This window comes from Microtus pennsylvanicus, chromosome X (genome assembly GCF_037038515.1).
Source record: "Microtus pennsylvanicus isolate mMicPen1 chromosome X, mMicPen1.hap1, whole genome shotgun sequence".
Lineage (NCBI taxonomy): Eukaryota > Metazoa > Chordata > Mammalia > Rodentia > Cricetidae > Microtus > Microtus pennsylvanicus.
Window position 1 is genome coordinate 52973764 of NC_134601.1, and position 72089 is coordinate 53045852.

General features: G+C 39.9%; 1 protein-coding gene across 1 annotated transcript; it reads left to right on the forward strand.

Annotated features, from left to right (window-relative positions):
* Positions 1–6338: 6338 nt before the first annotated feature.
* Positions 6339–51128, forward strand: Cul4b (cullin 4B). The gene is given in 23 exon segments (XM_075957089.1): positions 6339–6429; positions 13273–13367; positions 13369–13447; positions 14172–14711; positions 16837–16952; positions 26849–26952; positions 27585–27654; positions 28895–28968; positions 29722–29884; positions 30056–30145; positions 30446–30528; positions 31231–31298; positions 32513–32631; positions 34859–35051; positions 35807–35911; positions 36712–36822; positions 37781–37866; positions 39358–39465; positions 40445–40558; positions 41510–41615; positions 42825–42997; positions 44271–44423; positions 48948–51128. Coding segments are annotated over 23 exon segments (2907 nt in total). The 5' UTR covers positions 6339–6368; the 3' UTR covers positions 49044–51128.
* The last annotated feature ends 20961 nt before the right edge of the window (positions 51129–72089 follow it).

Consider the following 72089-nt stretch of genomic DNA (forward strand, 5'->3'; position numbering starts at 1 on the left):
CTCACTGACTTTTGGACTGATAGCTGGGGAACCTGCATAGAACCAAACTAGGCCCTCAGAATGTGGGTGAGAGTTGTGTGGCTTGGGCAGTCTGTGGGGCCCCTGGCAGTGGGACCAGGATTTATCCCTAGTGCATGAACTGGCTTTTTGGAGTCTATTCCCTGCGGAGGGAAACCTTGATCAGGGGGTGGGATGGGGAGAAGGTAGGGGGAGCAGGAGGAGTGGAAGGAGGGGAACCTGGGATTGGTATGTAAAATAAAAAAGATTGTTTAAATAAAAGAAGCTAAGCAAGCCACAGGGGAGCAAGCCAATAAGCAGCACTCCTCCACAACTTCTGCTTCAGTTCCCACCAGGTTCCTGCCTTGAGTGCCTTCTCTGGCTTCCCTCAGGTGTAATTAGTTCCTCCGTTACTGGCTACCTTGTTTTTGAAAAAGGCTGTCTCTGACCTAAAACTCACCAATTAGGTTGGCTCAGGTTTTTTTTGTTTTGTTTTGTTTTGTTTGTTTGCACTTGGTTCCCTGTTGATGGTGCTGTTTGAGGAAGTTGTGGAATCTTTATGAGATCCAACCTTGCTGGAGGAAGTATGTCACTGGGGATGGACTTTGAGAGTTTATAGCCTCACCCACTTCCAGCTCACTTCGTCTGCTTTGTGTTTGCAGTTGAAAATATGGTCATCCAGCTTCTTGCTCTAGCCACCTTATGGTATTTTCACCTTTTTTTTTTTGAGACAGGGTTTCTCTGTAGCTTTGGAGCCTGTCCTGGAACTAGCTCTTATTGACCAGGCTGGCCTTGAACTCACAGAGATCTGTCTGCTTCTGCCTCCCGAGTGCTGGGATTAAAGGGGTGCGCCACCACCACTCGGCTCCACTATGGTATTTACATACATGAATATATAATGTACTTTGTGTGCACTCACTCCCTTAACTTCTCTTCAGCTTTTCCCATTCCTACTGATCCCCTTCCTCTCTCCAAGCAAATATTCCCTCTTCTACTTTCATGATCTTTTGTTGTTGTTTGGTTGGTTAGTTGGTTTTTGCAAGACAAGGTCTCGCTATGTAGCTCTGGCTGTCCTGCAACTCACAACGTAAACCAGGCTAGCCGCTGTGGCACATGCCTGTAATTCTAGCACTTGAGAGGCAGAGACAGGCAGAGGTCTCTGAGTTTGAGGCTAACCTGGTCTACATAGTTCCAGGATAGAAAAGGGTACACAGAGGAATCCTGTTTCAAAAAACCAGAAAGCCGGGCGGTGGTGGTGCATGCCTTTAATCCCAGCACTCGGGAGGCAGAGGCAGGCGGATCTCTGTGAGTTCTAGGCCAGTCTGGTCTACAAGAGCTAGTGCCAGGACAGGCTCCAAAGCTACAGAGAAAACCCTGTCTCGAAAAGGAAAAACTAAAAAAAAAAACAAAAAACAAAAAAACAGAAAAAACTGTATGTGCCACTATGCCCAACCTCATGCCTTTTTGTATGACCGAGACCTAATGAGTTTATTAGGGTTGCTTACCAGGGCATGGTGATGGGTTATTCATGGGAGCATGAGCCGCTTACAAATAACTACACCACTGAAAAAAAAAATCTCTCCCAGCAACCATTAACTGCCAATGGCTACTCAGAAAAAGATGGAACCGTATAAAGCCCTTCTTCAATTTTCACTTACCTGTTTTTAGTCTATTTTAAAAGCTTTTGGTAAAAAACATGCAGAAATGAGCAAGTCATAAGTGTACTGTTCAGCTAACTTTTACAAACAAAACCAACTGTATGATGAGCATTGAAATGTCTCTGGCCCAGTTTCTACAAGTAATAAGCTTCTTTTGCTGAAGCAACCTACATAAAGCACTCCCGGTAGTCTATGGCGTATAATGAATAGTCTGCTGGTGGTAGGCACTCTCATTAAGTCACCTAACTTTACAAATGGTACTTGAATGTAAGAGTTGTTTCCTGGTTTCAAAGAAGGTAGACTCTATGTTTGGTTTTTTTTCCCATTTTCTATTTATTTATGTTTATTAATTTGTTTTCTGAGATAGGGTTGCACTATGTAGCCTGGACTGACTGCAAACTCATGGCAATCAACCAGAGGTATCAGCTCCCAAGAATAACAAGCACAAGCCACTATAGGGAACCTTTCCCTTATGGTTTTGGGTGTGGTTTTTGTAGTTCACTATTCTGTTAACAGCTATCACTGTGGGGGATAAGGATCAGTCCATGGCCTTATGCACACCAAGCACTTGTTTAATTTTGAGCCATAACTCCAGTTTAAATCTCAAGTAAAACAAACAATGCTCTGGGTACCAAGTGAAAAGAAAGGATTTCCTTCCTTCCTTCCTTCCTTCCTTCCTTCCTTCCTTCCTTCCTTCCTTTCTTTTGCTTTTCTTTCTTTTGTTGTTTTGTTTCTCGAGACCGGGTTTCTCAGTAGCTATGGAGCCAGTCCTGGAACTCACTCTGTAGACCAGGCTGGCCTCCAACTCACAGAGATCTGCCTGCCTCCAGAGTGCTGGGATTAAAGGTGTGTGCCTCCACTGCCCAGCCAGAATGGAATTTCTTAAACATCAAGAATTTCAAACAAAAGAGTAAAGAGCATCAAAAAGCCAGTGAGTGGCCAGGTGATGTGAAAGGATGATTGGCAGTGGTGTGGAGGGATAGCCATCTATTATAGTCAAGTTGTTTCCCCTAATTATGAATGGTGGGGCATGCCTATAATTCCAGTCAGGAGACTGGGGAAGGAATATCACAAGTTCGAGGATAGCGTGAGCTACATAGCAAAAGCCTCTCAGGAAAAGGCAAGGGGAAAAAGCGAAAGTTGTTTCCCTTAGAATTCAGGAAGAGTGACAGATTGACGTGACACAGACAGATATGCATCACTGTGTCTTGAAGGCCCTGAAATGCATTAAGAAAATAAAATGAAATAAGCCACACACATCTACAGGAACGAAGAAGCCAGACTTGGTGGTGCACACCTTTAATGTCAACACTTAGGAGGTAGAGACCAGTGAATCTCTGTGAGTTCAAGACCACTCTAGTCTAAAAGTTGAGTTTCAGGACAGCTAGAGCTACATAAAATTGTCCTGTCTTAAATAATAATAATAATGAATAAAAGAATGAAGAAAAATGTACTTATTTGCAATGATATCATTATATGCATTCAAAATCTAAGAAGTGCAATTTAAGGTTATTTTTTTTACATTCTGACCACAGTTTCCCCTCCCTCCTTTCCTCCCAGTCCCTCCCCATCTCCTCCCTTCTGCCCCCACCCCCACCCACTCCTTAGTTTCTCTACAGAAAAGGGCAGACCTCCCATGGATATCAACCAAGCAGGGCACATCAAGAAGCAATAAGACTGCACACCTCCCCTCTTATTAAGGCTGAACTCCACAGAGTAGGCGTCTATTGTTTGGATTTGCTTAGCATTTCTGCTTGCCAGCTGCCTTTGGAAATCTGCTCAGACAGGCAATTTCCTCACCCTGCACCTCACAGCAAGGCAGCTACCCCAGGATGAAATAGCCAAAGTATTAAATGCTGCTAGACCCTGTAGCAACTTCAAGGAGTAAAGACCCAGACTAGAGATATGACTTTGCATTTTTCTAAATCAGAACAGAGAAGTCCTTCTCTCTCGGGTTTGAATTTCTTTGCTTTGTATTGAGGCAGGGTGTTGTGTGGTCCAGCTGTGTGTGTAACCAAGGTTGACCTTGAGCTGCAGATCCTCCTGTGTCTGCTTCCCACGTTCTGGCAGGCGTCATCACACCAGCTTTTTTCTTCAGCTTTCAACTGTAAAGTAAGGCTGCTAGAAACCCTGGCATATCTACCGAAGACTCTTGGAGGCACATGCCTTTAATCTCAAGATCTCTGTGAGTTTGAGGCCAGCCTGGTCTTGTAGAGCTAATTCCAGAACAGCCAGGGCTATACAGAGAAATCCTGTCTCAAAGAACCAAAAGAGACAAAGACTCTTAAGAGAATAAAGCTATAGAGAGAGAACTGAGATAAGAGATAAAGAGATGGAGTGTGAACCAAGATAGTACTTGGGTTCCTGGATCTAATTGGGACTGAGGTTTGTGGTGTCTGGATATATAAATCAATCAACTTCATTTTCTTCTTAAGCTTATTCAAATTGGATTTCTGGCACTTGACAAAAGAGTCCCAAAAATACAAGTTAGTTGAAACATCATCAGAATCTCATGGCTTTCCCCTGTCCCCCAACTTTATATATATCCATATCCATTATAAAATGCCTTCCTAATTCTGGTCCAAATTTGAGGGATCAAGTCTGATGCTGACTATTGTTAAGGCATTAGTCTCCCCTTTGTCTTGGTTTCTAACATTTATTATAAAGCATTTCAAACATGCTGAAAAGATTAAATTAGAGCAAACACTGATATAACCACCACCATTTCTGCTTACAATTCTATTATTCTATTGTGATCTTTCCCTTATCCAAGCAATAACAAACCATGTATCACATTCTTGTGCATGAAAGGAGTGTATGTGAGATGCTAAAGGCACAGATAAAACTTTGAGAAAATTCTACTCCTTGTAGACCAAGGACCAGGCAAGAAGTATCCTAGTAACACAGAGAATTTTAGAACTGATAAACTCCAGTCAAATGCCAAGGAAAAATTTTACATGATCTGCTTGTGGATGAGTTGGAGAGCCCTAGACTCACACCTGTGGAAGTCTGTGAGAATCTCAACTTTGTGTCTTCCTCCATCCTTAGTTTTCAGTGGAGATCCTGTAAGGAGCCCAGTGTCCCCTCCCTTCTAGCTTACCATTGTGTCAATGGAGACCTAGTCAAGAGTGAAGACTCATTACTCTCCCAGTGATAATGAAGCCACCTGTCTTCTTGTCTGTCACTTTAGGAACTTTGTCAAAGCACATAACAGCTTGGTGACCTCTTGGTGTCCCCAAGGTTACAGTACTGTGAGAACAAGTATAAATCAGTCTTTGGGAATATATCAAATTATCGCATCGTTCTGAGAGTTTTTATGTTTGCTGGGTTTTTATTTTGTTTTGGTTTTGAGACAAGGACTATTGTATTCTTTTTTTTTTTTTTTTTTGGTTTTTTCGAGACAGGGTTTCTCTGTGGCTTTGGAGCCTGTCCTGGAACTAGCTCTGTAGACCAGGTTGGTCTCGAACTCACAGAGATCAGCCTGCCTCTGCCTCCCGAGTGCTGGGATTAAAAAAGGCGTGCGCCACCATCGCCTGACTCGGGACTATTGTATTCTAGATTGGCCTCAAACTCAGCCTCCTGCTTAAACTTCGCACTGAATGCTGGGATTACCTCAACCACACGTGGGCAAGGCTTCATTTTAATTGGCTACAACATCACACAAACCCTTTGTTATTCAGAAACGTGATCCTGTATGGATTGGTCAGATCTGCTGTCAGTTATCAGAGAGTACTTATTACGCAGCGTGGGTGCGTGGGTGGGTGCGTGGGTGGGTGGGTGCGTGGGTGGGTGGGTGCGTGGGTGGGTGGGTGCGTGGGTGGGTGGATGGGGTTTGATACCAGTCTGTTGTTCTCCATGTCATCGGAGGTTTCATTCACCGATGGATGTCTTTGCGAAGGTCTCTGTGATCCACCACAAGGTGTGAGAGCTTGATCACATGAATGATAGAACAAAACAATTTTTGCTGTTCCTTCAGTGTAAGTTAAACAAGCCTTCTGAGAGAAATAAAAATGTTTCCTTTAGAAACTAGGAAGGTAGGCCAGATTTAGGGCCTCTGGGTGGAGCCTGATTTTGAGCTAACTTTATTCTCACGGTCGTACTAAATGTCATTATCAAATGTTTCAAATGTTTATGTTAAAAGGGGTATGTTAGAAGTCATTCCTTACTGGTGATGTATGTGAAGAAGTTAGGGAGAAACTTCTTAGAATCAGTTAAGTGTGTTGTGTGAGGGAAAGTCCATAGCCAAGGTTCTGGCACAGAAAGATCCTCAGTCTCAACAGTATCCGCCCAGCTTATTTTATTTTTTGAGACAGGGTTTCTCCGTGCAACAGTCCTAGATGTCTGTGGACCAGGCTGGCCTTGAACTCAGAGATCTGCCTGCCTCAGTCTCAAGTGCTGGGATTAAAGGCATGTTATACAAGTCTGACTAGGCATTGTAATTTAAAACAGCAGGGTAGAGTTGGAATTCCAATTTCCGATATTAAAAATAAAACATGTTTTACTTTCAGATCATCTTTACATGGAAGAGGAAAATGAACTATATGAATCGTAATGTAGGCATGAGGCCTGGGGTTCAACCCCAGCATGTAAGAGAAGCCCACATAATGGAAGGCAATAAGGGGGAGCGGATGAATAGTCTACCCAAATTTGAGGATTTTCTTAAAACTGCCTTACAAGTGAGTTCTCTGTTTTCTCACAGCTCCCAAAGAGAGGATGTCACGTCCAACTAGTTCTAGAGAAAGAAGAGAGAATGACTCCAACTCAGAAGATAACAGTGAGTGAACTAGTAAAACCTAGTTACAGCCTTATGGTTGTTACCCAAGTGGCTAAGCAGGGAGTGAATGGTAAAATGACAAAAGGACAAGGCGGGAATACATTTTTCTCCAGGGGAGGACCGTCAAAGGACACTTAGGCTTTTGTTATTTAAAGTTTAATGAAATTTTGCATTGTTTATTGTGTGAGCCAATCAGCAATCATCAGAAGATGGAGTCATATACCAACATATTTCTTGAGGGGTCATATTATAATCTCTCACAAATTCAAATACACCTTTCACTTGATCTAATTCAATTTCAAATATATCCTGTGTAATATTCATTAGATAGTGTTTTTGGTTGTTGTAAAATGTTTGAAACAGTGTGCTTAAATAAGCCCTGATCTTTTCCAGATTAAATACGACATAACATTTGTTTAATTGTTTTCAGACAGGAGCTTGCTCTTATCTCAAGCTGGCCTCACAGGCTATCCTCCTCCCTCTGCTTCTCAAATACCATGTTCATAGGCATGTATCACACTCAAGTGTTAGCAGTATATTATGGAAATATGCAACCCTTAAAATGCTTTATCCCTAATACAAAAAAAAAATCCTTAGCATGCTTTAAATCACCTTCTTTTTTTGAATCTGTGAGTTTGAGGCCATCCTAATCCAGAGTCAGTTCTAGGGCAGCCAGGACTACACAGAGAAACCCTGTCTCAAAATAACAACAAAGTACAACTCTGAACTCTGTTTTAATCCAAATACAGCCACAGAAAATATGCAAAGGAATGAGTATGGCCATGATTCAATAAAACTTTATTTACACAGACAGCAAAAAGCCAGCGTTGGCCCACTGCTCACAGTTTTCAAAATGATGATTTTGTTCATTTGACTTTCTCATACATTAGTAGCATAGTATTCTGGTTTTATCGGGTCCTATTTTGTATGTTCTCGGGTCCTTTCTCTCCTTTGGAGGTTCTCGGCTTGATTCCTAAACCACTGCAACTCAGGTAAGGCCACAGCTTCAACAGAAAGTAGGACTTATGACTAAGCATTAGTGCTAAGGGGCCTAGGAATTGCTAGCACACAGGCAATGTGGCCTTGCTTCCCCTCTTTAGTACTCCAGCATCTAATCAGATGGAAAGTTGGGCCTTAGTAACTCATCTCCTGATATCTGGCCCTGCTGAGTTCCCTCTCTTCTAGGATTTAAATGTGTCTTTTATGTTCTTCCTTGATGCTCTCAACCCCTTTTCATTCTTGCCTGGTCAGCTCCAATGCTTTCAGCTGAATTTCTTTCTCAGAAGGTGAAGCTCAGTTTTGCCTCTTTTCTCCGCTTCATCCCATCAGTCTCCATTTCTGCCTCAGGCAGAGCCAGGAGTCTCTGGCACAATTCCTTTCATGACTGCCTCACCCACTAGGCCAACGGAGAAGAGTTTGAGAGCAAGGGTTGTTTCTGTGTACTCTGTGACCAGACTCAAATGGGCTCTCAGGCAAGCTTTGTTTACTCAGCATTTACCTGGATTTTGCCGGGAGGAGGAGGAAGGAGCTGATTTCTCCCTCTCTCTGGTTGAAGGTTTAGCCAGGGAATGAACTGATTGTCCAGAACAAAATACCACTCTTGGCTGATAGACGTATTTCTTGCTATCTTCCTTTTTCATAAGAAAAAAGCTTGGTGTTCACATTAGTTACTTTCTCATTGCTGTGACAACGCATACAGCACACACAGCAGCTTAAGGAAGGAAGGGTTTGTTCTGGTTCGGACTGAGTCCATCAGGGCAGAACGTTTCTCTTGTGCTACTAGGGATCAAACCTAGTGCTTCATACATGCTAGGCAAGTGCTCTACCAGTCCAAGATTTAAAAAACAACAGAGAACCCCCCCCCAAACTTCCCCCAGGTGGTTCTATTGTGAAATCAGAGGGAACAGCTGATTTAAATTTAAACTGGCCTTTCTGTGAGACAAAAACCCTGAACCCATTATAAGAGCAAACATTAAAGCAGGGGGTGGGGAATTGTGGTAATCATTGATGAAGTGAGCAGAAGTATAAATGGGGCCGAGCAGCTCCATGGTAAGTGAGTGCTTGGCATCACCATAGGGAGAATTAATCTGTGACTGGTCTAGCTCCCTCCATCAAGTCCTCAGGGAGAATGGCCTGGTTGTTTCAGTTTATAAATCTGCCTTTCCAGAGGTCCACAGACGTGACTGATGAAGTCTCTGAGTTGAGAGGCTAAAGGTTCAAATGTTTTCAGTGCTCCGTCTCTGGTTTTATTGTTTGCATGCATTACATTTATCATCTAAAGGGTTTTACCTAAATAGTGGATCATGATCCTTCATTATCTGTCCTTTTTATAGTTCTTATTTTGTTTTCGGACAAGGTATCACAAAGCCCAAGCTGACTTGAAATTTGCTGTATTGCTGAGGCTGGCTTTGGACTCGTGATTCTTCAGTCTCTGGTTCCCAAATGCTGGAATTACAAGTGTTCACCTCTACTCTTGTGTCTCTTTATGTGTCTTGAGACAAAGGCCTATATAGCCTAGACTGGCCTCAATCACATGATTCTCCTGACGCACATATCTTTTTTTTAGGTAGAAATTTATATTTTAATGTGTATAAACAAAAACCATCAATTTGGTGATGCTTACTCTTCTACCCCACAGAACTTCATACTGTTGCCATACAAGCCCTTCAACTTTGAAGGATAATGAAGTGTCTACCACACTGGGTAACTCAGTAGCACAGCACCCAAATATTTGGCATAAGTCCTTAGTTATAATCACTAGCATCCAGCTTGAGTCTTGAATTCTTAACTCTGAAACTGTGGGAGTACAAGATAAGACATCTATGCAAATCATCATAGTAAACCCCAAGCACTGTGTCTCACATATTCTTAAGGCTTGCTTCAGGGACATTCAGTGTCTCCTGAACAAGCAATCTCTTATTTTCAAGGAAAATCCCATTCAGTGTGTAACCAAACTTCCACAAGTGTCTGACTGATAGCAAGTATGATTTGTCTGAGAGGGCTACAACCAAGTACTCTGGGGAATCTCCATGATCAAAAAAGGGAACCAGCCAGGTGTGGTAGTTCACATCTCTAATCCCAGCCTCCAGGAGGCTGAGGTTGGCAAAGGGCTGTGAACAAGACTAGCCTGAGTTACAAAATGAAACCCTCTTATCTCACAAAAACCAACCAACCAACCAAACGAAAAGCCAACAAAATGTGTGTGTATGTATATACATATATTACAGAAATAAGGGAATGAACAATAGAAAAATAGTCTTTATGTTTTCCTGTATGCATAGAGTTACTTTTATAAAGGCTGCTTAAAGGAATACCAATAATATTTGCACCTCACTGTAGTAAGTGTACATTGTAGAGTTTAATGAATGTTTTTAAGGCAATGAGTTGAACTCACAAGATACAAGCTTCTTTATGTGGAACACATTTTTTTTTAAAGATTCATTTATTAATTATGTATACAGTGTTCTGTTTTTATGCTTGCTGGTCAGGAGAGAACACCAGATCTCACTACAGATGGCTGTGAGCCATCATGTGGTTGCTGGGAATTGAACTCAGGACCTCTGGAAGAGCAAGCAGTGCTCTTAACCTCTGAGCCATCTCTCCAGCCCCCTGTGGAACACATTTTAAGTGTATGTTTTTCTATGTTACACATCTTGACTATTGTGTGGTTAGTGAATTCAACCTCAAAATGTATTTTGGGGGGCTGGAGAGGTGGCTTATCAGTTAAGAGCATCTAAGTTTGGTTCCTAGCACCAACATGGAGGCTCACAGCCATCTGTAACTTCAGTCACAGGGGATTTGATGTCCTCTTCTGACATCAGCACTTGCACTTGCACATATGTGGTATACGTGCACACACTCAGGTGCACATACATCCTGATAAATATCCTTTTAAAAACACATTTGAGGGTATGAAACCATTTTATCCCTGAGAGTGGAGAGGGGATGAGGAGGTACACATGATCTGTTGTCCATGACAAAGCAAATCTCCCTGGTCCCCCCATAACTCACTGTAAAATGTATTTCATATTAATGCCTGTTATAATATACAGCCCTGGCTGACTTAGAACTCACTGTATAGACCAGGATGGCCTTGAATTCAGAGATCCACTTGCAGCTGCCTCCAGAATGCTGGCATTAAAGGCATGCGCTACCACCACCCAACTATTTTTTTCTCTTTTTAAAATTGGCCTAAGGGTCTAGGAATAAAACCCAGTCCTCTCATGGCACAGTGCTATTTAAGTCGATTTGCATGACAAAGTGTACACTTAAGAAAAAATTATTAAAATTGCATATCCTTATTAAGATATGCTAAATGTGTAAGGTTATTATTAGGTTATAAGATGTGAAAAGAAAGATAATTATTTGTCATTTAAGGAAAAAGTTTTTTTTTCATAACACTCAGGGATATTTCTTGGAGAATTTCCACAAGTATGTCATTCAACGTAAGCTGCTTGGGAGCCTGAGGCAGGAGAATTGAAATACAGTCTGAGCTACCACATATGTTCAAGTCTGGCCTGAGAGACTTAGCCAGACCTTGTCTACAGTTGCTGGGGGTGGGGCTAGTGAGATTCCTCTCCTCCTAGGGTCCTGCTGGCAGTTAATGGTTGCTGGGGAAAGAGTGACAATTAGCAAGCACTGCCCTGTGCTGAAACACAGATTCTTTCCCCAAGTCAACTTGCAGGCCTGGTTTTCATCTTTCATGGGCCCTTGGGGCCTGAATTCCATTAGAGCTTTTCAGCAGGCTCTCAGCCACTAGCACAAAGGTGCTGGCCAGTTTTCTTTTTTTTTTTTTTTGGTTTTTCGAGACAGGGTTTCTCTGTGGTTTTGGAGCCTGTCCTGGAACTACCTCTGTAGACCAGGCTGGTCTCGAACTCAGAGATCCGCCTGCCTCTGCCTCCCAAGTGCTGGGATTAAAGGCGTGCGCCACCACCGCCCGGCCCAGTTTTGTTTTTCATTGAAATATCTTCTCTTTAGTTCAGCCTGGGCTTGAACTCAAAGCAATCCTCTTGCCTCAGCCTCTTTAGTGCTGGAAATACAAATGTGAGCTGTCATACTCAGCTTAAGATGGCAACTTTCTGGAAAATTTGCATAGTAAGGGCTTTTCAGGACACCGAGGCGTGCGGCCTTCTGGTTAGAAAGGTGATTGACTTGCAGTGTTCATTCTTAATTATCACTCGAAGCTGTTCTTACTCTACCCAGTTCTCTCCATATGAAAGCCTCGCCTTGTTGCCCACCGTTTCCTATATGACAGACCAAATGTTTGGTGTACCAGACATTTTTTTTTTGTATAGAGTTTTAGGCTATATAACTCAAACTGGCAAGCCTCCTGCCTCTTCTTCCAAAACACTGGGATTACAAACATGTAGAACCACAGCGGTCCCGGGCACTTTTGAAATTTCATTCTCCATATTTCAACCTGACATCCTAGCTTCTAGTCTCATTGCTCTTTACATTAAACAAAAACCTTTCACAGCTGAAAACTACACTTCCTCTCTCCTCTTGCCAACTCCCATTTTGAGATCTAGCGTGAACATTGTGTTTATCTTGTCTTGACTATTCCACACGTGCTTTTCCCCACAGTAATTTCTAGCCCTTAAAAAAAACCTATAATATTAGAGAAGTTTGAGGCTTTTTCCTTCCCTGGCTTTTCAAAGGTGGGTTTCAGGGGCGGCATAGAGCATGTGAACTGTTCCATACAAGCTATTTACTTAAAACGCAGAAACAATACACACACTGGCAACCATAGTTTTCTTTGAGTTTGTCTCTCCTGCTGAGAATACCCTAAGATTAACTTTTGTTGTCTTGTGAGTCTGCATAGTCCAGCCTGGCCTCACACTAGCTCTGTTTCAGCCTTGGCCTCCAGAATGCTGGAAAGACAGGGATTTGTCAGTGCGCTGGCTAAGAATGCCCCCCAGATTAAGTTAGGTCCTAAGGACTTCCCAAATTTTCTAATCCCCAGCCAGACCCCTACCCAGATAAGTGGTATTTTTTATCTAAGCTGGTCTCTGACAGGTTTATTGCTGGCAATTTAACCAAATTCGGAGGTTTTTTTTTTTTTTTTCGAGACAGGGTTTCTTAGTAGTTCTGGAGCCTGTCCAGGAATTTGCTCTGTACACCAGGCTGGCCTCGAACTCACAGGGTTAACGCCTGCCTCTGCCTCCCTAGTGCAGGAATTAAACCCATACTGTCCCCACCTGGCCGGAGGTTTTGCTTTTTTTTTTTCCTGCCAAAAATCACATGTAAAACTTTGTCTTATGAAACACACTGGTAAGGAAACAGACTTTTGCCAATATGAGAGTTTGTAAGTGGAGGAAGTAAGTCTTAGCTTTGGGCTACAAATTACCAAGTTACTGACTGATGGGGTGGGAGGACGGACCCTGAAATTGTGCCGGGTGGGGCTGTTACTTGGCCTTAGAATGTACCCCTCCTCTCGCCAGCCACCTTAAAAAATGCTCATGGCTTTACAGCTGGTGTCATTATAGAGACAATCAAAATGCGGGCCCTGTGGGGTGTTGTGTCACAGACAAAACCCAGCCATGTGTTGCTCCACCGAGTTGGAAACTTTCGTCCTAGGCTTCTCCGCTCTCTGAACACAGGGCTAGCCCTCTCTAGCGGAGGCAGACTTAGGCTTTCCCGATCTCTCGGGTTCCTCCTGTGGCCCTGCGGCTCCTCCTCAGTCCCGTTTCTCTTTCAAAGTTTCCTATCCACTTACTTTTTTCTTCCCACCCTCTTTTTTCCCAGCTAGTTCAGCCCGCCCCTAGCATGCACCACCTACTCTGCCTCACGGAGCCTTCCCGCTTCTCCGCCCGTCCTCCCCACCTATCTCCCCGCCCTCCTCAGGTTCAGAAACCTCCAATCAAGAGGACCGAAGGTGTCTCCAGGACCCGCCCCGTCCTCCCTATCCACCTCTTTTACCCCCAGTGCTCCCTCCCCCACCCCCCCCCACCTCAAGTCGAGCGGACCCCAAGGCTTCTGGATCAGGGAGCTATGAAAAGTGTCTGCCCAGGCACTTCCGGTAAGGACGCTGTGGCGCGAAGCTCCCCGCGGGACCTTTAAGGAAGGGGTGACTGGTGGTGAGGGAGCCCCGGTGAAGAGGGTGCTGGCAGGGAAGGGGTGCGGGAGCCGGAGCTCGAGCGAGCTGCCCTGAGCGAGCGAGCTCCGCGGGCTCTTCAGCCGCCTCTCGGTGAGCCGGCACCCCCGCCTCCCGGGCCACTCGGGTCCTCCTCTCCACCCCCCACTCCGCGAGGGTGACGCCGCCTCTCCACGGGTGCCGCGTGATCGGAAGTGGCGCCATCTTTAGCCTCTTGTGCTATTGACAATAACAAGCCTCGGCTCGCTCCCCCTCCCCCCTCCAGCCCGGCGTCTCCCCTCCCCGAGAGGGAGAAAAGGAGGAGGAGCTGCAAGCTTCACTGGTTCCCTGAGTCTCTCCAGCAGAAAGTGGGGGAGAGAGGCCGATAAGCAGGGGAGGGGGAACGGCATAGCCGTTTACCTGTCTGCCTCCTCCGCTTCCCTCCCCCGCCTCTTTCTCACTGCCGGTGGCAGCCTATCTGCCTTCCCAAGCCCTCCCATTCTCCTCGGTGTGCCCCCCTCCACTTTCCTTCTCGTCCTCTGTGTTTCTCCTCTCTTTCTTCCCTTCCCCCTTCAACATTGCCACCTCTCCTCCACGCACGCAGGCACATAAACGTAGGATTTTGATGCTCCTCTGCCTGTTGACCCCGCTATTTTCATGTTTCCAACAGGTTTTTCTTCCCCCAATCCCTCTGCTGCTTCTGCTGCTGCTCAGGAGGTCAGATCAGCCACTGATGGTAATACCAGCACCACTCCGCCCACCTCTGCCAAGAAGAGAAAGTTAAACAGCAGCAGCAGTAGCAGCAGTAACAGTAGTAACGAGAGAGAAGACTTTGATTCCACCACTTCCTCCACCCCTCCACAACCTAAAGATTCGGCGTCCCCTTCAACCTCGTCCTGCTGCCTCGGGGTTCCAGTGGCCACTTCCAGCCACTTACCGATACAGAAGAAGCTGCGTTTTGAAGACACCCTGGAGTTTGTAGGGTTTGAAACGAAAATGGCTGAGGAGGCTTCCTCATCTTCCTCATCATCGCCCACTGCTGCAACCTCACAGCAGCAGCAGCAGCAACTTAAAAATAAGAGTTTGTTAATTTCTTCTGTGGCTTCAGTGCACCATGCAAACGGCCTGTCTAAATCATCTACCACGGTCTCTAGCTTTGCTAACAGCAAGCCTGGCTCAGCTAAGAAGTTAGTGATCAAGAACTTTAAAGGTAACCAAGGCCAAAATCCATAATCACTTGCTAAGAATTTGACACTTGAGCAGTCACGTGCGCTGTTGATGTTAATATATTAAACAGTATAGAGGTCGCCTAATGTTTTATGCATAATCAGTGAGTGGAAGGGAGGCCCTATTTTTGGTAGCGGGTTCCTTTTCTGGGGTGTTTGTGTCCTTGCTCTGAAGCACACTCTTTAATGTTTCCGTGCAATGTTTTTGAGGTCTGTTTCAATCCATTATATCTTATCTGTTGTTCCTTAAAACACAGTATGGTGCGGATTTTACAGGTGAGAAACTTGTCTAAAGAGGAACATTTTAGGTGCATAGCGAGTCTTGGTACTACTGAGATTTTTATTTTTATAGGCCACATACTCCAGCCCCTAAAAATGCAGGTACAAGGTTGATAGTTTTATGTTCTTAGTATAGAGTACTGTGTTTGTGAAACTCACTGTGGGAGGAGTATTTAGTGAAAAATCTTTGGGTTTTTTTTTCTTTCTGTATTTCTTCCCAAAGGTAAAGTCTGAGTGAAAACGGGCTGTGTGTACACAGCAGCAGGGACTCGACCACGAAAGCTAGAAATAGTTAACTACATCTTTCCTCACGAAAACGTGCGTTCCAAGGGTTGACCTGAAGCTATTAGGAAATTGGAGCGGGCTGTGTTTGAGATTACTGATTCGGAGTGTGGTGTAGGCACCAGTGAATATATAAAGTCACCATTTAAAATGTATTTGAGCTAAGTTCTTATCTGTTGAATGTATCTCTGTTTTTCTGATATTTTTTTCACCATCCTCAGCTAGCACATAATAGATGCTAGAATGTTTCTTAAAGCTGGGGAAGTAAATGAATGAACTTAGGTTTTACCAGAAGTGTCCTGTTCCTAAGTATTAGCACTGGATGAAATGCTTACTCTGTGTCTGTTGGAAACGTTGCTGTGGAAAAGAGCAGTGTGCTATTTGTCTAGCGGAGGGGCTTATAGTATTGTCTGGCTTTAACCCTTTCTCTTCTTGTATTACCCTCTTTCCACTCTCAGGCTCTCCAGTTACATTCTTTTCAACTTACTTGTAGAGCTTTCTAAAGTGAATTTGAGCTGTATCTACGAATTCATTCATTACTTCACTTAAAGATAAATGATTTAATAGGGAAGGAATTTTTCAAGAAATGAGCTTTGATCCTAATTGCAGTTTTTTTTAAAGATATAATTTATTTATTGTATACAGTATTGTGTCTGCCTGCAGGCCAGGAGAGGGCACCAGACCTCATTACAGATGGTTGTGAGCCACCATGTGGTTGCCGGGAATTGAACTCAGGACCTTTGGAGGAGCAGGCAGTGCTCTTAACCACTGAGCCATCTCTCCAGCCCCCTAATTGCATTTGCAAATTAATTTCAGAGTTTATTTTTCTTTCTCCTGAAGGCATTAATGCATTTGGAATCTAATTTGTTTCACTTATCGTTGGTGAATAAAGTTTAAAGTCTAGATTAAGGTTTCTTTTCAGTCTGAAAATACCTTATTGGTTCTGGAGCCATTTGGGTGCTGGTTTGTTTTTAAATTTTCATTCAGTTCCCTCCTTTTCTGTGATTGCTGCATAATTAGGGAGTCAAACAGACCTAGATTGGAATCCCAGCTTTGCCATTGACTAGTTATGGTGGCCAAATGAGTTCGAGACTCAGTTTCTTAAGTTGTAAAATAGAAGTGTTAATATTCACTGTGGGTATTTTATTGGGAGAATTTCTAAGAAGTTTCTAAAATACTTTTCACATATTACATACTCAGTGTTTTAACTACAAGATTTATGTCAGCTTCAGTTTTACACATGCTAAAATAAGATCAGGACTGCTATTTTTAATCTATCATTCTTGAATTTTTTTGAAGCAATACAATCAATAGGAGAAAAAAAAACCTTTACCTTCAATTTTCATAGGTGAATCAAAATGACTTAATAGTATTTTGGCATCTTAAATTTTGTTTATACTGAACTTTTAATATTGAGTTATAATAAATACTCAATATTACTTTAATATTGAGGTATAATAAAGGTTCTAAAATAGCAATGCTGTTCTATTTTATAGTTCTTTAGTTACCATATCCTATTTTTCTAATAACTTTTTGCATATTATTTAGATAAGCCTAAATTACCAGAAAACTATACAGATGAGACATGGCAGAAGCTGAAAGAAGCCGTGGAAGCTATTCAGAATAGTACTTCAATTAAGTATAATTTAGAAGAACTCTACCAGGTATGTATTAGTGTATAAAACCAGATTTGACTAATATCAGTCAAGATGGCATGCATTTGTATTTCCCTGCTTTAAAGATTTGTGTGTGTATCCGTGTGTCCGTGCTGAAACATGCGTGTGCCCGTGAGTGCAGATGCCCTTGATGACCAGAGGCTTAGGATGCCGCTAGAGCTGTAATAAAGTGGTTGTCAGCTACCTGACAAGAGGGTGCTGGGAATCAAACTTGGGTCATGGAGGAGTGCTCTTACCTGCTGATCCATTCTCCATACCCGTGTGTTTTAACTTTCTGAACTATGTTCTGTAGTAGATTCTTTGGTTCATTACTAGTTAATTGCTACCTTCCATTTTATGGTCACAGCACATAGCCTTACTTAAATTGGGGATACATAATTGGGCACTTCTGATAAGAACTCAGTTAAATTTTGGTATAATTGAGGTATGAGCTAGACTATAACGCTATAGCAGGGATCCTAGAAGTTTTTTCTGTGGGATGTCATTTCTGTTGTGGCATTCTTTCTTAGTTCTGTTACCTACCTTTAAGAACGGCCTCAAGACATGCAGCTCTTCACATTCTCACATCCTTTGTTCTTTTTTTTTTAAAAAGAATTGTCATCTCTTTATTTAAAACAAGAGTCCAAATATATTACAGATGATTACAATGTTTCTTTTTTTTTTTTTTTAGTTTCCAGCTTGGTTAGTTAGGCTGCATATTTGATTTTTAAATTTATTTTTGACCTCATACATTAAGTAAATAAAGACAACAAAGCCTTTAAATGCCTCCAGTGATTGCATGACATTTTGGCATGTTTTCTATCTCTTTCACGGTGCTGGGGATCAAATTCAAAAACACACCAAATTAATATTTTTGAACATTTCAAGTTCCCATACATCCCTATTTCTCTAACAGTTTGTGCCTAGGACATTATTTCTGTGCCAAAGAATCTCATCAAAAATCAGAATCTAATCTACTAATGGCTTTTATTCTTTATTTATTTATTTATTTTTATTTATTTATTTTTTTAATTTATTTATTTATTAAGGATTTCTGCCTCCTCCCCGCAACCTCCTCCCATTTCCCTCCCCCGATCAAGTCTCACATCCTTTGTTCTGACTTTCTCTCTTTTAAAAAAAATACATTTATTCTGTGTGTATATGTGTATGGGTAAACCATGTGTGGAAGTCTTAGGACAACTTAGGGGGTTCAGTTCTTTCCTTCCGCCCTGTGGGTCCCAGGGATGGTAAGTGCCTTTACCTACTGAGTCATCTTGCCACCCCTCACCTCCTTTAAAGAACTTAATTTAGGGCTGGAGAGATGGCTTCGTTGTTAAGAGCAGTGGCTGTGTTCTTCCAGAGGTCTTGAGTTTCCTGAGTTCATTTCCCAGCAACCATATGGTGGCTCACTATCATTCATAATAAGATCTGGTGCCCTCTTCTGGCCACAGGCATACATGCAGACAAAATGCTGTATACATAATAAGTAAATAAATCTTTAAAAAAAGAACTTAATTTAAAGAAAAATTGTGTGTATATGAGAGAGTGTGTGTGGGGGTGTTAGTTCACATCTATGTCTCATGTGGAAGTCAGAAGACAACTTGCAGAAATTAAACCCTTCTACCATGGGTGTCCTAGGTATCAGACTCAGGTTGGCAGGTTTGGTGGTAAGCACCTTTACCTGATGAACCATCTCCTTGGTCCTACCTGATTCTTTTTTTCCCCTTAAGACAAAACTTTTCTATATAGCCTTGACTGTCCTGGAACTCATTCTGTAGACTAGGCTGGCCTTGAACTCACAGAGATCTTTCTGCCTCTGCCTCTTGAGTGCTAGGATTGAACATTTCTGATGCCACTGCCTGGGGCCTCATTCTTTCTTTATAATTATTATTATCGTTGTTGTTTTTTTAAGACAGTTTCTCTTTTGCTTTGGAGTCTGTCCTGGAACTCAGTTTGTAGATCAGGCTGGCCTCTGCCTCCCAAGTGCTGGGATTAAAGGCATGTACCATCACCACCCAGTCTCATTCTTTCTTAATAGTAGCTTTTTGTACTTTTTTTGAGTTTTTTCTATCTGTCAGTCTACTTCTGAAATGAGCAGCAACTATATATAGTCCAATACTTTAACTTGAAGTTATTTGCTTTTCCTGATTTTCCAAGTTTTCCTCACTGCAGTTTTGACACAACTAATTTAAGAAGTTGTTTTTCCTTATATCATCAGCCATTTGTATTTAAAAATAACTTCTGTTTAGTAAACTTGTAAGAAATGTTCAATATTTCAGCATTTGTATTTCTTGTGTTTTAGTTGTAGAGTGTGAGTCTGTTGATGACAAACTCTGGCATAGGAGTTAGAGGCCACATTTGGATCTCATTTTCACTGTGACTGCCTTTCTAATCTTGGACAAAACAGTAAATAAACACCCTCAGCTTTACTTTCCTCCACTATAAAACAGGCAAGCTACTACCTGCCTTGTCTTTTTCTCTGGGTCGCTAATCTAATAATCAAATAAGATTTGTAAAAGAAAACAACAGGTTAATGAAACGCTGATACACAAATTGAGCTGATGTTAGTTATAGTCACATATGTTACAAACCACAGTATACCTTTTTGAAAATCTGCATTATGTTAAATTGAGATCGTTGGTTTCTGTTCTGTGAAAATTAGTCAGTGTACGGCCAACACAGCAGTCATCAGCAGGTAGAGTGCTGTATAAATGTCAGCTGGTGGTGACAGTAGGGTAAGTCCTCATTTGGCTCTTTTGGCATATTTTAGACATGCCTCCTGAATTGTAAAATAACAAAAGTAGAATTGAGAAATTAGAGTGAGAAAGGTCTTAAAGAGTCTGTGGGGTCGACATACTGTGTATGGTAAAACCTGCAAAGCAGATCCATTTTCTAGTAGTTCATTTAAATTAAAGCATTATACTCTTAAATATATAATAGTTTTTATCACCACTTTAACAACAAGGAGACTGAGTCTCAGAATTTAAATAACCCACCCAAAGTTACTTATTGGCTGAACAAGGAAAGTCGAACTAAGATGTTTTATTGTTAACTCCAATTGATTTTCCACTACTGTGCTGCTTCACTAATAACACCACAGCACCTTAAATACCCACTTTACAGCAGTGTTCAAAACAGCTTTAGGGAAAAAAACTATTGGAACAGCCACTGTGCTTCCATTTGTATATGTAGTCTTTATTTGGGTATGCTGGTGCACAGCCAGTGTAATTGCAGTAAGGTATTTGTATATTTCAATTCATTACATATATTCATTATAGCTCTTAATGAGCCCTATTCACCTTAAATATTTTCCCTGAGTTTTTGATTTGACGATATATTTGATATGTTGATTTTAATTCCTTGCGTGCTTAAAGAACATACCTAATTTTTTGTGTGTATTTTTGTGCTGCAGCCAGCGCAGCCTGGATAGCCAAGACTGGGGGGGGGGTGCAGGGATTGAGACATGGAGGCTTCTTTTCAGGTGAAAGAACAGTAACCTTTATTTTGCCCAGCAACCTTTTTATACCTCTACTTCTGTGGAGACCCACTGGTCAGAAAGAACACAAACATCCTTGTCAATTACAGACCACAAGGAAGTTCCACTGTCAGTCAGGGGGAGTGAGGGCAGCTGGATCACAACATTTTTGCTTTCTTTTTTTTTTAAAGATTTATTTTGTTTACAGTTTTCTGTCTGCATGTATACTTGCAGGCCAGAAGAGGGCACCAGATCTCATTACAGATGGTTGTGAGCCACCATGTGTTTGCTGGGAATTGAACTTAGGACCTCTGGAAGAACAATCACTGCTCTTAACCTCTGAGCCATCTCTACAGCCCCTATTTTTGCTTTCTTGTATTTAATTTTACTTGCTGTTGCATTTTTTTGTCCTAAAGTCACAAGTACATAGTAATAGTAGGACATGCTGTAATCTCAGCACTTCAGAGGCTAAGGCAGGAAGATTTTAAGTGCAAGGGAGACTGATTTATATAGGGAGACCTTGCCTCAAAATACAATTTTTAAGTTTTTATTTTGTGACTGTTCCTTAGATTATTCTGAGATATCGTTTAATTTTTAGCACAATGTTTCCAATATGTTTTCAGTAAACACATACTGTCTTCTTGTTTTTTAACGTAAATATTTATTTATTTTTTTGAGACGGGGTCTCTCTACATAGCCCTGCCTGTCCTGGAACTAACTCACTATGAAGAGTTAGGTGACTGGGATTAAAGGTGTGTACCACCACACAGGGCTTTTTATTTTTAATTTTTTTTAAGACAGGATCTCACTATTTGACAAATACCTGGCTATCCAGGCACTCACTTTGTATACCACTTTGTAGACTCACTTTGTAAGTGTTCTCACTGAGATCCACCTAACTCTGCCTCCCAAATGCTGGGGTTAACACATTCCTAGCCTATTGTATTTTTTTTTGCCTATTGTATTTTTAAAGCAATACTTTAAATGATAATTGTCCCTGAATTTTAAAATTACCTTTCTTAACAATCTTGAAATCCTTTGAGAGTGAAGCTATGCTTTATACTTTGGGATTTTTGTTTGCTTGTTTAATCTTGGTTTATTATAAATAGGGCTATGTTTAAAGGCACTAGTTTGGGTTGATTAGCCTGTCTTTGAATAAAGATTGGTTGTTATTTGAGACAGACTCTCACTGTTAGTTAGGGTCTTATTGTTTGACCGGGCTAGCTTAGTTTATACTTCATTTCTGATGAAGATTGTTTCTGACATTAATAAGAATTCTGGTGAACTTTTTGGGAAAAAGATCTTAAATAATGTTCCTTTCTATTCTGTTCTATAGATAGATGGACCACAAGAGATGCAAATTATGCATCTCTCAGTATAGATTATAATTAGTTGTAAAATGCAGTTATTTCAAGCAGTCAGTCTTATAGGAGAAAAGTTAAAATTCTTTTTTTTTGATTTTTTAGAAACTAAGAAAAGTTAAATTTCTTAACAGTTTTGATAGCTATTTTTCAAAATTTAATTGCTGTCACCTGTTTGTTTATTTTGTTGTATTTTAAGATTTAATTTAATATATATGGGTATTTTGTCTTCTTGATTACCTGTGTACCACATGTCTACAGTGTCCTTCGAGGCCAGAAACAGGCATTAGATCCTCTTGGAGCTGGAGTTGTAGACAGTTGTGAGCTGCCTTGTGAGTGCTGAAATTGGAACCTGGATCCTCTGCAAGAACAAGCGCTCTTTACCACTGAACCATCTCTCCAGCCCTGTTTGGATTTTTTGAGATAGGGACTCCCTCTAACCCAGGATGACATAGAACTCATAGCCCACTATGATCTTGAACTCGTGATTATCTTTTTGCTTCAGTGTAAGATGACAGGCATGAGCACCACATCTGACTTGCCCCATTGATGGCTTTTAGGATCGTACTCTGTTACATATTTCTCCTTGGATTTTTTTGTTTGTTTTTGGAGACAGGGTTTCTCTGTGTAGCCTTGACTGTCCTGGAGTTTACTCTTGTAGACCAGGTTGGTCTCCAACTCACAGAGATCTGCCTAATTCTGCCTTCTGAGTGCTGGGATCAAAGGTGTGCTCCACCACTGCCTGGCCTACTTCTCGCATCTTTTAATGATCATTTTTAAAATGTGCAATCACAAAATGAAGGTCCTTGATAATTTTTGATCTTATTAAAGCACTGTTTGCTACATGCTGTTGTGTGACAAAACTTTTCTGGGAGCGCCACAATACGCAGGTCTACTCACCCCAGATAAGGAATCCATGATAGAAAAAAGTATGAATACCATAAAAGTCCAGCTTGATGAACCAGTGAGTTTTATTGGGGTTACTTACAGGAGCAGAAATGTCTCATATCACCAAAGCCTAGCCCAGCATGGGTGACAGACAACTCACAAAGCTGGGAGCCCGGAGCACACTTCACAGCCTGCAGAGTCCTTACCAGAAACCTCTATTGGTTTAAATCCCAGCTGACCCAGTCTCAGAGTCTTTGCATCCCAGCTTCCCTGTCTTAGACTCAGCTTTTATTGTACACTTTGTCAGGGAGGTTCCTAGTAAATTGGGTCAGTTTCAGGGACTTCCAGAAGCTATTTTGAGTTGTTTACCTTTCTGCTTAAAGGAGCTTCCTGCAGGATGGATTGGGGGGAATTTACACAACAATGTAAAAAGGATTAAACAAAAACAATTGTAAGTTTCATTTGATGGTTTATTTCCTTCCTGCAAATTCTTAGTACTTTGTTCTGTATCTTACCCTTTTTTACCAAATATAAAAGATATTTTGCCATTGTTCTTGAGTTCTCAGTAGTCCTCATTGTCCACTATGTTCAGCGAGTCCAGTTTTATCCCAGGCTTTTTCAGACCCAGGCCACCTGGCCTTGGTGAGTTCCCAATAGAACATCCCCATTGTCTCAGTGTGTGGGTGCACCCCTCGCGGTCCTGAGTTCCTTGCTCGTGCTCTTTCCTTCTGCTCCTGATTTGGACCTTGAGATTTCTGTCCGGTGCTCCAATGTGGGTCTCTGTCTCTGTCTCCTAGGCAGTTTGGATGCTCATTTTACTAGACCTGGATGGAGGTGGGTGGTCCTTGGACTTCCCACAGGGCAGGGAACCCTGATTGCTCTTTGGGCTGACGAGGGAGGGGGACTTGATAGGGGGAGGGGGAGGGAAATGGGAGGCAGTGGCGGGGAAGAGACAGAAATCTTTAATAAATAACAAACGGGAAAAAAAGATATTTTGCATTTTATTGCTGTATATTGCTAAACTTTTACAGTGTTATTTCTCTCTTTCTTTCTTTCTTTTTTTTTTTCAGGCAAAATCTTACTCTGTATAGCCCAAGTTGTGCTCATACTCAGACTTGAGATTTTTCTGCCTCAGGCTCCTGAGTGCTGGCCTTCAAGTATTTGTTACCATACCTAGTTTCTTCTCTTTTTCTAATTTTTTTGAGACAGGGTCACATTGTATAGCCTTAGGTAGCCTGGAACTTACTATATAGATCAGGCTGTCGGTGAGCTCCTAGAGATCTACATGCCTCTGCCTCTTACATACTTGTCCCCTTACTCCACATCCACACCAGCATGAGCTAGCTGTCACTTGTTTTATTGAACTTAGCTATATGGTATGTGTCACCACAACCTGGTGTCTTTTTCAAAAACTTTAATTACCACAATCAGGTCTTTTTTAAAAAACTTTAATTTTTAATTTGTTTATGCCTCTATGTATGATGGCGTAGGAGGAGGAACATGTCACAGAATGCTTGTAGAGGTCAGAAGCTAACTTTGTTAGTTCATCAGTGGAAGTCATGGCCATAGGCTTGAGCCACCTCACCAGCCAATTGTTTTCCTTTCTTTAAATATAAAAGTTTGAAAAATAATACCTAACTTAGACAGCCTATGGCAAGAGTTGAGCGCCGTGGTGGGAATTCTTTATCTTTCATACTGTGAAGCACATTTCATTCTCTGTGTATATATTATTTTCAAGCAAGTGGTTTGAGTGGGTTATTTTGTGCTTTTAATTTGATATGTGGGTTTGGGAGGATAGGGGCTAGGATTTGGAGAAATAAGGGTTAAAAGCTTGCTAAATGTTTGTATTTTATGCCTGACTACCTTCAAAGACCCTGTGTTTACACCCTCATCTTTTAGATTGCTAGGTTGTGAACCTGGGACCTCATGAATACTAAGCAAACAATCTACCACTGAGTTATACTACTCTAGCCTACTTGAAACTTACTCTACCACCTTTTAGCTAATCATACATGAGACTGCATGTAAAGCTCAGCTTCATTTTTCTGTTTCTGATTATTCTCACAAGTGCTCTATCCTTTTCGCTCTGGGTGGTTGGGATGATTCTGCCCTGGAGACTTCTTCGTGTCTCTCTCCTAAAGACTGTGGTAGGGAGTCTTATTTCGGATTATTTTTGTAACAACACTTAGCTCACACTAAAGTTTTTTGATCACGTCCCTTCTAATATGCAGGATGTATCTGTCTTGTTGCAATCTCTGTCAAATAAACACATACACATACTTTGAAACTCAAATTATTAAATAACTTACGACTCTGTGATCACTCTGTGAGAAGTAAAGTCAAGGAGCCGGATATACACTTAAAAAGAAAGTTATTGATTTAGTGGCGGGTCAGTGGAGGTGATGGATGGCAGCATTAGGCAAATCCGTGGCAGTGAAAGGAGTAACCTGATTTTGAAGAAGCAGTACCCAGTTGAATAGTAACAGAAAATGTGCTTTCTTATGTGAGAGTATAAATAAAGGTGTCAAGAACTGGTTTATGAGATAAAGGAGAACACAAAAGGAAGTGGAATAAATAAGTATCAGAAGTAGGGAAAGTAGAAAAGATGAAGTATATATTATGTCATATTGACAACCTAAGCAGGGAGTGAGAAATGCGTGAGAAAATGAGTCAGTCATTCATAAAGAGCTTAAATACAGTAAGAAGTATTATAAAGGAAGAAGGAGGACACCCACCCCATCTAGGACCAGTGTGAATAGAAGAGCACAGGAAAGAAGCAAGGGCACCCTAAGCATTTGTGACCTAACCCTAGGTTTACATGGACTGTACCGAGTCGTTCTTAGGAAAGACTCAGCTTTCCTGTTTCTCCTTAGCTGTTAAATCTGATGGGTCTACCCTCTCCTTCTGAGGCTTACTGATTTCCCTCTAGTGGAATAAGTAGGTTCCTTTTTAAACTGTTTTGTTGTTGTTTTTGAGACAGGATTTCTGTGTGGCTCTGGCTATCCTGGAATTTTCTTTGTAGACCAAGCTGGCCTTTAACTCAAAAGATCTGCTTGTCTCTGCCTCCCAAATGGTGGAATTTAAAGATGTGCACCAACACTGCCTGGCAGTTTCTTCTTTTTTTTTTTCTGGATTACTGGACTTGAATTCTACCAATATGACGTTTAGCTACATATTTACAAAATTCCCTTCAGACCAATAGAACTTGGACCCTCCAAGTCCTTTTTAATATGGGATTTTGTCTTGTGTTATAGTGAGAAAGGAATCTTGGTGTACTCTTGAGCATTACCAATTATGGAGTAACATCAGAGTTACCATACCTGTTGTTTTAAACTTGAAAGGCTTTTGATTTGATACACATAGTAAGAAACGCAGAATCTGAACTTGTCCTCTTAAGATTTGAGGATAAATTCAAGTACTCTAATGAAGGAAAAATGCGTTCTTTTTGTTGTTCAGAGTATGAACTCTTGGGCCTCAAACTGGGTAGGCAGGTGTTCAACCACTAAGCCCAATTTGCAGCCCCTATATTGAAACATTTTGTAAATTGAAACACTGGAGAAAATTTCATGGTATTTATATCATACTAATTTTAATCCTCCTACCAATAATTTCTACTTTATTCAGGAAAATCCAAGGAAGTATAAGTAAGTTTTAATTGAGTTGTAGTAGTCGTTTCTGACCCATCTCATACATAAACAACAGCCAAAATTATTTTTAAATTTTAGTGATACGCTGCTTATGAAAACTATTATCATTTGTATGTAGTAGTCGCTCTGAATTGGATATCCTCACAGAGTAGAACTTGACTTGATTCCCTTCATCCTTAACTTTTGGTGTAACAATTATAAGCATACAAATGTGGACATTTTGAGGTAGTACCTTGGTAGTAAAACAGTTTTTTTACCCACATTAGTTATATTTTCTTGTTTTACTTTGTGTCTATTTTGGAGGGGGTATGTGCTTGTGTGTATATATGTGACTAAGGGTTTTCAGGCTAGCCTCAAACTTCTGATCCACCTGCCTCAGCCTCCTGGGTTAATATCATACTTTTGTTTTTTGAAAAAGGACAAGATTTTTAATGAGCTGAGGTAGCATATAACAAAACAACGACTTCATGTGATTACTGAGACCCCTTCCCCTCCTCTATCCTGTCGTAATGAATTATGTATTCTATCTTACAGGCCGTAGAAAATCTTTGTTCTTACAAAATTTCTGCAAATTTGTATATGCAGCTGAGACAGATCTGTGAAGATCACATCAAAGCACAGATTCATCAATTCAGAGAATATCCTTTTCAAAACAGAATATCTTAAATTTGTTTCTTCTTGAATGTCTCCATTGGAAGTAGAATGCCTATGTTTGGTAGACTATTTTTGTTCTGTTATTTCTAAAGGAAAAAAAGTTTTGAAATTTCAGTTTTAATTAGGGTCAAAATCTACATTTGTGGTATTTATTTAAGTAAAAATTTCCTGTTGTTAACCTTTTGTTCTGGCAGATTTCCATTGAGGGAAATCTTAAACAGAAAACATAATGTTCAGTTATGTTTAAGTTTAGATTTAGCAGGCTGGAGAGATGGTTCAGTGGTTAAGAGCACTGGCTTCTCTTCCAGAGGTCTAGTACACACATGGTGGCTCACAACCATCTATAATAAGATCTGGTGCCCTCTTCTGACCTGCAGGCATACATGCAGGCAGAATAGTGTATATGTAATTGACCTTTTTTTTAAAAAAAAAAAAAGAAACTAGATTTAAAGGCAGGTTAAGTGGGATCTAATTTCCTGCAGTTTAAGAAATAGAATTATGTTCTATAATTTATTTAATTTCATTTGTTCTATGGGTATTATATATTTAAAACAAGACAAAAAATATACATATTGCTTGTTTGAAATAGTTTAAATATCCTTAACATATGTCTCAGGGATTCATTGGATAGTGTTCTTTTTCTAAAAAAGATTGATAAATGCTGGCAAAATCATTGTAGGCAAATGGTAAGTTGTACTACATAATTCATTGCAAACAAGTTCAAGTGCTAGAATGTTTCGACAATTTTGTTGAAGGAATTATCGGGTAGCTGAGTGGTAAAGCACCGGCTTAGCCTAAGTGATACCCTGGCATATATCTTGAGCACTGTATAGTAATAGAAAAAAGCCTTTAGAGGCAGAAGTGTCAGCACACAATTGGAGTTCCAACACTTGGGAGGCTGAGACAGAAACATTATACATTCTAGGCCAGTCTGGGCTACATGGTAAGACGTTGTTGCAAAAGAAATAGGTGAATTAAAAACTTTTGTAGACGGGAGGCGCTCCATAATTGTTCTTTTTCTAAATTGGAAGCTGATTTGGGTTAGATTTTTACTTTAAAACTACAAATTATAGGGAAACTAACATTTCAGAATGATTTCCATTCTAGAGTCTTTGTTGTTGTTGATAGCAGTTTTTGTGTTGAGGTTAGGTCTTACTCTGTAACCAGATGAGTTTGAACTCACTGTGTAGCTTATGCCCGTCTCAAATTCATGGCAAATCCCGCTGCCTCAGTGTCTTAAGTGCTGGGAATTATGTGCATCAGTCATCACACCTGACTTCCATTCATTTTTTTCTGAATTATTGACCTCGAATTATTTCTCATTAAAGTTTCATCTTCCTCTGTTAGTCTTATTGGTAATATCCCCATAGATTATTTGGCTACTTATAAAAGTTGGTATTTTAGTTTATTTAGATGATGCATTTTCTTCATCCTCCCTAGTCTGGTATTATTCTATTAATGTAAATAGAAGTCTTTAAGTTCACTTCCTACCCCCCTGAATGCCATGGGTATAGTTTAAGACAGTTTTACCTCCCAGCACTGCTGCTAAGGAAGAACTAACTGTACCTTGGATTCCTTCTTTTTTTTTCTGAGATAGACTCTCACTGTGTAGCCCATGCTGGCCTGAAACTCAAGATCTTTCTGCCTTAGCCTCTTGAGGGCTGGATTTGTAGGCATGCACCCCAGTACTACCTCTTGTTTCCCTTTTCAGGTACTTCTTAAGTAGCAAAGACATCAGAGGGCCATCTTAATTCTCTGTTGTCTAGATTAATACCATAGTTTAAAGATAAGTATATGAGGTATGCTCAGCTAGATGTATTTATTTGAATGATGCTAATAGTCTGTTTAGTATAAAAATCTTTCAATTCTCATTAAGAGCTACAGTTTCAAAATTTCAAAAATTGCTTGATTTCTTTTTTTTGACAGATAATGATAAGGAGCATTTTTTTGTTTCTGGATAGAACTTATGTTCTTCAGAATTCCATGCTACCCTCCATTTGGTAAGGATGCCAGAGAATTACTATGAAAAAAAAATTGTTATATATTATATAACATTATTATAATGAAAGAGATCAAGATGTATTCAGAATATTCTCCTAAAATTTCTCATTTGAGTTTTAGCTTTTTTTTTGCCTGTTTTAATATGGTAGAAAGCTAACTTTCAGTCATAGTGTATGAAGAAATTTCTATGTAAAGTATGAAGATTAAAGTTTACTATAGAATTTCTGTGCCCAAATCTTGTTATTGCTGATTATTTAAGGTTTCTTTTTACTTGTGACTATATACTGAAAAGTGTGTTTGTTCGTGAAAATAAAATAATAGAATGAATTGGTCCCTCCTCAGGTGTTTAGCATATACCTACAGTAATGATTGAAATTCACTGACTTTCAGGTTCTTAAGCCATGTACTAAATGACCAAATAAATTACTCAAATCCAGTAGAGTGAAAATTATTTTATGTCTTTGAACTAGTTTTATCTTTGATTTGACTAAGAAAAGGTAGCCACCAGAAGAAATAAGACACTAAAAAAAGTTATAGAGGAAGCCAGGAATTCAGTTTCAGTTCCCATTAAAGACAAAATGAGCTTCCTGTATGCTTTCATAATGTTACTCAAAATTAAACATGGATTTTATTCTTTTATAATCACTGCTTCGAAGTTTGGGGCTCCAGTTAACATGAGATAAGTTAACTAAGCCTGTTCAGACATTGTATTGCCAGTTTAGATGATGTTTTTTTTTTTCTTTTAATTTTAGGGACATGGGATTAGAGTTATTTCGGGCTCATATTATAAGTGATCAAAAAGTTCAAACAAAAACAATTGATGGCATCCTTCTCTTGATTGAGAGAGAGCGGAATGGTGAAGCAATCGATAGAAGTTTACTTCGAAGCCTTTTAAGTATGCTGTCTGATTTGCAAGTAAGTTACACCTAGCACTCACCTGTGCTGCCTATGAATCTGATTCCTATTCCTAGTTTGATGTTTGAAATCCACGGTCAGAGTGCTGTTCAGGTAGAGTTCAGATGGGATGGAAGACATTCAGTACATATTTAATGACTAAACAAATATTTTTGGTTTTTTCCCTCCTAGATTTACCAAGACTCTTTTGAACAACGATTTTTAGAAGAAACTAACCGGCTTTATGCAGCTGAAGGTCAAAAGTTAATGCAAGAAAGAGAGGTATTTAAAAATCATGATTAATAAATCCACCACCTCTTACATTAGATATTACATTGTAGAACACAAACTTCCCTTTGTATTTATATTCCCAACATTGTAATGCTCTTCTCTCACTTAGGTGCTCCTTTCTTTTCTCTCTTCTTAAAGGCCAGAATTCTGGATCATAAACTCTACCTCTAATTTTACATATGATTCTACCCTGTCACATTTGACGGGGCTGATCCCCGGATCTTTTGGACTTGACATTTTCTGAGTGATTTAAGGGGAGGAAAACAATAATATAAAAAACTATCTTTGTAGGTTCCTGAGTATCTTCATCATGTTAATAAACGCCTAGAAGAAGAAGCAGACAGACTTATTACTTACTTAGATCAGACCACCCAGTAAGTATTACATGCTTAGTCTTAAAACTGTTGGTAAAGCAATTTAAGCATCTTAAACATGTTAGTAACAATTTTCAGGTCTGACTTAGTCTTTAACAATTGTTTTCATAATGCAAACTTCAAGTTATTATTTACCTTAACTAATTAGACTTAATCAAGGTTTTGATTATTGTTTGGATGTGTTAAGTATGTAATTTCAAAATAGGGTTAATCTTTAAATTTTTGGTGTTTTTGATGCAGCCTAAAACCTAGGCTGCCCTGGAACTCACAGTCCTCCATGCCAGCTCCTAAGTTCTGGGATTACAGGCATGCACCACCATGCCCGGCTTTTAAAATCTTTTTAGTGATTAAAACTCAGTAAGTGGGTGTTCAGAGAGAAACTGCTTCTGTACTTTTCAGTCTTACTAACCAAGTAGTTCCATTAAGCAGCATAAATAACTGTTTTTACCTTAGTAAAAAGCTGAGAAACTTGGAAAAAGCCAGGCACAGCAAGACCTTGAAAAACATTACTTTGAGCAAATTCTGAAATATGCATTACTTTTCTTCCTCTAGGCATAATGCAAAATAAATCTTCAGCACTATTAAATTGACACATACGATTGAAATGACAAAATTAATGTAAAATGAAATATTTGGCTTTTCTCTAGAAGTTTGAAGTTTCAGAAGAATCCTATCTCAGTAATTCTGTTTTCCTCCTTTTAGGAAGTCACTGATTGCTTCTGTTGAGAAACAACTTCTAGGTGAACATTTAACAGCAATACTTCAGAAAGGTAATTGGCAATTTGTAAAAGATTGCTAGGGCTGGAGAGATAGCTCAGTGGATGGGGCATTTGTTGCTTTTGCAAAGGACTCTAGCAGTTCCCAGTACCCACATGGCAGCTTACAACCCTCCAAAATTCTACTTTTCAGGGAATCCAATACTCTCTCTGTCTTCCGTGCACCAGGGATTCCCACTGCACATGCATTCAGGCAAAACATAAGAAATAACGCATAACCCTAACATATAAAATAAAATCTAAATGAAAAAACTAGATAAGGTCACCATCAAGTCTGCTCAGAAAGTTCAAATAAATACTATCCCTAACATGTGCCACCCTAGTCTTTTTTTTTTTCTGAGACAGGCTTTCTCTGTGTAGCCCTGTCTGTCCTAGAACTCACTTTGTAGGCCCCTGTCCTAGAACTCACTTTGTAGGCCATACTGGCCTCCACCTTAGAGATTCACCTGCCTCTGCCTCCCTAATCTTAATCAGTGGTGGAAGAATGGTCTCAGAACTGTTTGTCTCAGTTAGCCATTATTAGTAAAAACTGCTTATTAATAACTAAGCATCAGAAGGAAAGGAGAATATTTTGTGAATTGTTTTTTGTATAGCAGTTTTAAGTTTTTAGTGCTCAAAATCATTTTATTAAAACAGCTTGACCAAAAGTTTATCAAAGAATTTTGAATTTAATGAAGAAAAACCTAAAACTCGATAAGCATGTAATTCATTTCTGAAGATTGATGAGTCTTTCCCCTGTTCATTGTCCTAAACTTTCTGTTGTTGCCAGTTTCCTGACTGAAAGTGGAACTGAGAAGAGAGTTCTGCTAACACCAGTCAAGAAATTGAGCTGGGTGGAGTGAGTCAGTGATAAAACATTTTAGTGTATATGAGTTGCCCTGAGTTCATCCAAAGTACTGCAAAGCAAAAAGAGAAACAGTGGCAATTTGGACATGTAAGAATGCAGTAAAGGAAGGTATTCCTTGCATTTCAAACTCTGTGTGTGTGTGTGTGTGTGTGTGTGTGTGTGTGTGTGTGTGTGTGTGTGTGTGTGTTTTAGCATTGTAGAGTGAAGAACTTCTAAAGCTTAGTGTTCTTACAGGATATACTTAATATAGTTTAGACCAGTATATCATAATAGTAATTTCAACTTACATTTCATTAAAATGCATGACAATTTTATTCACTTTTTGATTCTTTTATTTTAATGCCAAAATGTTTCAAACCAGGTTTAAATAACCTTCTTGATGAAAATCGAATTCAAGATCTGTCTCTTCTGTATCAGCTCTTCAGTAGAGTTCGAGGTGGAGTTCAGGTTCTCTTACAGCAGTGGATTGAGTATATCAAGGTATTAACAGTTTTCTCTTGAATGTTTTGTAATCTATATACCAAGAATATCAGCACTTCTTGTTAAATGCATTTTTTTGCTTTTATTTATTTATTTTTAAATATTTATTTATTTATTATGTATACAGTATTCTCTCTGCATGTATGCCTGCAGGCCAGAAGAGGGCACCAGACCTCATTACAGATGGTAGTGAGCCACCATGTGGTTGCTGGGAATTGAACTCAGGACCTTTGGAAGAGCAGGCAATGCTCTTAACCACTGAGCCATCTCTCCAGCCCCCCTGTTAAATGCATAAGGAAGGATTTTTTTTCTTTATTTGTTCGAAGAGGCTCATGAAGGCCACCTCTGTCTGTTATTGGCAGTTGGTAGTTTCTTGGAGAAGAAGGGTTTATTTTTTTATTGATATTTATTGAGCTCTACATTTTTCTCTGTTCCCCTCCCTGCCTCTCCCCTCTCCCCTTCAGTCCTTCCCCAAAGTCCCCATGCTCCCAATTTACTCAGGAGATCTTGTCTTTTTCTACTTCCCATGTAGATTAGATCTATGTAAGTCTCTCTTAGTGTCCTCATTGTTGTCTAAGTTCTCTGGTATTGTGGTTTGTAGGCTGGATTTTTTTTGCTTTATGTTTAAAAATCACCTATGAGTGAATACATGTGATAATTGTCTTTCTGTGTCTGGGTTACCTCACTCAAAATAATGTTTTCCAGCCCCATCCATTTGTCTGCAAAATTCAAGCTGTTGTTATTTTTTTCTGCTGTGTAGTACTCCATTGTGTAAATATGCCACTTTTTTCTTATTCATTCTTCGGTCGAGGGGCATTTAGGTTGTTTCCGCTGGCCATGACAAACAAAGCTGCTATGAACATAGTTGAGCACATGTCCTTGTGGCACGATTGAGCATACTTTGGATATATACCCAAAAGTGGTATTACTGGATCTTGAGGAAGGTTGTTTCCTAATTTTCGGAGACATCACCACACTGACATCCAAAGGGGTTGTACTAGCTTGCATTTTCACCAGCAATGCAGAAGTGTTCCCTTTTCCCCACAACCTCTCCAGCATAAGTTGTCATCGGTGTTTTTGATCTTGGCCATTCTTACAGATATAAGATGGAATCTCAGAGTTGTTTTGATTTGCGTTTCTCTGATGACTAAGGATGTTGAACATTTCCTTAAGTGTCTTTCAGCCATTTTAGATTCCTCTGTTGAGAGTTCTCTGTTTAGGTCTGTACCTCATTTTTACTGGATTATTTGTTCTTTTGATGACCAATTTCTTAAGTTCTTTGTATATTTTGGAGATCTGCCCTCTGATATTAGTTGGTGAAGATCTTTTCCAATTCTGTAGGCTATAGTTTTGACTTATTGACTGTGTCCTTTGCTTTACAGAAGCTTTTCAGTTTCAGAAGGTCCCATTTATTAATTGTTTCTCTCAGTGTCTGTGCTGCTGGGGTTCTATTTAGGAAGTGGTTCCCTGTGCCAATGCTTTTAAGTGTACTTTCCACTTTCTCTTCTGTAAGGTTCAGTGTGGCTGTCTTTATGTTGAGGTCTTTGATCCATTTGGACTTGAGTTTTGTACATGGTGATAGATAAGGGTCTATTTTCATTCTTCTACATGTTGATATCCAGTTATGCCAGCACCACTTGTTAAATATGCTTTCTTTTTTCCATTTGATATTTTTTGCTTCTTTATCAAAGATCAGGTGTTCGAAGGTGTGTGGATTGATATCCAGGTCTTCTATTCAGTTTTAAGGAAGGAATTTTAAAAAATAAAACATTTGAAATATCAGCCTGAGAATGTAGCTGTGTGACATATCAGCAATAAAATTTGAGTGATATTGTTTGGGATTTCTAGCTCTATGACTTAAATCAGTGAATATGGGAAATTAAAGGATTGTTAGCATTCTGCAGTCATTTGGTTAGAATAAAGTCTAGGGCCTAACAAGTTTGAACCACACATCTCTCTTCCCTCCCTTCCTCATCACATTCCTATTTTTAAAAGTACAGATCTGACTTCCTTAACAATAAGAAAAAGCTTGTAGAGTCTAGTGATGACACCCCATTAGGATATCATGTGTACCCAAGGTTATTCAGTTTTGTGTTTATGAGTGAGTATTGCCTGTTTAGGTGTTTTTCCTTCAACGACAGCTGTACCTTTTTAAGATTGTTGAATACATGTGCCAACTTAAAATATGATTTGGTGATTATTCTCATTATTCCATTTTCATTTTCAGGCTTTTGGAAGTACTATTGTTATTAATCCTGAAAAAGATAAAACCATGGTTCAAGAATTGTTGGACTTTAAAGATAAAGTTGACCATATAATTGATACCTGCTTTCTGAAAAATGAGAAATTTATCAATGCTATGAAAGAAGCATTTGAAACATTCATTAATAAAAGACCAAATAAACCAGCTGAACTGATAGGTATGTTTCACAATCTTAGAACATTTACTCTGAGGTAAAACCATATTATACCTATATCTTACATGTTTGATGTTGCTTAGGTAGTAATGCCAAGTCTGAAATTGTCTCTAAGGACATGGGTGTAAGATATAAATTCCTTCAAGCTAAATAGATTCTCAAAGCCTTCGTGTTCTATCTTTGTGAGATAGAACATTGGACCCTGTTTACTTTTAGTGAGCAAGCTTGATTCTGTGCTTTCCAAGCCTAAGGTGATTTATAAATGGGGCAGAGTACTATTTTCTAAAGGTCTCTAGTTACAGCTACAGGAAAAGGGCCGCTTGAAATTTAAGTAATGTTTAAGAAGGCTGACCATTTGTAAAATTTCTTTTTTCTTCTCTCTCTCTCCTCTGCCTTCTCTGCCTCTTCCTCTCTCTTCTCTTCTCTCTTCTCTGAAGTACTAGGGTTTGAACCCAGAGTCCTGTACATGATAGGCAAGTACTCTACCACAGAGCTACATAAGTAGTCCTTCATACCCATTTTGATATCATTATACCAGAAAATATACCCTGTCTGTAGTCAGACTTAATGCTATTAGGCTGTGGTATTTATTAGCCCCATGATATTAATAGTTAACTTGATCTCCCTTATATAGGAGACTTATATAATGCATGTACATATTGCTGAAGAGTATTTTATAGTTTTATTTGGTATTGTAGTGGTCAGCACCTTTTAGACACCCATGGTCACCAAACAGCAATGTTGTTTTTCCATTTTAGCTAAGTATGTAGATTCAAAACTTCGAGCTGGCAATAAAGAAGCTACAGATGAAGAGCTTGAGAAAATGCTGGATAAAATAATGATTATATTTAGATTTATCTATGGTAAGTGTTGGTTATTACTGCTTTCATGTTTTTCTTTTAAAACAAAGCTCTCTGAGCTACATAGTGGTAGATACCTGTAGTCTAGAATTCAGAAAGCTGAGGCAGCATTGATGTATAGATTACATAGTGAGAATCAGGGCAACTGGGCAACATAGCAAGGCCTTGTCTCAAAACAAATGAAAAACAAACTAAATAAAGCATTCCTAGAGGATCTAGAAACATTTATATAACCTGGAGAGATTGTTAGGGGCTGGAGGTTGCATTTTATTCATTGCATATCTTTAATTCCTTAAGAAGAGTTGAGGAAGCTGGACAGTGATGACACAAGCCTCTAATCTCAGCTCACTGGAGGCAGAGGCGTGCAGGTCTCTTGAGTTCGAGGCCAGTCTGATCTATAGAGTGAGTTCCAGGAAAGCCATGTTACATGGAGAAACCCTGTCTCGAAAAACTGAGGAAAAAAATAGTTGAAAAATGTGACTAAATTGCCTTGTGCTTTGACCTTTGCACTATTAAAAAGCTGGGATTTTACTGCTTGTTTTAAATCTCTTGAATTTTGGTGCTAACCATTACCAGTGTACTATGGTTTATTTTCTGAAGAAAAGTTAATATTTTTATTAATAGTTTTACATCAAATAACTTTTGAAATGCCTGGCATAGACCTCCAGTGTTCTTAAGTTTAATAAACTTGAATGAAATGTATAAAGTAAAATAACTCGAGGTGCTGTGATTAAGCTTTTTGAAGCCCATTTGTTAAACTTTATTTGGCTTATCATGAGTGTTATGTTTTTTATTTAATATAGGCAAAGATGTTTTTGAGGCCTTCTATAAGAAAGATTTAGCCAAACGCCTATTAGTTGGCAAGAGTGCATCTGTAGATGCTGAAAAATCAATGCTGTCTAAACTGAAACATGGTATGTTTGCCATTCTCTTTCCTTTTTTTATTATTTCAATTTTTCCTTTAATATTTGAGGGAAATGCTGAATTAATTGTATTATTTTCATTGATTGCTTTTTTGTTAATCAATTTATATACACATGATGAAAACATAAACTAAGGGGGTGGGGGGGAGGGTGGCTCAGTGGGTAAGAGTGCTTTCTGCACAAGCATGAGGACCTGAGTTTAAATCCCAGCAAGCCGGGTGGTGGTGGCGCATACCTTTAATCCCAGCACTCAGGAGGCAGAGGCAGGTGGATCTCGGAGTTTGAGAGAGTAGCCTGGTCTATAAGAGCTTGTTCCAAGACAGCTAGGACTATATTACACAGAGAAACCCTGTCTTGAGAAATAAATAAATAATTCCCCAGCACCCAGGTAAAAAGGCCATGTGTATATGTGTAACCCCTGTGACTAGGCGTTAGGTGAAAATGGGAGACGAGGATCGCTGGGGCTTCTTGGACACCAACCTAGCTCCAAGATAACAATGAGAGATTCCGTTTCAAAGGAATAAGGTAGAGTGTGGTATAGCAGGACAGCCAGTCCTCTGATTTCTACATGCATGAATGGGTGCCTGCGCCTGTACACACATCCCTGACCCTCACACACAACACAAACCCATACATTTCAAATGAGCTTATGAGGATCCTAGCCTCTTGTTAATGTCCAAAATTGTTGACTTTTTTTAAAGATAAAGAATTATTCTTCTGTATGTGTGTATAAAATGTTCCTGAAAGTGGATAAGGTTGCTTGCTATAGGATTAAAGAGTTTGCCTCTGAATTAGGGCACCAGCTGGGGGTAAGAATTTCTTTTCATTCTTACCAAAAGTTACAGGTCATATTTTATTCCCAAGTAAGATTTGCATTTTATTTTCAAATTTTTAAATTCTTTGCTTGTACTACCTTGAAATATTATAACTATACAAACATCTTCAATAGAATGTGGAGCTGCATTCACCAGCAAGCTTGAAGGGATGTTTAAAGACATGGAACTTTCAAAAGACATCATGATTCAGTTCAAACAGGTAAACGTGAGTTAAAATCTTAATTCCTTGAACTTAAGGATATTTGAGTTTAGTTTTTGTGGCACTCCATATTGAAGAGGATAAACAGAAACATATATTTTTTACAAATAACTTCATAGCAGCTTAACAGTACAGTAGAAGAAAAAGATCATCAAAAAATGTAAGTATGTTTGACCTAAGTCAGGATTTAATCTTCTTAAATATCTAGAGTGCCAGGCAGTAGAGGCACATGCCTTTAATTCCAGCACTAGGGAGGCAGAGGCAGCTGGAGCTTTTTGAGTTCAAGGTCAGCCTGGGCTACAGAGAAACCCTGTCTCGAAAAACAAAACAAAAAAAAAGAATAAAACGAATAAAAGTAAAATAATGTATTAGACTAAAGTTAGCGTAAGAAGAACTATAGCTAGACTATAAGATTGGGCACTTTTTTTGATGTCTAATCAGTTGGAGGATTTGCATGTTCAGAGCTTGTAATGGGAGAGAGGCGAGGTGATAAAAGGTGGAGGTGGTAAATAATACCTCTGGGGATATTTGGGGTGAGTAGCTGAAGCTATAGTTTTTGAAGACATTGAATTGATAGAAGACTATTTTAAAATATTTTAAGAACATAGCTAGATGTAGTTTTTATAGCTGCAGCTTTGGCTGCTTTGAATGCTGAAATAGATATGGGCAATAGAGTGAGACCCTGTCTCAGCAGCAGTAGCAACAACTAGGTAATAGTGATGGCAAATTAGATTTTATACTCTCAGAGTTTTGGAAATGGCTTCTTGATCACTGTATTGAAGGTGGTAAATAAAACTGAAGGACTCAAGAAAATTCAGTCAGTAGGATCATGGATCTTATAGTATCTGCCAAATAGGATTATCTGCCTTGCCTTTCCTCTTCTTCCTTTCCCACTTAATGTTACCACCTTCAAACAGGGAATGGAACAGCTGAAAAACCAGACACTTGGGCTGGCTGGTGGAGTGAGGAGTGGGAGTTGCTGCAAGGTGTTCCAATCCATGTAGGGGTTTCCAAAGGTGGGGACTACAGGTGGCATTGGGGGGAAAAGAATGGAGAAGAGATTCTCTAACAGCCTAGATGTGAGATGTTGAGTTAATAATGCCTAGGATGTTTTCATGGGATTTTTATATGCCAGTATGTCAAAGTAGCCACCTGTATATTTTTCTACTCCATTTTGTGTAACCTTCAAGTCTTAATAGTTAATTGACTTTATTTTCAGGATGGTTAGTATTCACACATTTTTAGAATAAGGAAATTCTTAAATGAATCAAACTGAGCAGTGATGGCACACACCTTTAATCCTAGCACTTGGGAGGCAGAGAACTCTGAGTTCAAGGACAACCTGATCTGCATTGAGTTCCAGGACAAACTTCAAAGCTACAAAGAAACCCTGTCTCGAAAAAACCAAAAAAAAAAGTCAATATTATGGTATGACATGTATACTTCTCGGTACATATGTTGATCTCAGTGTATATATTGATCTTTTTATAGTATATGCAGAACCAGAATGTACCTGGCAATATTGAATTAACTGTGAATATCCTGACAATGGGTTACTGGCCAACATATGTACCCATGGAGGTCCATTTGCCACCAGAGGTAAGATTAACTGTTTCAGACCTAAGCTATAGGTATAGAAATCACACTTTTTTTCCTGCTTTTCATTTGAAAATATGCACCTTTTAAAAACTTACATTAGCAAACATATCAACAGAATGAGTGTTAATAATTTATTCTTTTACTTCAATTTCCAAGTTCACTTGAGCACATTATGTTTCCAAATTTAGTGCTATTTTCCCCCAATTCATCTATTTCTTAGTTTATGACTCCTTAATCTTCCTGTTAAAAAAATATTGCCCATATTTCACCTTAAGACAGGACTGGTGAATATGATGGATAATTGAGTTTCCCCTAATGCCTTGGAAACACTCCCACTCAGGACCAAAACCTAGAAGGTTAAATAGAGAAAAATACTGAGAGTCCTCTATGAAAGTATCTTGGACGGCCCAGAGAGTAGATTTCCCTCAATAAGGGAAGAATATGGTGAAGATGAGGAGAAAGGGCAGAACTTGAACTTTAGAAAGGCTCACATTTAACAGATAGTAAGAAGAGGACCTCCAAAAGAAACTTGGGCAGAAGCGGCAGCGAGAGAAGGAAATCAGTAGAATCAATAGAAGTCCAAGTCACCAGACGTGAAGGAATGATTAAATAGAGTAGAAGAGCTAAAAGAGTATAAAGATTGCTAAGCCCTGTTACATTGGTTGCATTGGGTAGAGTTTTACCTTAAAGTGATTGATACTTACTGGATAATCCTGAAAGCTATGAGAAGTTATTTCAGATGGGGTTAAGAGAGGTGAGAGGAAAGTCATTGAAGTTGCCCAGGGGTGAAGACACCTTCTTGCCACCAATGCTTCAGCTCTGAAGTTCAATCCCCAGGACCTACAAAGTAGAAGAAGGGAACTGACTCCTGAAAGTTGTCTTCTGACCTTCATGATCATGGCAGTAATAAATTTTAAAAAGTACTGAAGGTGGTATTGCTGATGCAGCTTAAAGAAACACTTACTTTTATTTGCTTCAGATGGTAAAGCTTCAGGAAATTTTCAAGACATTTTACTTAGGCAAACACAGTGGCAGGAAACTCCAGTGGCAGTCAACTTTGGGACACTGTGTGCTAAAAGCTGAATTTAAAGAGGTAAGTGGATATTCCCAAAACTTAATTTCTGCCTTCATCTTTAATATGGAAGTCATGTCCTTTGTTTGGAAGGTTCAGGCTGCTGTTTTATAAATGTGACTGTGACACCACATGGCAACAGTGATAGTTTGTTATAACTTTGTGTGTTTTTTAAAATGATCACCTTTTCAGCAATTGAGTTGGCTCTTCTCTAAAATTAAAAGCAATAATCTTTCTGTAGCTGTGGATGCAGAGTTCACGTTATCTTTTCAGAAATTATGTTACTGGATGCTAGAGAACAGAGTGGGAGATTAAAGCAAACAATGTCCATCTTTAAATAAAAATTCCTACAGCTCTTCATTATTGCTCTTAACCAAGTCACAGTCCATTTGAAAGTGGAGCCTAGTGGCACAGGGCTGTAATCTTTGGGAGATAGAAGCAGGAAGATTGAGAATTCAAACACTGTTTGGCTAAAAAGCAATTAAGTCTAGCGTGAGCTACATGAAAGCTTGTCTCACAAATGCATTTAGAATAGCAATTCCTTGCTGCTTATCGTGAATATTTATAATGATACACAGAGGACTGAGTTATTTTCATTACTTTGTTTGGTTTTAATAAGGATTAGAAAAAAAACTATTAATAGGCAAACTAATCCTTCACCTTGTTTTCTGTGGAATCATACCTAAATCTCAAAGTGCACATTTTATTGCTACCTGAAGCAGGGTTAATCTGTGCTTCTTAACTCACTAATTAAAAATGCTTTTCCTGTTGACTCCCCATGGGTGGCTTTGCCCTTTCTGAAGAGTGGATGGGAGTTGGGTGGGACAAGGTGGGAAGAAATGGGGAGAAGAGGAAGAAGGGAGAACTGTGGTTGGTATATAAACTGAAAAAAAAATTAAATGAATCTTAAAAATGCTTTTCCTATAAGATTTTTTTGATTAATAGGCTAACTGCTGTCTTTTCTTTTAACAGGGCAAAAAAGAACTTCAGGTCTCTCTTTTTCAAACCCTGGTGCTGCTAATGTTTAATGAAGGGGAGGAGTTCAGTTTAGAAGAGATCAAGCAAGCTACCGGGATAGGTTTGTATTGCATCTGTCAAGTAGCAAGCAATTGTAGTTCTCTGCTCTGTGTTGTAGTCACTGTGTTCAGAGCTCAGGGAGATACCAGGAAGTAATCCTCTCCGGTAGACATTTTTAAAACGATTCATTCATTTCTTTATGTGTGTGTGTTATGAACCTGTGTGAGTATATCTATAATACACATGTGCAGGAGCCTGTTGAGGCCAGAAGGGGGCATTGTATCTCCTGGAACTTGAATTAGGTGGCTGTGAGACTGTGTCGGTGCTGGGAGCTAACATCTATCTGGTCTTCTGAAAGACTAGAAAGTACTCTTCAGCAGTGTGATGTCTCTACAGCTCCCTCCTCTGTATTGATAATTTCAAAACCAGTAAGTATCAGTATGTAGTGCTAGCAAAAAGTGTGTTAGGAGAAACAAGATTGTGGAAGGCAGTGGGACTTGAGTTGGGCATTCAAATTTTGGTTGGAGGGAAGACATGAAATAAAGGAAAGAGTGTAAGAAAGACTTGGGCATTGTAGGTAGGAAGCATGAAAAGTTTGTAGCTTAGAATGGTCAGCTCTAAAACTCAGTAGGTAAGATGTAGAGATAGACTGATGAATATAGCTAAAGCCTATGCTGTAGTGACTCAAAGTATATAACTTAAAAAAAAATAAACTATTTGAGCAACTTACCTGGCATTGATAGGGCAGGCCATCTGGAACAGTAAAAAAGAGTCTTGTCTAGAAAGTATAGAGATAATTCTGGCATACAGTCCTAAGGGGCTTCTGTTAGAATGATTCTAACAGAAATGAAATTACTAGAACCATAGCGAAATGAAGAAGAAGAAGAAGAAGAAAGACTTAAAAGATGATTCTAGGGTTTTCATTGGGTTAGGTTAGTAGTAGTATCATTAGCAATGAAACAGAGAGTTAATGGAGAATACAACATACTGGAGTGATAATAAAATAGCCAAGTGGTGTGTCATTTTAGTCATTGACCTGAGAGAAGGGCAATGGTGCATCACAAGTTGTGGTAGTTGTCCTCATAGGGTGACAATAAATGCTTTTAGAAGACAACTAGAAAAAAATGTTATTGAATAGCACAAAGAGCAGGGTTTGATGACCCTGAGGGAGGGAAAAAGTTTAATAAAGAATGTGTAAAAATTAAATTGATGTTGAATCTTGTGTTCTACATGCTACTAACAAATAAATGACTAACCATTATTTCTTCAGAGGATGGAGAATTAAGGAGAACACTGCAGTCACTAGCCTGTGGCAAAGCTAGAGTTCTGGCTAAAAATCCAAAGGGCAAAGATATCGAAGATGGTGACAAATTCATTTGTAATGATGATTTCAAACACAAACTATTCAGGATTAAGATCAATCAAATTCAAATGAAAGAAACGGTAAACCTTTTGTGCTCTCATCTACTATATTAGGTTTATGTTTGTTTATAGAAGAAATTTACAGATTAAAAAATTATATGCTTGAGTGTTTTCCCTGTCTATGTGTCTGCATCACATCAGGCCTGGGGCCCATATGTCAGAAGAGGGCATTGGATCCACTGGAGCTGGAATGGCTGTGAATGGTGCTGGGAATTTTATGGTGCAGGCCCTCTTAACTACTTGAATCATGTTTCCAGCCCCAGAATTTACAGTTTAGTTTTTTAAGATTGAGTTTAATTTTTTAAGATTGATTGATTATCTATTTCTTTATTTATTTATGTGTGCAGTGTTCTGCCTGTGCACCAGAGAAGGGCACCAGATCTTTTTATAGTGATTGTGAGCCACCATATGGTTAAGGCCAGTGCTCTTAACCTCTGAGCCATCTCTCAGTCCCACAGTTTAATTTTCTAATGCTGCCATTACTATTGACTAAAGTAATATATTTCAGTATTTGCTTTTATGTTTCTTTTTATTGAGGAATCAACTTATTAGAATTAGAAGTCGAAATAATTGTTTTTTTTATGTTTGGTTTGGTTTGCTTTGGTTTTTTGAGATGGTTTCTCTGTAGCTTTGGAGCCTGTCCTGGAGCTAGCTCTTGTAGACTAGGCTGACCTCGAACTCAGAGATCTCCCTGCCTTTGCCTCCCAAATGCTGGAATTAAAGATGTGCGCCACCACCGCCTGGCTTTTGTTTGTTTGATTGTTTTTGTTTTGATCTTTTTCTTCAGATAAATTTATGGAAGTAAATTTTTTGGCTCAATGAGTATGAATATTTTAAATTTTAGGGTAGGCCAGAGGATACCTCCAGTATCATTCCTTAGGAACTATCTTTGTTGTTTCTTATGGTGGTCTCTTTGCCTGTAACTCACTAATTAGGCTAGGCCAGCTAGGTATTAAGTTCAAGGAACTGGTTTTACATGAGTTCATGAAAATCTAAATTTAAAAATCAGGTCCTCATGGTTGTAGGCAGGTACTCGACCAACTGAGTCTTTATCACCACAGTCCTCAAAGGTGGTGTTTTTCTCTTAATCTGTTTAGGTTTTGCTTTATTGGTACATGGCAATATGATTAGAACAGAATGGAGCTATATTTGTCAAGGTTTTTTTCCTCTTGTGTCTGCGTTTATAAGGTCCCATTTAGATAAGTCAGTGCCTTTAGAACAGTAACACTGTTAAGTCCCTAATGTACAGTTTGTGTTAATAATTAAGTTTGACTTCATTTGATAATTTTTTCAGGTTGAAGAACAAGCAAGCACTACAGAAAGAGTATTTCAAGATAGACAATACCAAATTGATGCTGCGATTGTCCGAATTATGAAGATGAGGAAAACACTTAGCCACAATCTTCTTGTTTCAGAAGTCTACAATCAGCTAAAATTTCCAGTAAAAGTAGGTGTTTTTCTGTCTCCATACTGGACTTGTTATAAATGAAAGAGAATACATTTGATTCTAGACCCTAATCTTGCAAATATAGATGAAAAGCTTAAAGCCATTTGGAATGACAGGTATTTATTTTCTATAACCATGCGTGTGATTCACAGAAGAACTTTTGTTGATATATGTATACAACTGATAAATTGGGGAAACAATTTACAACCCCCCCGTACTTGAAAGTTTATTGAGTAAATGTGGCTTTGAAAGTTTTGAAGTTAATTTATTACATATCTTTTGAATCTTCTTTTCTGAAGATACCTTGGCATTTGACATATTTGGTTATTAGATTGAGTTATATCTTGTTTAGTTTACCTTATATAAATCTTTTCTCAAATTTGTAAGAGGCTGCTGGGTGTATCTTAGTGGTAAAGTACTTTTAGTGTCTTTTGAAAATGTCTAATAATGGGGGCTGGAGAGATGGCTCAGTGGTTAAGAGCACTGCCTGCTCTTCCAAAGGTCCTGAGTTCAATTCCCAGCAACCGCATGGTGACTCACGGCCATCTGTAGTGAGATCTGGTGCCCTCTTCTGGCCTGCAGGCAGACATGCAGACAGAATACTGAAATACTGTATACATAATAAAAAATAAGCCAGGCGGTGGTGGAGCACGCAAAAAAAAAAAAGAAGAAAAAAAGAAAATGTCTAATAATAGTTCTAGTAAGCTGAAATTGGTCTATACACTGGTATGTTCCAATGCAAATGTCCAGTAGTAATAAAGGTGTTTAGACAATGAGGTGTTGTACTATTTTCGAAATTTTAAAAGATTTCTAGACTGGGTGGTGGTGGTGCAGTCCTTTAACCCCAACACTCGGGAACCAGATCTCATAGATGGTTGTGAGCCAACATGTGGTTGCTGGGACTTGAACTCAGGAACTCTGGAAGAGCAGTCAGTGCTCTTAACTTCTGAGCCTTCTCTCCAGCCCCAATTGTCATAAATTTTAAACTAACTACATGATTCAGAAATCCAAATCACTTGTATATGTAGTTAAAATTTATAGTTAGCCAGAAATATATAGGTGTAAGTTAATGTGATATTTTATCAAATTTCATGTAGTTATATGGATGCTTGGTGCTGGGTAATATAACGTAGGACCCTTGCATATGCTAGACAAGTGCTACACCATCAAGAAAAAGTCTCATCCACTTTTGTTTTGTTTTTGCCAACCTTCTTGAACTCACAGTCTTTATTTCTCAGTCAGCCTAGTAGCTGGGATTATAGGCCTATGCTTCTAGGTCTATTATTTCATTTAGTTTATGTAATGAATTCTCTTATACATTTTTAAATTTGTTTGTATTGTTTAGTTACTTAATTTCAGGTGTTTTTGTTGTTTGTCTATTTGAGACAGTGTCTTACTGTGTACCCCAAGCAGGTCTTACTCTCAATCCTGTTCTTCTGGCTTCCCATTTGCTGGGATTATAGAAGTACACTACAGTGCTCCAGCTACATTTAATTAAATTTAACTTGATTTGAGACTTGTGTCTTAATTTGGATCTTGCTATGATACTCTGGCTGGCCTAGAACTCACTATGTAGACCAGGCTGGCCTTAGGCTCACACACATCTGTCTGACTTTGTTTGCCTCCTGAGTTCTTGGACTTAAAGTGTACTACCACTCCAAGCTTAGTAATGTTTTTAACTTCAATTTATAAAAATAAAAACTGGAGAACTAGCTTTTATCTTGAGTTAATGATATACTCGCCATTTCAAGGTATCTTTATTGAACTAAATAATGTTGTTTCTCTTGTAACATGAAGGGGGCCAGCTTGTTGGGGTTTCTGTTCCGCCTGGTACCCCACAGCCGGCAAGCCCCAAAGAAAATCACACAAAGATCTCTATAAGTTATAAAGCTGATTGGCCCATTAGGTCAGGTTACTTATTAGCTCTAATAATTAATCCATTATTCTGATATATTTTTGCCATATGGCTTGGTACCTTTTTCAGCTGTCAGCTCACATCCTGCTGCTTCAGTGGTCTGGGCAGGAGTAGGAGGAATCAGCTTCCTCCTCCCCAGAATTCTCCTGTTCTCACTGCATCATTTCTACTTCCTGTCTGGTTTTCCTGCCTATACTTTCTGCCTGGCCAATCAGCATTTATTTAAAACATGATTGACAGAATACAGATAATTCTCCTACACCACTTCCCCCTCTTTTTTAAAAAAAGAAAATATCCATAGTCCATTTTTTTGGGAATGTGGGCATAGTATTCCAGGCTACTTCCAGCTGGTTGGGGGTGCTGATAATCTTATGGGGACCTAAAGAAAATTTAGAGTTATGATCAAGTCCTGACTGAAGTATCCTGTGAGTCTTGATCATCTCAGGCAGCAGTCTTGAACCTGTTCTAGATGTAGAACTCAGACATCTGAGCCATCTATTCCTGCCAGAGATTTCTCAGGTGGTCTTCCTTGATCAAAGTTGATTTTTCTTAACTCTGAATAAATCCATAGCCTCTCATTTTCTGTGGAAACAAAAGCAAAATCTCTTCTTCAAAGTAACATACCTTTTGACTTCAATTTTGAAGTCAAGGTATTTTCAAATACCTATCTTGGATTAATTCTGCAGCATGTATAAGCAAATATCTTTTAGCAGCTGTTGCTCCTTCCTCAGCATTCAAACAATTCAAAGAGAGCATAATAGCATATAGTATCAAGATTCTCTGTGTATTTTCCATCTTTATGTGGTTTTATTTTAACCTCTATTTCTTTTATTTTTACTTTTAACTTTTGGCTTTTTGAGACAGGTTCTCTGTGTCTTGGAACTCCCTCTATAAACCAGGCTATCCTTGAACTTACAGAGATCTGTCTGTCACTGCCTCCCAGGCAAATCCTACTGGCTGTGCCACCACAACCAGATACTCTTTCTTCTCTCTCTCTCTCTCTCTCTCTCTCTCTCTCTCTCTCTCTCTCTCTCTCTCTCTCTCTCTCTCTTTCTCTCTTTCTTTCACAACTTTAACCTTTAGCCTGTATATATTTTTGACACCCTGTAAACCATTTAGAGGTTTTCTTCCTCTTTGAATCTCTCTTTACAGTATATCTCTCTTTATAAGTATAAAGTATAAGTAATAAGTATAAAGCTAATTGGCCCATTATGTCAGGCCTCTTACTAGCTCTTGTAGCTTATATTAACCCATTATTCTGATCTATTTTTGCCATATGGCTTGGTACCTTTTTCAGCTGGGGCAGATCACATCCTGCTGTTTCGGTGGTCTGGGCAGGAGTGGGAGGAATCAGCTTCTTCCTTCCCAGAATTCTCCTGTTCTCATTGCATCATTTCTACTTCCTGTCTGGTTTTCCTGCCTATACTTCCTGCCTGGCCAATTAGCGTTTATTTAAAACATGATTGACAGAATACAGACAATTCTCCCACACCATTCTCTTAGAATGTGTTCCTGTGTGAAATGAGTTTTTTGTATTTTTATAGAAATTATCTGGTTCTCAGAATATATTTTTAAAATAAAAGTAGGGGGCTGGAGATGGTTCAATAAAAGTAGGACTAGAGTGGTGATTCAGCAGTAAAGCACACTGACTGCCAGGCAGTGGTGGTGTATGCCTTTAGTCCCAGCACTCGAGAGGCAAAGACAGGCAGATTTCCATGAGTTCGAGGCCCCCCTGGTCTACAGAGCAAGTTCCAGGACAGCTAGGGCTCTTACTCAGAGGAAAAGAAAAGAAAGGAAGTAAGAAAGAGCACTGATTGCACTGATTGTACTTTCAGAGCACCTGGGTTTGATTTCTAGTATTCATGTTGGCTAATACATCTTTTTTAACTCCATCTTCAGAGGATCTGATACCTTCTTCTGGCTTCCATGGATACTGCACACATGTGGTGCATAGACAAACATGCAAGCAAAACATAAAAATAAATCTAAAAAACATGGTGAAAATAAAGTAGTAGGAAATATATAATGATAGAAGTATGATATTATAATATTTATATAGTGTATAAATAAACATCTTGGTGGGGGATTAAGACAGGATCTGACTGACAAACTCTAGACCACCTTCAAGCTTGTGACTCTCCTGCCTCAGCCTCCTGAGCAGGGTTATAGGCAGGTGTCACCATACCTGCTTTTGTTCTTGCTCCCCCCTCGTCTTTTTATTTTTTTATTTTTATTATTTTTTTGTTTTTTGTTTTTTCGAGACAGGGTTTCTCTGTGGTTTTGGAGCCTGTCCTGGAACCAGCTCTTGTAGATCAGGCTGGTCTCGAACTCACAGAGATCCGCCTGCCTCTGCCTCCCGAGTGCTGGGATTAAAGGCGTGCACCACCGCCGCCCGGCCCCCCTCGTTTTTTTAAAGACCATGTTTCTCTGTGTGGTTCTGGCTGTCCTAGAACTTGCTCTGTAGACCAGACTGGCCTCAAACTCACAGCAATCTGCCTGCCTCTGTTCAATTACTCCTAGCCCTTGTTCTCTTTTTTGATGGGATGTTGGTAGATGGGCTTATACTGGTGATTATGAGCTTTGCATTGAAAATATGTTTTCTCTTACAGCCTGCAGATCTAAAGAAGAGAATAGAATCCCTAATTGATCGGGACTACATGGAAAGAGATAAAGAAAACCCAAACCAGTACAACTATATTGCATAGAATGTTGGCCTTGGAACATTTGTTGTCATATGCCGTAGCCATTGGATAAACTAACTTGTTGAATCTCATGTTATTTGACTTTTTTTATACTTCCGATGACCAAATGAAGCAGTGTAATGGAAATAGTTGCGTGGACTTTTCTCAGTGGTTAACATGCCCATTTAAAGAGTAATACTTAATCTTTAAGAAGAATGTTGTTGAACTCTTTGCATGTTATTTAGTATGATGTGCAGAAAACTCTTTAAGAAAGTTCCTGGTCTTCATGATTCCTTTTGGAACTGGGGAAGAGACCTCTATGGCCATTAAAAGGGGGGAGGGGGACTCTTATACATCATCAATGAAGCAAAAGGTTTATTTGCTTAAAAGTCACTTAAAGATACTTAAACTGCATGCAAACTTTATTTACTGTACAGAGTTCTGGATGTATTTATCAAATAGAAAAACCACCCTGGACTTGTTTGTTCACCCATTTTGTGGTTTCCCTTGAAAAGAAAAGTTGTTATTGCTGTTGGCATTCTGTTACACTGAAGGGATTGGTTAAGAAACCTTATTTGGAAACAAATTTTTCAAGTAGGGTGACAGTTACTTCCATAATACCTTATATAGTCACATCCTAAAGGTTTTCATTTATGAGTATAGGATGTGTACACATGACTTAGCCCCAAATTTACTGAGCTGATTAACAGGTACTTATTAGATAAATAGAAAAATTGCTGACCACCTTGCACTAGAAGAGCATAGTAAGAGGGGGAAATCCAGTTCATTTTTATTAAAAATGAATACTTTATTAAAATCACAGAAGACCGAAATCAACCTGTTTTGTAAATTACAGGAACAAAAATCACCAGCTACTTTTCATCATGCTTCAATCTTTAAATGTTGTTTGGATCGTTTGTCTTTAACTTGGGCCAATTGTCAGTTATTAGAGGCTTCCTAGGATTTGCATTCCAGTTTTTTCTACTGAAGTGGGATTTTTTTGGAAGCATCTCTTCTCTGTTGGTAAACAAAGCTTTAACTTTCATCCACCTCCTGACTTGCAGAAACTCTACATATGCTTCTCCCTTGTCTCCCTTATACACTCCCTATTTGAAAATGTCAAGTCCTGGATTCTTTTTTTTTTAATTGCTTGAATTGAAGAGTTCTCATAGCCACTAGACACCTGCTTTTTCAGGGAAATGTCCTCAAATTGTTCACACACACAAAATAACAAAAGTATTGTTCTTCAAATTCAAAATGTGAGTAAAAGACTTCTCTTCATTACCAGAGGGTTTTTGTTTTTCCTTCTGGTTTCCATTTCTATGAAGGGAATTGATTACTGGAGAGAAGCAGACAGTTTTAGTGTTTGCTTTTCAATGAGAACTTCTTCAGTGCTTCATTCACCAGCATTGTCCTTGTCTTTCTGAAGCCATTACGGGAGCTGCTTAGATCTGAACCTTCAACTTGGTTCAGATCTTATGAACCAAGATCTTATGTCTACTATTGATGGTTTTCTTGAATTCTCAGAGACCTGTGGCCAGATGTCTGTACTTTAAGTTGCCCGTTTCTCTTTATTGCATCAACTTGCACACTGTTTGACTATATATAGTGTTTAGAATTAACTTCCCAATTCTGTTTGAGCAGCTATTTCGTATATTTTTATTCAGCTCCTCCCTGATTTCCTTACAGGAGCTCTTCTGACAAGGAAATGTGGCTGTTCTGTTTACTGGACCATCAACATCAGTGTTGTAATTCATCCCTGTTGGTCTCTAGGGTATGGAGACTATTACACCACTCACTAGTTAACTTTTACAGAATTTTTAGGTGGAGTTGTTTCTACTAGGAGGCTCTTGATAACCACCTTCATTATCTTGAAGGTGGGTCCCTTTTCTGAGGTTCTTAATTCTTTGAAAATTTGATGCTGTCTCAGCTGAAAAACTAGCCAGACTATTAAGGGAAGCTGGTTAAGACACTGAAAAGTGATGGCAAACTACGTTGGATAATTGTGAATTTCAGTTGTTCTGTATCACTTGAATTTTTGTGCTTTTTTTTTCCCTGTGTATGTGGTGGTTCTATTTTTCTCCAATAAAACTTTTATTTAAAAAAAAAGTTTCTGAAGGAATATTTTTAAACTTCAAATATTGAGAAAATTGTAAAGCTAGAAAACAAAGTCTTCCTAAGGACTTCCTTAATTCACATTTGACAGTTCACATTCAATTATTTTTATACTTTCTCTTTGTTATTTTGTTGGTAGTTTTGAGATACTATGGAGGAGGTTATAGTCAAAGGATAGTAAAATTCCCAGCATTCTTAAAAGTAGACAATTAGTGCCACTTTAGTGGCAATCAAGCACAAGGATAAACATTTTTTTCAGTCAAACTGTCAAAGTGAGCAGTTTCATAATGTCAGTATGAAGGTAATTTAGATGGGACTTGGAAGGAGGAGAAGAGATGGTACTTACTTTGTTATAGTGCGTGCTTGCTATTTTTTTAATCGTTTCTGTTCTAAAACAACATATCACAGATATTACTCAGTATTTTCCTAACTCAGTTCCTGAGCCTGCTGAATGGTCTTAACATGTCATCTTTCCATAGACTTGAAATTCCTATTACATGTGTGTTTGTACAGTTTATTCCATGTAGTCATGTATATCTAAAGGATTGCCAAGTTTATTTTCTATCCTAGTAGCCATAAATCTTTTTTTTTCTCTCTTTTTTGAGACAGTCTTCCTGCATTTCCCAGGCTGGCCTTTAATTTATGATCTTCATGCCTTGGGCTCTTAAGTGCTAAGAGTACAGCTGTGGACTACTGTGTTTTGTCTCACACATCATTAGTTGTATTTGTTTTAATGACCACATTGTTTAATATTGCACATGACAAAATGCTGCATATTTCAAGGTCTCATTTGCATAAAACTGCCAAAACCATTTAAGAAGGACCCAAAGGTAATGGAACTTTGTGTAATTATACTTTATAAAATGTCCTTTTCTAATGCTTCACTAGAGAATTTTTGCCAGTTGCTTACAAAAACCTTGGTTTAGGTCAAGTGTAGGTGATGCCCACCAGTAATCCCAGCACTTGAAGGCAGAGGCAGGTGATCTCTTTATCAGTTCCAGGCCAGCCAGGGCTGCATAGTGAAGCACTTAAAAAAAAAAACAGAAAAAAACCAATCCCCCTGTTTTACATTGGAATAGTTATCTGGTTCAAATATTATACTTTGTTCAGTATTTTTTTATTCCTACTATTAGAATAAAGTATATTACTTCTTTTGAATGGACACATTGTCCACTTAGAGCTAATATTTAGAAGTAATGTCTAGCACAATAAAACCCAACTTATAAGATTTTTTTCTATAGAATATAAGGATGTATGCTATTAGACATATTAGAACTTAATACTTTTTTGCAAGCTACGAAACCGTCTTTTTACCCTCTAATTCCTGTAATAACATCTCTCTTAACTTTCTATTTTTAATTTTCTATTGTGCTAAAATTTACCGTATTAACCATTTAGAAATGTCCAACTGGGGCATTTAGTGTATTCACTGTTGTGCAGTTATCATCACTCTGTAGTGTCAGGACATTTTCATCACCCCAGAAGAAGCTCAGTACCCATTATGGAGCTGTTATTTTCCATTACTCTTCTACCTAGCCCCCAGAAACCACTAACCCCTTTCATCTGGATTTGCCTACTCTAGATAGCTTACACCACTGGAATTATGACTTATGTCACTTGTTTAATTCCTTGTTTCACAATCTTTGAGAGTATACACAGAATGACACTGCTGAGATAGGTGGTGATTCTGTTCTTCAATTTCCCATGCTGCCTAGCACCATCTGGGTTCCTGTTTCTCTGCAGCCTCTTCAGTGTATGCCGATTTCTGCTGTCTTATGGCCGTCCTAGTTGGTGTGAAGTGGGTTCATGACAGTTGGGATTTTATTTCCTTAAAAACTAATAATTTTTCATATCTTCCGTTTGTTATGTTCCGTTTGTAGCTTTTCTCTTAAATGTCTCCACACTGGCCATTTTCAAATAGGGGGTGTCTCTTTTGTTACTGAATTATAAGACTTGTTCATATATTTAGATACTAGATTCTTATCAAATAGAATAGTTTACTAATATTTTGTCCAGTTAAAAGTTTTCTTCTCTATCCTTTGCACAGAAATATTTAACTTTTTTTTTACATTTGTGTTTGTGGGTATGTGTGCATGTGCACATGCGGCATGGCACGTATGATTCTCACCAGGTAGTGGTGGTACATGCCCACACACCTTTAATCCCAGCACTCAGGAGGCGGAGGCAAGTGGATCTCTGTGAGTTCAAGGACAGCCTGGGCTACAGAACAAGCTCCAGGACAGCTAAGACTGTTACAAAGAGAGAAGTCCTGTCTCAAAACAAAAACATAAAAAGAGTTCGTACTCTTCCTTCCAGCGTGGAGATAGCAGGGATGGAACTGATGTTATCAGGCTTGGCAAGTGCCTTAAGCCTACTGAGCCATCTCACCATTCCAAAAGTAGTTAACGAAGTGTACTTAAGCTTTTTTTTTTATTCTTTTGTTGCTTTTGCTTTTCGTATCTTGAAAGAACGGCTGGCAAATTCTCATTCATTCAGGATTTTGTTTTGTTTTGAGACAGGGTTTCTCTGTAGTCCTGGCTGTCCTGGTGCTCTCTCTGTAGGTCAAGCTAGCCTTGGACTCAGAGATCTACCTGCCTCTGCCTCCCAAATACCGGGAATAGAGGCATCCATCACCACCACCCAGCTTATTTTATTATTTTTGATGTTTTGTTTTTGGATTGGTGTTTGTCTAAAGTTTTTCATTTTTTGAGTCTCACTATGGAACCCTGTCTCACCTGCCTATGCTGCCCAAGTACTGGGATTAAAGGTGCATCACTACAGCCAGCTGAGTCTATATGTTTGTTGAATTATTATACTAATACTACACTGTTTTGACTACTGTAGCTCTGTAATAGATTTAGTCAGGTTGTGTGAGTTCCCACTGTTCTTTTCGAGATGATTCTGTGTGAACTTTAGCAGGAGTGATTCCATTTCTGCAAAAAGGCTCTTGGTAGGAATGTCTTGAAGAGTATTGTCATCTTAGTATTTTTTTGAGTCTCCTAATGATTATAAGGTGTATATTTTAGGGCTTTAAATTTTTAGTTAGATTTGTATTTCCCATGTGAAGTTTTGTATTACTCCCTAAACACCTAAATATTTTACTCTAATGGCCTTACGAATGCAATGTCTTCTGAACATGCATTGCCAATCTATATAGCCATCTACAACTGAATTTTTTACATACTAGTTTGTATCTTCCATTTTTTTTTGTTGATTTGTTGGTGCTAATATATTTTGATGGTTTTTATTTCTAGCATCTTAACCATCTACAAAGAGTTTCTAATTTGGGTGCTTTTTTTTTCTCTTGCCTGTTTATGTAAGTCTAGTGTGTAGCTGTATCTTCTCAAACAGCTTTCAATAGAATCATGTAACATGGATAAATTTGTGGGACCTTCATAAATACTCATTGTGAGAATAGGAAGTTTCTTTTTAGTCCTAGTGTTTGGAGTTTGGTTTTATAAACAATTTATTCATATTTATGTGTGTGTTTGCTGGCATGTGCTCCATGTACTTTCATTCTACCTGCAGAGGCTGGAGGAGGATATTAGATCTGGAACTGGAGTTACAATTGTGAGCTGCCATGTATGTACTGGGAATTGAACCCAAGGTCCTCTGCAAGAGCAGCCAGTGCTTTTAACTATCAAACCACCTCTCCAACCCCTGGAGTTTGATTTTGGTTTTTCAAGACAGGATTTCTTGAACTCAGAGATCTGTCTGCCTCTGCCTCCCAAGTACTGGGATTAAAGGTGTGTCCCACCACTGCCCAGCCTGGACCTTTACACCACATGGACCTTTATCAACTAGCTTCATGTATTAGTTGAGATAATTGTGGTATTTTCTTTCACGTATTAATGTGTACCACATTGGATTCCTTTTCATATATGTGACAATCCTTCTAGCCTTAGTAAAATGCCACCTAGGATATATAATCTTTTCTGGTGGTATGGTTTTGCTTATTAGTGTTGGGAATTTTTGCTAAGTGTTCATAAGAAATATTTGTAGTATTCTTTCTAAAAGTATTTTGTAATATTTGGTGGGGGTTATGTGTGTGCCAGGGTGCTTAGATGGACCTTAGATGACAGCTTGCAGGAGTCCCTTTTCTTCTTCCAATATGAGAGTCTCAGGGATTGAACTTCACCAGATTTGTACCTTTGTCTGCTGAGCCATCTCACCAGCCCTGTAGTGTGCTTACTGCCACGTTGGTGCCAGGTAATACTGGCTTCATAATAGGAGCTTCTGTCTGTTCTAATATTTGGAAGATAAAGAGAAAAATTGGCCATTAAATATTAATACCTTCCTTTTAATAGAATTCATTGAGAAGCAGTGTGATTCTGGACTTTTCTTTTGGTAAATAGATTCAATTTTTTTTCTTTTTTTCAGAGGGGTGTTTTTCTTTGTCTTTATAGTTTCACAGAGCTAGCCTAGAACTCACTCTGTAGCCCAGACTTACCTCAAACTTGAGGTAGTTCAGCCTCTCTGCCTCCCTCCTCAGTGGTGAGGTTACATAATTGAGTCACTTATGGCTTCACTTCAGCCACTTGCCACTCTGTATTAAAAAAAAATCCTTTAACATTTATTCATTGTATGTGTATATGCACACGTGTTTGTGCATGCAACATTTCGCTTGTGGAGATGGAAGGACAACTTGTCGATGTTGGTTCTCCACCATGTAGACTCTGGGGATCATACACGGGTCATCAGGTTTGGTAGCTAGAGCCTTTGCATTTTCTACTGTATTATTAATTTTTCATTTATTTTATATCTTTGTCTTTGGGTTTAATTTGTTCCTTCTGTTTTTGTTTCTTGGGGTTTGCATGTCATGTATGTGTTCTTGTGTGTGCCAGTGGCATGTGTGTGTGTTCACATGTGGAAAACAGAAGTCAATGTTGGATATCTTCCTCTATTGCTCTTAGTTTCTGGGACAGGGTCTCACTGCACCTTGAGCTGACTAATTCAGCAACACTGACTGCCCAGCAAGCTTCAGAGCTCCCCCTGGCTCTACCTGGCCAGCACTGGAATTATATGCATTCTCGGCCATATCTAGCTTTTTACATGAGTTCAGGGGATTCAAACTCAGGTCTTCATGCTTGAGCATGAATCATCTCTCTACCTCACCCCCATTGTTTTAGATTTTATATAAAACTAACTTATTGATTTGAAATCTTGTGTAGTGCAGGTATTTACAGTTAACAAATGTCTCTCAACACTCCTTTGCTGCATCTCATCAGTTTGCTATATTGGTTTTTGTTTGCATTTATCTTAAATTAATTTTTAAATTAGCTCATTAGTTGAAAAAAGTGTTTAATTTCCACATAGTGTGAATTTTCTACTTATTTCTAATTTCAAATTCTTAATTTTTTTTTTGCAAGAGGAAGTGTGTCTATATGTAGCCTTGGTTGACTTATTATCTAGTCAGGCTGGCATTAAAACCTCACAGAGATCTGTCTGCCTCTTCCTCCAATTGCTGGGATTGAAGGTGTGTACCACCTTACATTACATTTTTATTAATTTATTATTGATTTTATCTGTATATGTGTGGACATGCATGTGCCATGCCCCATATGTGGAGGTCTGAGGACAACTTGCAGGAGTTGGTTCTCTCCACCAAGTGGATTCTGAGGATCCAATTCAGGTTGTCAGTCTTGGCAGCAAACATTCATCTTCTGAGTCATCCCGCTTGCCTTAATTTCTAATTCTACCTTGTGACAGAAGAAGTACTATGTTTGACTTCATTCTTTGTAACCTTGAAACTTGTATGGCCTAACAAATGAGCTAGCATGGGAATGTTCTGCAGATACATAAGTAGCGAGCGTGCTGTTTTGGGTGGAGTGTTCTATGTTATGAATAGTAAGGCAGATAGATTAGATTTGAATCATTTACATTCACTGTTGTCCCTGTTATCTTCCATCTATAGGGCGTTAAAGTCTTGGGATATCTTTAGCTGTGGGTGCATACCATTTCTCCCTTCAGTTCTACCAATTCTTGCTTCATGTATTTTGGGATAGGTGTTTATGTTTATAATAATTCCATTCTTTAATGGATTTACTCCTCACCTTATGGTGTCATTCCTTATGTCATATAATGTATAGAGTTTTCACTCACACATATTTTATCTGAAGTTGCTAGAGATAGCCTAGCTCTCGTCGGTTTACAGTTTCTATGTTGTCTCTGCACCTACACTTTCTTTTCACATTTGTGTCTGTAGATAGTTGGTAGTTACATCATATTTTAAAATCCAGTTTCAGAGTCTCTACCTTTGCAAATGAAAGTAATTATTTTACATTTAAAATAATTACCAATAAGATAAGGACTTCAGTCATTTTTCATTTTCTGTCATGTCTTTTTTGTTCATTAACACCTTTAGCAGTACCTTTCATGTGTGTGTGTGTGTGTGTGTGCATGTACAGACATTTAATAGATTTTGACTACTGAAGAAACGCATACTGAATTTTTACATTATACATTTGTTTTTAGATTGAATGTATACTTTAAATCTTAAACATCTAGAGGTAACTATATAAGTTCTTTATAAGAAGTAAGAAAATGGTTTATTCTGAGCAAAACAGAAATGACCATGGCCAAGGGATATGAGTACATTATTCCCAGGAACTTCTTCCACTGTGGAAGAGGTTGTGTGAACTTTTACAGTCACTGAACAAAAGAAATGTTATAAATCAACACACTTACTGAGTCCACTGGTGAAGGCATCCAGTAGGTGGGCTACAGCTGAGCAGGGAAGTCACCTTTTTAATAGGTTTCCGATGCCACAGCATTCTAAACTTTAGGGTTGATGAAATGAGAGGTCACTATGCTTAGTGACACATTCCAAGAGTTTTGCTTAGTAGTCACTCGAGTGTTAAGTTAGATGTAGAGGTTGGTAGTAAATGGCTATTTAAAGGGCCTAATGGGCTGGGGAGACTCAGTAAAGTGTTTGCCTTGCAAACATGAGCACCCAAATCCCAAATTTGATCCCTAATACCCCTTTAGAAAACTGGGTATGGTGTTGCACTCCCAGCACTGGGGTGGTATAGTGGCCAGCCTAATCTATTTGGTGAACTCCAGTCCAGTGAGAGACTCTGTCTCATTAAGGTTTGTAACCCCTGAGGAAAACCACCCAAGATGACCAGTCTTTACATGCATATGGACATATGTGCAATTGTAGTAATTGGAGCGGAGGGGCTGCGTCCCCAGCACCCCGGCCGCCTGGCTAGCTTATACCCTGCAATAATTACACGGACACTGTATTCTTTTAAACACTACTTGGCCCATTTCTATCTAGCCTCTTCTAGGCTAATTCTCACATATTCATTTAGCCCATTTCTAATCATCTGTGTAGCACTGCTAGGTGCGCTTACTGGGAAGATTCTAGCCTATTTCCATCCTGGGCCGGAGCTTGATCGTGTCTGCCTCAGAGGGCAGAGCTATCGCGTCTGCCCAGGAGACGGGAGCATGGCGTCTCTGCTCCAGAGAGCAGAGCTGTCGAGTCTGAGCTCACTTTCTCTTCCTCACAGCATTCTGTTCTGTTTATTCCTCCCACGTATGTTTTAACCTATCAGGGCCAAGCAGTTTCTTTATTGCTTAACCAATGAAATCAAAAGATTGATATATGACACTCCCACATCATGTAATGCATTGTGCACATGCAAATAAAGTGAAACTGAAGGCAGTCCCAGAGGTTAGCTCTCAAGGTGCTGTCTTGGTATCTCTCCACGGTCCTAGTGTTGTAGTCAGACAAAATAGTCTGCAGGTCTTCAGAGAACTTACACTCAACCTGTAAACCCAGGTAGAATGAAAGTTGTGGGATCTGCATCACTTTGATACTGATAACGCTACAGCAAATTCAACACAGCTGTGCACCGAGGCATACCTGCCACACTTACAGGGTTCCATTGCTCGGGCTAAATAAACCAACAGTATTTTTAATGAGGACTGCTCTGTAGACCAGGCTGACTCCAAAGTCACAGAGATCTGCCTGTTTCTGTCTCCCAAGTGCTGGGATTAAAAGTGTGCACCACAACATACTGGCTAGTCTAATGGTTTCTCCCAAGCCAAGGAATTAACTTTTACAAATGCTTTTTTCCTGATAATCTAAAATTGGAAAGGAAGAAACAATATGTTTTTGCTGCTTTTTTTTAAATGGTGTATCACTGTGGCTCTAACTGGCCTGGAATTTAGTATATACACCAGACTAGCCTCAAAATCGAAGATTCGCCTGCCTCTGCTTCCTGAGTGCTGGTAGCTGTTTTGGCCTTTTATTTATCTATTTGTTCATTCATTATTCTCTCTTACATGGCATTCCAACCCTCCAATTTCCCTTCAGAAAAGAGCGGGCCTCCCAGGGATATCAAGCAAACATGACATAACGTGTTACAATATGGCTAGATACCCTCATTTCAAGGCCGAAAGAAGCAACCTGGTAGAAGGAAAATGGTCCCAAGTCCAGGTAAAAGAGTCAGAGACACCCTCACTTCCCATGTTGGGAGTCCCGCAAGAGCACCAAGCTACACAACAATAAGGTATATGCAGAGGACCTAGCTCAGACCCATCCAGGGTTCATGATTGTCTTGCCAGTCTCTCTGAGCCCCATCAACCCAGTCATATAACCTTGGACCTACAAACTGTCCTGAATGCAAGGTGCTGGGGAACACTTGTGGGAGTGGTCAGCCAATGACTGGTCCTACTTGATGTGACCAGAGGGAGCCCACACCTGACACTGCCTGAATGGCCAGAAACCAGAGTCTGGATAGCTCAGCGACCCAGGATAAAACCAATCATGGCTGCTCTCCCACCAAAGATCAATTGAAACGATTCCTAATGATAGTCTGATTTTGCTTATTAACCAATCACAGTAAGCAGAGTCTAAGTGGGAAGTGTTTAGTATTAATTTTGACCCCTTGACACCTGCCAGAAGTTTTAGGACTCTGGCAACTTCCAGAGTGAATGGGATGCCCTAAAGATGCCATTGTTATCACCCAAAACTATAGAGGAATAAAAATAGTGTTCCCTGTATTCTTCATAGACTAGGCCTTGCTATGCAGTCCTGGTTAGCCTGAAGCTATGTAGACCAGGCTGGACTGAAAGTTGTGATTCTCCTCACTCTGCCTGGGAATAAAGGAGTGCACCCCCATGCCTGGCTTGCCTTTTATACTTCATATTTGGGCAGATTCTTACAACAAACGGCTGACTTGCAAGGGAAAAAGTTATATAATAGTGTGTGCTTGTTGCATACTTGAGAGATACCTAGGGAAAGATGAGGAAAGTTTCCTCCCTTTTCGTTCACTTGGTTTGTTTCTAGAATACTATTTTGATTCATTTATGTTCCTGTGTATATCCTAGTATTTTTTTTTTTAAAAAAGGCTTAGTTCACTTTATTTTTCTTGCATAAAAACCCCACAGCTGATAGCCACAGCAGGTGCCTGGGACTTCTAAATTGAGACTCCGGTGTGGATTTTCACAAGATGGTCAGTGAATTCCTGGTAAGGAGACTTAATGTATACAGTCTCTTTCAAGAGATCGGGGGTCAAGTAGTAGTAGGTCTTGGAGATAGTATCAAGGGTGACTGTGTTAGTCAGGGTTCTCCAGAGGGACATAACTGATATGCATATTGATTCTATATTTAGAGTATTTAATAGAATGGCTTCCAGGCTGTGGTCCAGCTAGTCCAACAATGGCTGTGTTAGTAGACACTCTTGCTCTTCAAAGTTATTTTTACAAACTGCATTTGTTAAAACTGTGTCCAGATGTTGCCCAGGCTAGACTCCTATAATCACACCTGCATCTACCTTACAAGTGCTAGAATTACAGATGTGCACCACCAAAGCTGGCAGTCAAACTATTTCTTTATACATCGTGTGCCTGTTAATATAGAGAGAAAACCTTTCTCACAGTTTAATATTTTATTTTATTTTTTGGTTGTTGTGTAGACAGGCTCTCTGTAGCTTAGATTGCCCTTGAACTTGCAGCAGTCTCGCTTCAGCCTCTAGAGTGGTGGCATTGCAATTATGAGCTATCATATTTGGTTTATGGTATGGGTTATGTTGTGTAAGGGTGTTCTGCCTGCATGTATGTCTGTGTAAACTCTGCATGCCTGGTGCCCCTGGTGCCCACAGAGGCCTGAAGAAGGCTTCAAATTCTCTGGGACTGGAGTTATAGGCAGTAGTTAGTCATCATGTAGTACTAGAATTCAAACTCAGGTCCTCCAGAAGAGCATCCAGTGCTTTTTAACTGCTGAGCCATCTCTCCAGCCCTGAAGCTTATGTTTCGTAGTCAGTCTGAAACAAGACGCTCTTAAGTTGGAAGTATTATAAATATCAAAGTGAGTTGATTTTAGGCACCTAACTTTTTTATTGATTAACCCCCTTTCTCCCCCCATGTGTGTATGTGTGTGTTCTAGTCCATTGTTATATTTCAGAACTTTTATTTTTAGAGAAGGCATGAATAGCATGGTGGCATACACTGTAATCCCAACATTTAGGAGGTGAAGGATGACCAGGAATATGACGTCATCTGTAGGCAGCGACTGCTTCTTCATTTCCCAGCCACTCAGACCCTAAATAATCACACAGAAACTATTAATCAAAACACTCCTTGGCCTATTAGCTCAGGAGTCTTATTAACTAACTCTTACATCTCAAATTAGCCCATTCCTGTTATTTTATATTTTACCACGAGGCTTGTGGTTTACTGGTATGGTTCCGAGGCCTCTGTCTCCTTCAGCAGCTACATGGTGTCTCCCTGACTCTGCCTTCTTTTCTTCTCTATCTCTGCTTGGAATTCCCACCTTGCTCTATTCTGCCCTGTCAGAGGCCCAAGCAGCTTCTTTATTCATTAACCAATAAAAGTAACACATAGACAGAAGGACTTCCCACGCCAGTCATCCTCAGCTACATAGTGTTTGAGGCCAGCATGGCCTCCATGAAACCCTGCTTCAGAAAACAAAAACCTCTGGCCAGTTTTTTAACTTGTCCCTGTGTGTAAATAGGGCCAACAACTGCCTGTTGGGAGGAATTCACTGAGTTTATTGTTGTGTTAAGGACGTGGATCATCAAAAAGTATTTGTCCTGCCTCTCAAATTCAAGATATTCCAGTAGCAGTCTTCAGAGAGTGAGCATAAATAATTGCAAAGACTGCTGCCTGGGTGTGGTGGCACAGGCCTTTAATCCCAGCAGGAGGGACGCAGAAGCAGGCAGAATTTGAGAAGAGAGGCAGAAGAGAGTTCAAGGCCAGCCTGGTCTACAGAGTTCCAGGCTAGCCAAAGCTACATAGTGAGACCCTGTCTCAAGAGAATAAAAAAGAAATGTCTCAAAGTGGGTTAGAATATATCCCAGAGCTAGACCACAAGGTTGGGGCAGGGAGAGAAGAACAAAGATTTGAATATTCATGCCAGCTACGCAGCCAGTACCTGGGAGGACAGTGGGAACAAGTCTGAGCTAGTCTCTGCTCCACACCAACTCGCAGCTTAGAGGGCACAAAGGAGAGGATGGGCAGTGTGCTGCAATGATGGGGAGCTAGGGACACTTGAAGGAAGTCCATCCAGCCCTGAGACTTCCCAGAGGAGCAGACGCCAAAGACAGACAAGTGGGAACGGTCCTGTGCAGTTGTGGCTGACTCTCCTACTTGGAACTAGTAGGACCTTAACCAAATTATCTGTGATTTTAAGACTCAGTTTACAGTAAAATGAGGACTGGACTCTAAGAACGCCAATATTATAGGTTTGTGTTAAATAGGGGACATAAAATACCTAACGTATGTATTCGATAAGTAATTATTTCTACTTTATTTCTTCTTATATGAAGCTGACATTTTCATGGTTAGACACTTGGTCTTACATATAATATGTGTGCATATAATTGTAATATACCATTGTTTACATGTTATATAAAACCATGTACCACTACACTAACTGTGTGTTGACCTTTTTACTCTTATGCATTTAAGACTTTTTCATTTTTTTCTTTTTAATATTAGTTTGTTGGCTAAGAAAGAGAATTTTGTATATTGTTATAATCCTAGTTGGCCTTGCTTTATCTTCACCATTTGTTGCCCTCGGCTTTAATACATTAAACACTACCATGCCGCCACAGAGACATTCTTCCCTCTTCTCCAATCTCTTTGAAATTTGTTATTTCTTGTGCCTTTCTGCTCAGACTCAAAATTTGGGAAATGTGCCCTCTGGTGGTGATTTCAAGTCACTACAAGCAAGATACCATGCTTCCATTTCTGCAGTCCCTTCCTAAAGCTTTTTTTTTTTTAATGTGTGTGAGAGTTTTGCCTGCATGTATACATGTGTCTGGTGCCCGTGGAGGCCAGAAGAGTGTATCGGATTCCTGGGCCTGGATTTATGGATGGTTATGGGCTGCCATTTGGGTCCTCTGGATAGCCAGTTCTCCTAACGGCTAAGCCAGCTCTCCCTAGTCCTGACTACAGCGTTTAAGCAGACAGCCTTATCTTTAATATATATAAATGTTATATTTATAATATATAAATGTTATATTAATAATATATAAAAATTATATATATATATATATATATATATATATATGTTTCCGCTTTGAAAAAAGGTTTTATATAACAATACATTAAAATCCAACCTGGGTCCAAAATAAATATTTAAAAATTTAAGGGCCAATGAGAAATAAATCAAGAGGTAGACACGCTTGTTGCCGAACTTGCCGACCTGAGTTTGACCAGTCCCTGATCCCACATGCTAGAACGAGATCTGACTTCTTCAGATTGCCCCCTGACCTTCACACGTGCACTGTGGCATACACGCCCCCCCCACAATAATTTTACAATCAGCCAGATGGCAGTGGCACTCACCTTTAATCCCAGCACTCGGGAGGCAGAGACAGGTGAATCTCTCTGAGTTCTAGGCCAGCCTGGTCTACAGAGTGAGTTCCAGGACAGCCAGGGCTGTTACAACACAGAGAAACCCTGTTTTGAAAAACCAAAATAATAATAATAATAGTTTTACAATCACATAGCTGTTGTGAGAGTTTCCCTCACTCCACAGTATCTGAGTTAGAACAGATTTTTCCCAGTCCCCCTAATCATGGGCTTTGGTCTCACTCTATGGCTTTCTAACTCTGTGACGTTAGGTTAGCTATTCAATTGCTCTCATACTCAGCTGGAGGCTAACAAAAGCGAGTCTCTCAATGGGTTGTTTGGAAATGCAATGTAAGGATGTATGAGGTGCGTGGCGCCAGGCCTCACTATCTGAAGCTCTCAGCCTCTTACTATCACTGCTGCTTTTAGAAGACTATGCTCATCAGAATCCCTTCCCAGTTGGTAGCTGTCCTAACATCAGCGCATTGGCTGTTTGACAGTCTTTATCCATTAAAGGGACTGAATGATCGAAAAGACTCGCCAAATCCACTTGTTCCACAGGCTATCCTTTTCAACAGTATTTTCTTCAGAATATCGCAGTGTTGTAGAATATTGTAGGTGCTCCACCAGCAATGGTTCTTCTGTCCAGGGGGGTTGAAAGGCTAGGGTTGGGGCTGGAGAGCTAGCTGGCTCAGAGGTTAAGAGCACTGGCTGCTCTTCCAGAGGACATGGGTTCAATTCCCAGCAACCACACAGTGGCTCACAACCATCTGTAATGAGATCTGGTGCCCTCTTCTGGCCTGCAGGCATACATGCAGGTGGAACATAAGATTTTTTTTTTTTTTTAAAGAAAGGCTGGGGTCACTTGGGAATTCAGAATTACACATCAGCATTGCAAGATCTCAGGCAAGTTCTATGATCAATGCTGGGGCTTAATGCTCAGCCTCCAAATTATGCAAAATATTTATGATTGGATAACGTAGTCTCTCCTATTTCATATGTGTGTGATGTTTTCAAATTAATGAAACACTCTACGCAATGATTTTATGAAACAACCAGTGTAAGCCCTAGCACGTTGGAAATGGCAGGAGAAAGTCCCGGGGCTCCAAATGTTGGGACTTTTCTTTTGGGAAAGGTCTCTGTTTATATGACGACTTGTGTGTGTGTGTGTGTGTGTGTGTGTGTGTGTGTGTGTGTGTGTATGTGGGGTGCATACGGAGCATGAGCTGTGTTGGTACTTTTGAAAGATTGAGGACGAAGACGTCTTACAATAGAAGTGTATTGTGAATATCTCTAGGCTCTGGGACACGTGTTCACACGTGCACGCATGCACACGGGAGCCTTGAACCCATTATTCTGCCTCAGTTTTTTTATAAAGATTTTATTTATTTATTATATATACAGTACCTTTGTGTATGTCTGCATACCAGAAGAGGTCACCAAATCTTATTATAGATGGTTGTGAGCCACCATGTGGGTGTTAGGAATTGAACTCAGGTCCTCTGGAAGAGCAGTCAATGCTCTTAACCTCTGAGCCATCTCTTCAGCCCCATGCCCCAGTTTTTCTGAATGCTGGGACTACAGGTGTGTGCCAGCACACCCGGCGAAGATATGCCATGTGGACTAATTACCTTTGTATGCATTGTTGATCAGCTTCCTAGGCCTATCTTTGATAATGTAATGTATCCCTGGTATTTTGGGTCTCAGCGAAGTGCCCAATGTATGAGCATGGGGCTCTGAGTTTGATCTTCACTTTAAGAGAGTGGGCATGGTGGTGCACACGTGCCGTCCCGGTGTGGGAAAGGAGAAGCAGAAAGGTCTCGGGGGTTCACTGGCCAGCCCAGCCTGGCCTAATTGTCAAGCCCCACATCTCAGTCTCAAGGAAATGACGTTGCTAGCTCCTGACAAAAACCCATGGTTGGTCTCTGGCCTCTACCTGCATACACATGTACATGCACCTGTTCATGTGTGATTGCCAGGTTTGAGGCCAACCAACCTGAGCCGTGTAGTGAGACCCATTCTCAATAAACGGAGCAGGTGAAAATGGACGCTTGCTAAGTGTATGCATGGTCCTGCCTCCGATCCTGCAGCCACACACGTCAGCGGAGTTGTTTAGTTTCCCTTGCCTTATATCTGTAAATTGTACCGTTTAAAACATCCATTCTACCATTTTATTTATTTATTTATTTATTATGTATACAATATTCTGTCTGCAGGCCGGAAGAGGGCACCAGACCTCATGACAGATGGTTGTGAGCCACCATGTGGTTTCTGGGATTTGAACTCAGGACCTTTGGAAGAACAAGCAATGCTCTTAACCGCTGAGCCATCTCTCCAGCCCCCCATTCTACCATTTTAAATGACGATTAGTGGCCATAGTTATGGAGTACAACATACCATTTCAGAGCAAGTATACGGCTTACTTTAGTGGAGTGAATTGTCTTCAAACTCCCCCCCCCCGCCCTGCTCAGGCTGGTGTAACCGCACCCCTTCCACTCCGTGAGCTCCACTTTTAGCCTCTACATTAATGGGAGTGTGCAATATTTGTCTTTCTATGCTTGACTTATTTTAATTACCATAATGTCCCTTAGTACCATCCATGTTGCTGCAAACGCTAGTATTTTATTATTTTATTGCTGAATTATGTTCCATAGGGCAGATGTACCACATTTCCTTTATCTGTTCATCCATCGGTGGACTCTTGTTTGTTGTGAATGTGCTTTAATGGAGCACAAGCGTTGTGGGCCACCACACCGGGCTTTAATTGTTTTGCTGTTGGTGCTGAGGATCGAACCTAGGCCCTCATGCATAGAAGGCAAGAACCATCAGATGCCCACAAAGTTTCTATGTTCCAATGTCCACAGTGTTGAGGTACCCTACAAGTTGTAAATTATGTAAAAGAGAAGTTGTTATCAATTACATCTTTAAATGTTAAACTGTATAACTATTAGATCCCAAATAGCCTTTTTTAATTTTTTTTTTTTTGAGACAGGGTTTCACTGTATATCCCTGGCTGTCCTGGAACTCACTCTGTGGCCCATGCTGGCCTCGAAATCACAGAGATGCACCTGCCTCTGTCTCCTGAGTGGGATCCCAAATATTCTTACTGGGACGTGCTATTTAAAGCATCATCTTTCAACAAGTATTTTCATGCAACTCCGTTTATTTAGTTACTTTCAAGTATTTTATGTGCATGCATGTGTGCCTGCGTGTATCCATGTACACCATGTGTGTGCCTAGAGGCCACAGGAGTCAAAAAGAGATGTGTCATCTCTTCCCTGGAAGTGAGGTTACAATTAGTGGTGAGCCCAGATGTAGGTGCTGGGAAGGAAAATCACATCTACTGTAAGATGGACTAGTGCTGCTAACCATTTAACCACCTCTCCAGCAACACGCCCCATAAAGCTCACTGGACAAAATTCTTTCTATGGCCAGGCAGTGATGGCACACACCTTTAATCCCAGCACTTGGGAGGCAGAGGCAGGCGGATCTCTGTGAGTTCGAGACCAGCCTGGTCTACAGAGCTAGTTCCAGGACAGGCTCCAAAGCTACAGAGAAACCCTGTCTCGAAAAAAGCCAAAAAAAAAAATCTTTCTATATTTCATTTGAAGATGTAATCACTTGATCCTTTCTTGCAATGGTAATATGGACACAAATTTTTGCAGAGAAAGTTGTGTTAAATATAATGTTCTCAAGCTGGAATATTCCTCAGTGTCAGAGTTGTTGGCTAGCACGTAAGAAATCCTGTAGATTTCTGTAGACAGATTTTTCTTTGAGCCACCAGCTCACAAAAAAAATGACCCGGGGACTTATTAATTACAAAAGTTCAGCCTTAGCTTAGGCTTGTTGCTAACTAGTTTTTTTTCTTGTTTCTTTTTTTTAAAGAATGGAGCCTGGGGAGCATGTGCACCATTAGTCTGGAATTCTGTGTGGCTCAATCGTGTGCAGGTCACCACAGTTGCTGGGAAGTCATGAGCACAGTGGTCACGTCACAGCCAGAAGACAGCGCTTCATAACGCCCCTCCCCATCCTCCAGCTTTTGTAGCTTTCCACCGCTCTTCCTGACTTAGAGGTGAAGGGTTGATACAGACGTCCCATTGCTTTTTGTTGTTTATTTATTTATTAGCTATCTGCCTCTAGGTATACCCGTGTGCCAGAGAGGGCACCAGATCTCATTATAAATGGCTGTAAGCCACCATGTGGGTGCTGGGAATTGAACTCAGGACTTCTGGAAGAGCAGACAGCGCTCTTAACTACTGAGCCATCTCTCCATCCCACTAACTAGTTCTTATACCTTAAATGAACTCATATTTTAAAATCTACATTCTTTTATGTGGCTTGGTTACCTTTACTCTGTGCTCCCCAACCTGCTTCCTCCTGGCTGGTGACTTTGTCTTTCTTCTTCCCAGAGTTCTCTCTGTCCAGAAGTCCCTGCTATACCTCCTGCCTGGCTATTGGGCATTTCACTTTTTATTAAACCAATCACAGTGATACATCTTCACACGGTGTAAAGGAATATGCCACAACAGGTTCCAAGCTGGGCAGTGGTGGCACATGCCTTTAATTCTAGCACTCTGGAGATAGAGGCAGGCAGATCTCTTTGAATTTGAGGCCAGCCTGGTTTACAGAGGAAGTTCCCTGTCGCAAAAAAACCAAAATAGTCCTAGGTTCCAACCCTAATACCAATAAATATGCACACACACACACACATAATACGTACACATGTGCATACACACATACATACATACACATATACAAACAACCTGCTTATTAAGAATTCTGAAGAGCCAGGTGCTGGTGGCACACGCCTTTAATTCCAGCACTCTGGAGGTAGAGGCAGGCAGATTTCTTTGAATTTGAGGCCAGCCTGGTCTACAGAGAAAGTTCCAGCACAGACTTCAAAGCTACACAGAGAAACCCTGTTTCAAAAAACAACAACAAAAAAGAAGTCCAAAGAACAAGTTCCTATGCAGCTTTCCTGATTTTAGATCTTCCTTGTGGCTAGAACTCTCTCTTGTGTAAATAGATTCCACAGGAACTTAATTCAACTCTTGATGAAGACATGCTGACTGTTGGTTTGGTTTTTGGCTTTTTGAGACAGGATTTCTCTGTATACTAGCCCTGGCTGTCCTGGAACTCATTTTGTAGACCAGGCTGGCCTCGAACTCTCAGGGATGTGCCTTCCTCTGCCTCCCAAGTGCTGGGATTAAATGTGTGTGCCACCATGGCCTGGCTAATGCTGGCTACTCTTTATGCCAACTTGATGCAAGCTAGGATCATTTGGGAAGAAGGATCTTAATGGAGAAAAGACCCCACCAGATCAGCATGTGGACAATCCTGTAGCATGTCTTCTTGGTCGATGATTGATGTGGGAGACCCAGCTCACTGTGGGCAATTCCACCCCTGGATGGGTTTCTCCTGGATGGTCTAAGAAAACAGGTTGAGCAAGCCAGTAGGCATTGCTCCTTCATGGCCTCTACTTCAGTTCCTACCTCCAGGTTCCCGCCTTCAGTTTCTATTCTGACTTCCCTGCATGATAGACTAGAAGCTGGAAGATGTAATAAACACTTTCTTACCCAAGTTGCTTTTGGTCATGGTGGGTTTTTTGCTTGTTTGTTTGTTTGTTTGGTTTGGTTTGGTTTTGCAAAACAGGGTTTCTCTGTCTAACAGCCTTAGCTGTAGGTGTTCTGGAACTCTTTCTCTCTATAGACCAGGCTGGCCTCAAACTCACAGAGATCCACCTGCCTCTGCCTCCCAAGTGCTGGGATTAAAGGCATGCGTCACCACCGCCCAACATAAAATTAATCTTTAATATGTATGATATTTACAACCATAAAATCATATACATTTATGGCTCATTATATTATATTGTGGTACATGCTATTATATCTAAAACAGGCCAAGCACATCTGTCTCCTTCAATGTTTATCAATTTCTTTATGAAGAATATTTTCAGGATGCTTTTATCTAGCTTTCTGGCATGGATGATGCATTATTGGTGCATACAGTCGCCCTGGTGAGCAACAGCAAAAACTTGAACCTCTTGTTCCTTTCTAGTACTCGTTTATCTGCATTTCTCCTTCCAACCCACATACCTTGCTCTCAGCCTTTGGGAACCACCATTCTATTCTCAACCTCCTTGAAGTCAGCATTTTTAAAATTTTTGTTTTGTTTTGTTTTTTTGAGACAGGGTTCCTCTGTGTAGTCCTGGCTGTCCTGGCACTAGCTCTGTAGACCAGGCTGGCCTCGAACTCACAGAGATCCACCTGTCTTTGCCCTCCAAGTGCTGGGATTAAAGGCATGTGCCACCACTGCCAGGCTTATTTATTAATTTTTAAAAAGTATTTTTAATTTTATATGTATGACTGTTTTGCCTGCATGTGGGTCTGTGTACCATGTGTGAGCCTGGTGCCCGGGGAGGGCAGAAAAGGGTATTGAGTACCTCAAAACTGGAGTTACAGGTGGTTGTGACCCAACACATGGCTTCTGAGAATCAAACCTGGGTCCTCTGGAAGAGCAGCTGAGCTATGTCTCCAACTCCAGGCCAACTCTATAGAGTCTTCATATGAGGGACATCAGGCAGTTTTTGTCTTTCTGTCCCTGGCTTGGTTCCTTAGTTCCACTCCAGTTTTATCCATGTGGTCATGAATAAAAAGATTGCTAAAAAATTAAAATTGAGGTGAAGTAGATGAAATGATTGGAAGGTTGTCAGCTTAACTTTAGTTTAATATTTAGTTACGCTTTGCTTCCAAAATAAGAGCCCAAGGCCAACCTGAGCCATGTAATGAGACTCTGTAAGAGGGAAGGAAAAAAAAAACATAGTGCGGAAGAAAGAAAAGAGCATGGTGAGCTTGAAGCAATCGTTTGATGGGAGAATATTCGTATATTTCAACTGCATCCTTGAGCACATTCTTGAAATAGCCACTGATTTGTGACATAAATCTTGATTATTTTTAGCAGATTTATGTTCTGGGTTTTCTGTGATCATTTTTATCTCCATGACTCTCTTGAATGGAAGATATCAACAGATATTTTATCTTACACACATCATCAAATTCAGTCCTATAAGAATGTGCTTCAATTGGAAGGGGTGGTTTGAGACAGGGCTTCTCCGTGTAGTCCTGACTGTCCTGGAACTAGCTCTGTAGACTAGGCTGGCCTCGAACTCACAGAGATTCCACCTGCCTCTGCCTCCTGAGTGCTGGGATTAAAGGCGTGCGCCACCACTGCCTGGCAGGAATGTACATTCATTTATTCGAGATCATTACTGCTAAGGTGATTTACTGCAACATTTAAAAAGCATCAATTAGTGAAACAATTAAGTGTGCATTTGCACCATAAGTAAATTACACAAGCACTGACTCTTTCAAGAGCGTTCAGACTACTTCCTGTCCATGTTGCTGTGATCCAGCTGCCCTCACTCCCCCTGACTGACAGCGGAACTTCCTTGAGGTTTGTAATTGACAAGGATGTTTGTGTTCTTTCTGGCTGGAGGGTCTCCACAGGAGTAGAGGTATAAAAGGTTGCTGGGCAAAATAAAGGTTGCTGTTCTTCCACCTGAAAAGAAGCCTCCGTGTCTCAATCCCGGCACCCTCTCCGTCCCCCGCCAGTCTTGGCTCTCCAGGTGGCGCTGGCTGCAGCACATCTGTGGTTTCTCACACATATTTCATGTACAGCTGACCTGCAGATTCTCATCTTTCACTGATCTTACTAGCCAACATTATTAAACTCACAGTTGGAACTCCTAGCCAGTGGTCCTCACCCTTCCTAACACTACAGCCCTTTAACACAGTTCCTCCTGTTGTAGGGACCCCCAACCATAAAATTATTTTTTGTTGCTGCTTCATAATTGTATCTTTGCTACTGTTATGAATCACAATGTAAATATGCAGGTCATCTGATATGCTACCCCTGTGGAGGTTGTGACCCACAGGTTGAGAACTAGTAAGATCTAAGCCAAGGACCCACTGAGCAGTACACCAAGCAATAGGCCACTGGATGGTGCTCAACTCTTCCCTCCCTCCACCCCCTTGAAGACTTGAGGTGGTTAGATGTTCTTAGTTGTTGGAACATTTCCTCTCATCAGTGATTTGTTTGCTTTCTTGATGAGGAAATCAATTATGTTCAGTC